Source organism: Eucalyptus grandis, chromosome 3 (genome assembly GCF_016545825.1).
Source record: "Eucalyptus grandis isolate ANBG69807.140 chromosome 3, ASM1654582v1, whole genome shotgun sequence".
NCBI classification, from domain to species: domain Eukaryota; kingdom Viridiplantae; phylum Streptophyta; class Magnoliopsida; order Myrtales; family Myrtaceae; genus Eucalyptus; species Eucalyptus grandis.
In genome coordinates, this window is record NC_052614.1 from 27,096,645 (window position 1) to 27,165,520 (window position 68,876).

The window sequence follows — 68,876 nt, forward strand, 5'->3', positions numbered from 1 at the left end:
GAAGACCTTCACAACTATTCAAGGTATGTCATCAATATTCTATTTACCAGGAGGTGTGAGACCTTCATGAGCATTCGAGTGCGTTCTTGATATTCCAATTACCAAGAGGTGGAAAACCTTCACCAATCACTAGGAGGTTAGAGACCTTCGTGAATATTTGAGATGTGCATTGATATTCCAATTGCTAGAAAGTGGGAGACCTTCACAAATATTCAAAGTACATCCTCGATATTCCAATCACTAGGAGCTAGAAGACTTTCATTATAGGATGTGGGAGACCTTTATGAATATCGGACATATGTCCTTGTTATTCAAATTACCAAGAAGCGAGAGACATTCACAAATATTCAAGCTACGTCATTGATATGCCATCTTCTTTTTACTAGAGGCAAGAGACCTTCACATATATCCAAGTCCATAATCTTTCTTGACCGATGTGTTGTGCTTTTATAGCTCGAAGTCAAGTAAACAACTTATTGTTCCAACTAATGACTGAAGAATGGTTTGGGTCCTAGAAAAGTAATTTTCTATCAAGGAGACTGAAAAAAAGTTCGGGTCCTAGACAAATAATTTGTCGCTCTAATAGGCAATCGAAGAATGATTCAAACCCTAGAAAAATAATTTCCTATCAATGGAACCAAAGAAAGATTCAGGTCCTTGATAAACAATTTGTTACTTTAACAAGAGACCAAAGAAATGTTTGAGTCCTAGAAAAGCAACTTCCCCTATGTCATCAGGTAAGATGATATCTTGATACTTGACAAACTTGGGTTTGTGCCCCCATATCACTCCTTCGCGATAAGTAGCTAAATGTATCTTCTTATTCATCTTAGTATATATTATGCTATTTTGCCCTTTCTACATTGGACACCTAGTTCTAAATAAGATATTATCTACTGCATATGCATGAACAAGCTTTAGATATCAATTCATCTTTCAATGCAATCTTTACAAGCTCACTTTTAAAGATGAGCAATTGTTGACAACATAAATTTTGATTATATATTTAAAATTATATTGCATTAGAAATTTAGAGACCAATTTGGCCCTAATAAAAAAGATTTTTTGCATCACCTAAATATTAATATCATTTGCATCTACTAAGTTTTATTTTCTATTCCCTTATTTTATTGTACTTCTGATAAATAAAAAAATATATTTTTATTTTTAAAAAAAGGAAAAAATAAGCCCACGAGGGCTGGGTGTTCCCCCTAGCCTCCTTCCCTTCTCCTTTCTTTCTTATGCTGGTCCAAGGCCCATTCCCCTTTTGACTTTCCATCACCCCGATTCCTTCTTCCTCCTTCTTGTTGCAGTTCACGTATGCTATAGAGGGAAGGGTACCAAAGCATGACGAATGTATGTGGAACAGAGAGTGGCAGCGCGAAGACTTGCAGAGAGACCCGGATGGATGGGACATGACTTTAATGTGCTAAGGAGCTTGAGGCGATAGGCCTGCGTAGATAGGGTGGCCAATCCGATGCCGGTTCGGTTGAGGTGGAGGCCAGTCGACAGAACCACTGGCCAAGTTGCCTTCATCAACCGGACCCTTCTTGCCTATAAATACCAGGGCGATGAGCTTAGAAAGAGAGACGGATATGAAGGCAATGAGCTCGAAGGACCTCCCCTGAGAGACATCTAAGGCGTCCTGAGAGTGAGCAAATCGAGAACGAAGAGAGAGGCTTGAGATTTGAGAGCTTGTGGGCAGAAAGGTTCAGTTCTAGATTTGGGGGGGAGAGAAAGAATCTCGAGGGCGAGATCTGAGGAGTGAGAGTCACGGGACCGAGCCCTACTGCAGCGTGCGACATTAGTTGCTCAACCCAACGCTGTTGCCGTTTAGCCACTAACGATGCTTCCTGTTCGCATCATCGCCCATGCTAGTAGATATTGCCACTCTGTCCCTCAACAACCCAGCTGCTCACTAACCTCAGCCATGCCTCATGCTCGCCGCCATCTCCTGCATCTGGGCCCGGGTTTGTTGAGTAACTAGCCACTTGTCGTCGCCGCCCCCTGCATCTCTGCCCGAACTGGCCGAGCTAGCTACTCACCGCTTCGCCGATTCGCTGGTCCCTCAATGCCAGCTGTTATAGATTGGTTGTACGCAGCCATGGTGACCGGCACTGCTCGCCTCAGTTGGCTCCGTCAGTGTCACGTGAGTGCAAGGAGCAGGGGAGGCTACGAATCGGGTCGGTGTGGTTCTTAGTCGAGTAAGGTTCTTGTCGATTCGGGTTAGGTCGGGCGTGGCACCGGGTTGGGCCAGCTAGGATTCAATTTTTGGGCTTGAGTGAAAGGGGGTCTTGGGCTATTTATTTGTTTTCTTTAGGAGGGGATGAACCCATTGTCCCAGTCGAATTGGGCCCACAAATGAAGCCTGGTCTGGTTAGGGTCTTGCCGTCATGGTTGATGGGCCTGGGTGGCTTGAACATAGGTCGGAGGCGAAGACTTGACCCAGGTTCCCTCTTTAATAAATAATGTTATATTATTATTTTTGTATTAAAAAATTATTTTTATAAATAAAAATATTAGAAAATCCAAAAATAATTGGCATTTTCCAAAAAAATAAGAAAAATCCAAAAGTATGTTATGTTTCCCAAAAATAAAAGAGCCCCAAAAAATAATTTTTATGAGTTTTCTCCATAAATGCATAGAAAACCCTTGAAAATTCAAGAAAGAAAAATCATGTTTAAGTGATTGGAAGCAAATGTTGACTTATTCCAATTGTGCCTTTATAATGCATTGATTTCTATTTCCTTAATATGGTTAGGAATTGAACCCTAGAATTGTGATTGGTATAAAATGCTGCATAAATGCTTTACTTGATATTTAAAAAACATTAGGTACTAGAAGGGCATTAGTAATTAACTAGTGTAATTAAGTCCCCGATTCTAGTTTCTCTGATTGCACAGAAGTGAAGTATTTCTCTTGATATTTCACTTGAGTTTTAATCAACCTACCTCAAATTGATTATTGATGACTCATATTTGAAATTAAATTACAAACTAAAAACTTGAATAATAAGTTGTGAATTATGGATTTGGGAGAGCACAAGTTAAGTCTAACACTTAGTAAGCCATAAACCTTTGCTTGTGCCCGTGCGTAAGAGGGCTCCAAAAGGGAGGTCGTAACAAATAGTTTTTAACATTGAGACAACTTTGTTGTACAAGTCAACTCTAAGTTGCAAGTTTTCAGGAAAATTTGATATAAAACCAGATGTGCTCATTTGATCTACTTTTTGCACATTTTGCATCACAAGTCCCATGCTAATGTCCATAATATGACTTTTAAACCGCTTAAGACCTTAATAGCAACTAAAATCAACTGATATTACACTCGACAATGTAAGAACAAGTCATTGAAAGATGGTCATACCTTGTAAGTCTTGTCTCCTCCATATCCACCATGTTTAGGGCTTTGGACTATAGGCCCATTGTTTTCATACTCAATAGTAATGGAGTCAATTACCGATCTGGCGACTATATTTATATCTCTCACAGATGTGTGGATACCATCGTCCCAAGGGCTGCCGCCTAAGATCTACAAAAGGTTCGATGGATTTGAGGGGACCAGAACAAGAAATTGGTTCTAAGGGGACTCCTAGTGAATCAAGATGTGCACCTGATCTTCCATAAAAGCTGATTATCTTGGTGCGTATCAATGGACAACAAAAGAATCTTCCTTTTTCTTCACGAAATGGTCAGTAGTTTCTTGTAATAGTTTGAGATGTCAGCAATCGAATGAAAACTGATCCAAAATCAAGTCTGAGATAACCTGAGATTGAGCTTAAGTATTCATGTGGGTAGTCCAAATCAACCTACAAATTTTGCAATTAATATGCTCACATATGATAGGACATCGAGTTTGACAAAGGAAACGAAAATAAGTAGATGCCAAAGCTCCTTATTTCTTTTCTCTTCAGGTTCTTCCTTCCATATTCAATCGTTGCAGCAAAGATGCCGATATACACAGACTTGAAAGTCAACGAACTTTCTTTTGTGGTAGCAAAGTAAAAGAAAAGATTGGTGGGAAAGGTATACCATATAAACTTCGCCTTTGCCACTTCTACCATGTGTGGAAGACCAAATGGACTCGCCATCTTTGTCATACTCAATGGTGATATAGTTGACAATGCTTTCCAACAGTATATTTTCTTCACGCCATTATATTTTCCATCATTCCAAGGCTGTCCACCTTGGCCTCCGAATGGCCCAATATACTCAATTGGATGGAGATGTATTGGTTCTAAGTGGGCTCCAATAGATTCAATTAGGTACCAGAACTTCCATAAAATCCAATTATCTTCCCCCCTGGCTGGAAATGAAAAATACCTTCCCTTTTCAGTACCGAATGGTCCATATGTCCTTTTGATGCTTTGAAATGTGAGTGAATTGATAACAGTATAGCCAAAATCACTTGTAACATAACCCAAAACTGAAGTTATATACTCACTTAACCAGTTCAAATTTATCTGCAACGGGCATTACAATGTATGGGAATAGTTAATGCAATGACTTGTTAAGCAAAAACATTATGCATGACAGTAACTAGCACTTGATACCACTTCTGGATAGTTAAGCAAATGTGCACGAGCTGAAAAAATAGATGATCTTGCCTACTTCGCTATTGCATCTTATATCTTATACAAAAAGCAGATCCCCATCCAACAGAGTTGCGGAGGAGATATCATTGGTACTTTTGTGTGATTTCGAGATTGACTTGTCATTTGGGTTTGAAATAAATAACTCATTTTTTGAATAAAGACATCCAAGAGAGACCGTTAATCGTTCCAATAAGTCATAATGGAAGCAACTTCATATATACAAAGCAACATTCACAAGCACAGAAATCAACAATTTTCAAAAACAAATAGTGTAAATGAAATATTTATCAAATTTATCATTTATACATCCTGCTGTTGTTTTTACCGGGTGAGTTATAAATATGGTGGTTCAACTGGCCATCTTTGAACATTAACGATTAATGATTTGTACATAAGCTGCATGAATCAGAATTAAAAAGAAGTAGCTTTTATCTAACACCAAGATCAACAGTTCATCATTCTAATAGCACCAGTACCCTGTTTATTGTGCCTCCAACACTCGTACCATGTGCAAAAGAGCAACTTGCTCATAAGCGATGGTAATCAACTCAATTGCAGAACCAGAAACGACATCAATTTGTCTAACATCTGTATGCTTGCTGTCGTCCCATAGGCCTTCACATGGACAAGAGATGGGTCCAAAATATGCTCCAATGGAATCAAGAGAACAGCCACACCTCCCAAAGAATCCGATGATCTTCCCTGCAACCGGTGGGAAACTGAAAAATGTCCCTCTCTCATTGCCAAATGGGCCACATGTTTTCTTATTGCTGTGGAAGATAAGTGATTGAATGATGACAGACAGGACTCGAATCTTCTTTGATGTAGCCTGACACTGAAGAATTCATTTGGATAATCTTTTTTTTTTTTTTTTGCAGGTAGAAACACAAATCTGGTGTTCGTCACCTTAATCAAGAAATGAACACTCCGAAAACCAAGGACTTTTAATACTTTTGAGGACTTAAAAAGTACTTGAAGAGGATATTCCTTGAGTACTTGCATTCCTTCTCTCTTTCTCACTAAGTTTCTAAGAAATCATTCAATTCCATTTTAAAACCCTGATATTTTGCATAAACAATGGAATTCACCACTCTATATTGGAGACATCATAGCACAAATGAAAGCTTTCATACATCCATCAACAAGACAAATACATAAAACCAACAAAATTCAAGCAACTTACCTTTATCGACTCTTATTTTCTAATGACCAAACAATAGCTCATATTTTGATAGCGAGTAACATAAGTAGACAAGAATATCTATAAATAGGCAAAGCCTGCAGTGCACATATCTGAAAAGGCCAAGAACATGCCATAGCGTACGATAATAATGGACTCACTGTGCATATTTTACCTTCCGAAGGTCCACCATGTCTTGGTGAGTGGACCATGTGTTGGAGAAATCTTCTTGAAGTGTTTTGAAGTTGACAAATCGTTTCTATCAGTCTAGTCTGAAGGCTTGCAGACTCTGCTATTTAAAGTCCGAAGACCTCCGGACAGCCGAGACTCAAGACTCAAAGTCTATCCTCATTGAGTCTCTAATCCGTTGAAGAAAGGTTATCCAAAATGGATGTTTCGTTAAGGATTTGACCTTATTAACTGGAGAAGATCTCATGGCTGGAGAAGACATAACGAAGTCCTTTGATTGATCGAAGATTGACTCGATAAATTGAAGATCTGGTGATTGCCTAAATATTATTGGAAGATTCTACTTATGGAAACGGAGATCCTGATTGTATAGGCGAACATGATTGATGGGCTATCAACATGTTCCTTTAATAGCTCGAACAATCTTCCTAATTGATTCCGTCCAACGGGTAGATTGGAGGAATTCCTTTGGTAAGTGCCAATGGGTATGATGGCATAAAGGAGTATATAAGGAAGACTGTCTTAGTTGTTCAAGGTGTGCGCGATAGAAGAATTTCAAAGTCTGAAGCTCCTTTTTGTTTAGACAAATCCTTTGAGCGAATACTTGTATACAAAAGAGAGTCTATATTTGTGAGAAACCTTGAGGAGGTGTGGTAGAACATCTACATTGTGGAATCAAGGCAAAGATGTCTGTAACTTCTCTTTTGATCATAGTGAAATCCAGCTGGTGGGCTGTCAGTGCGGAAGAGTGGACGTAGGCTTGGAATAAGCCGAACCACTATAAATCCCGTGTTCAATTTTCTCTTCCTCACTCTCTCTACCTCAATCGTATTTCATTTTGTTAATCAAGAGAGAATCTCCTTTCTATCATATGCTAAGAATTGCTTCCGTATTTCGATAAATTGTTTGTGCACCTATTCACCCCCCTCTAGGTGTTTATACTAGCTATTTCAATTGGTATCAAAGCCTATGTACTTACTCTATTTGAAGTGTTTTACTTCGTAGTAAAAGATCCATGGCTAGTATGCTAGCACCAGGGCTAATGGAAGGGCAAAGCAATACCAGACCACCCTACTTTGATGGAAAGGATTACAACATCTGGAAGAATAAGATGAAAGCTTTCCTTCGATCAAAGGATCCTCTGGAATGGGACGTTGTAGAAAAAGGAATTACTCCTACCACTGCATCAGTCTCTGAAAGAGGAAAAGAAACTGATGAGACCAATGAAATGTCTCAGGAAGAAATAATCAAGAGACAAGCACTCGATACAAAAGCAATTTACTCCTTATATTGTGCTTTATCACCAACTGAATATAATAGAATATCTTCTTGTGGTACAGCAAAAGAAGTTTGGGACAGATTGCATATCACCTATGAAGGAACGGTCAGTGAAGGAAACAAGAATCAACATTCTTCTCGGTCATCAATACGAAGCCTTGAGAATGAAACCGGGAGAATCAATATCGACATGTTTAGTTGTTTTACGAGATATTGTGAATAGTCTTGAAAATCAAGGTCAACCAACTTCGATCCCATGAAGGTAAACAAGCTACTGCGTGGACTCTCCAGGATTGGAATCACATAAAGACTTCGATAAGAGAGACGCGAGAGAATTATGCCACTATCGTCGACGAGCTAATTGGAACTCTTCAGTCTTATGAAGTGGAACGGATCAATGAAGATGAAGATCCAAAAGGTAAGAAATCTATTGCATTAAAATCAAATGATGATTACGATGATACTGATTTTTGAAGAAGATATGGACAATGAGGAGCTTGCTCTCATGATAAGAAGATTCAAAACTGAATAGAAAAGGAAGAAGGTTCAACTCAAAGAAACAAAGCTTTCAAAGACAAGACCAAGTCGGTTGATGATGAGGAACCAAACAAAGACATAGTACGCTTTGAATGTAAGAAAAAGGGACACATAGACCAACTTGTCCTCTTCGAAGAAGAAGAAAGGAAAAGCTGAAAAGTTTCGAAAAGCTCTCAAAGCCGAAACCTGGAGTGACACTGAGTGTGAAGAAAGTGATAATGAATATGCCAATCTATGTCTGATGGCACAATCAGACTCAGACTCTAGATCAGACTCAGACAGTGAATTTGAGGCAAGTAATTTTAAAATTCCTGTAAAAGTTTCTAAATACATTGATGAACTGTGTTTTAGTCTTAAGATTTCTCTCAAAAGAATTTTCGAACTGAAAAATGAAAACTTAGCTCTAAAGCAAAAGGAAAATGTTTTAGTAGAAAGAGTTAAAAGTCTAGACTTGATTGTTTCCACTCTTAAAGAAAATGAAGATAATTTTTAAAAGAAAATGCTCTTTTAAAAACAGACTTATCAAATATTTCAAAGAAATTTTCAATAGGGTCTGAAAAACTTGAGAAAATTCTTTCGGCTCAAAGACCTTACTTCAATAAGTCCGGTCTAGGTATGACAGCAGAAACAATTCCCTTGATTGATTTTCCTAAAGTAAAAGAAAGAATTAAGAAAAGACTCTCGAGAGAGGCTTACAAAAATCACTTCAAAAAGGTTTTTGTAAAATCTGTAGGTAGAAATGCTCTCGGATGTTCAAAATGCAACTTGATCCAGGATCACTTTGAAAAAGAGTGTCCTATGGTTTGGAAACCTGTTAAGAAAATATGGGCTAATATTGCTTATGTTACTAACACCAAAGGACCTAAGAAAGTTTGGGTACCAAAGAAAGCTTGAGACTCTTTTTTAAATGCAGGTCACCGTCAAGAAAAAGGTAAAGTGGTATCTTGACAATGGATGCTCAAGACACATGACAGGGGAAACTCAAATTGTTTTATAAAGCTTGCTCAAGTAAATGGTGGAAAAGTCTCATTTGGAGGAAATAGAAAGGAAGTATTGTGGGATTTGGGCGTGAAAATTGGAAATCTCACAATAAGTAATGTTTCATTGGTGGAAGGACTCAATTACAATCTTCTCAGCATTAGTCAACTGTGTGATCTTGGTTTCAAGATCTTCTTTCAAGAAGAAATATGTTGGAATTAGTAAAGACTCTACTCGAGTCTTTCATGGGTCGAAGACATGGAAACATCTATCTTACGGATGTGAAATCAAATGAATCGCAATGTTTTATCTCAATTCAAGATGAAGCAAGCTTATGGCACGAAAGCTTGGTCATGTCAACATGAAGCAATTAGCCAAAATCTCATCAAAACAGCTTGTTTGAGGACTACCCAAATTACCTTATCAAAAGACCGATCCATGCACTCCATGTATTATGGGAAAACAAGTAAGAAATTCATTTAAGCCAATAAATCATGTCTCTACTAATCATGTACTATAGTTGCTGCATATGGATCTCTTCGGACCAACGAGAACACGAGTATTGGAGGTAAGAAATATTGCCTAGTAATTGTGGACGATTACTCCCGTTTTACCTGGGTATATTTCCTTGCAAGTAAGTCCGAAACCTTCTCGTATTTTGAAAAGTTTGCTAAAAATGTTTTAAAATGAAAAATGATGTGTTATCTCTTGTATAAGAACATATCATGGAGGTGAATTTGAAAATCAAGATTTTGCAAAATTTTGTGATGAATCTGGCTTTAATCATATGTTCTCCTCTCCATATACTCCTCAGCAAAATGGAGTTGTGGAAAGAAAGAACAGATCTCTTCAGAAATGGCTAGAACTCTTTTAATTGAAAGCAAGATTTCTTCACGATTTTGGGCTGAAGCTATTTCAACAGCTTGTTATATCATCAATAGAGTCTTCTTAAGACCTATTCTAGAGAAAATCCCTTATGATTTGTTCAAAGATAAGAAACCTATTGTTTCATACTTTCATGTATTCGGTTGCAAATGTTTTATATTGAAAAATGCAAAAGACCGAGTTGGTAAGTTTGAAGAAAGATCAGATGAAGGTATCTTCCTTGGATATTCTACATCAAGCAAAGCCTTGAGTCTATAACAAGAAGAGCCGGTCGTGGAGAAGTCAATGAATGTCAAATTTCAAGACTCAACACAAGATGAATCAAGTCGACTCAACAAGAAGAGTCCTGAACTGCTCTAGACCTTTCAAAGCTTACAACTCAAGAAGCATCTCGGACTACGGAAAACCAGCATCGGGATGTTCGTGAAGAACCAAACAAAGAGAGATCATCAATCGGACAAATCAACAAGTAACCTGGAAGCATAAGTCCGGTTATCCCAAAGATCTTATAATCGGCGAAATTAATTAAGGAATTCGCATCGGATCCAAAAGGCGAGAAGAGTCTAGTCTTTGTGGCTATTGTTTCGAAATTGAACCAAAAAGCATAGAAGAAGCTTTATCGATGAAAGCTGGATTGAAGCTATGCAAGAAGAGCTCGACCAGTTCAGCATTAATGATGTCCGGGAATTGACATCCAAACCAAAAGGTAAAACTGTTATTGGAGCTAAATGGGTGTTCAGAAACAAGATGAATGAGAAAGGAAAAGTCGTACGAAACAAAGCAAGACTCGTGGCCAAAGGATATACGCAAGAAGAAGGAATAGACTATGATGAGACTTACGCTCCAGTAGCAAGGTTAAAAGCTATTAGATTATTACTTGCGTTTGCTTGTTATAAGAATTTCAAGTTATTCCAAATGAACGTCAAAAGCGCCTTCCTAAATGGATTTATCCATGAGGAAGTTTATGTGGAACAACCACCAGGGTTTGAAGACCCAAAGAAGCCGGACTCGGTCTTGGCGAAAAGGCTTTGTATGGTTTAAAGCAAGCACCTCGAGCTTGGTACGACAGATTAAGTAAGTTTTTAATACAAAATGGTTTTGTCAAAGGTAAAGTAGATACGACTTTATTTATCAAAAAAAGAAATCAAAAGTTTCTTACTTGTTCAAATATATGTGGATGACATTATTTTCGGATCTTCAAATGAAAATATGTGCAAGAAATTTTCTAAGTCTATGCGGGATGAATTTGAAATGAGTATGATGGGAGAGTTAACATTCTTTCTTGGTCTTCAAATAAAACAATTGAAGGAAGGAACTTTTATTTATCAAGAAAAATATGTTAATGATCTTGTCAAAAGATTTGACTGGAAAAGTGCAAAAAGACCGACATATCGATGTCAAGTTCTTTGAAGATAGACAAAGATGAAGAAGGGAAGAAAGTTGATCAAAAGTTGTACGGGAGCATCATTGGTTCACTTCTTTATCTTACCGCTTCTAGACGACGACATTTTGTTGAGTGTTTGCATCTGTGCTAGGTTTCAATCGGATCCTAGAGAATCCCATCTCGGTCTTGCGAAACGCATCATTAAATACGTGGCTTCATCATCAAGCATCGGTCTTTGGTATCCTAAGAAGGAGACTTTAATCTTCTAGGATATTCGAGACGCAGATCTGGCTGGTTGCGAGTTGATAGAAAGAGCACTTCGGGAACTTGCCGGTTGCTTGGAAACGGGGACGGTGTCTTGGTTTTCAAGGAAACAAAGCACTTGTGTCTCTTTCAACAACGAAGTAGAGTATGTAGCTGGGAAGCTGCTGTTCACAAATTCTATGGATAAAACAACAGCTAAGAGACTTTGAAATTGAAGACTCATGCACGGAGATTAATTGCGACAATACCAGCGCTATCAACCTCACCAAAAATCCAATTCTCCACTCAAGAGCAAAGCATATAGAGATTCGACATCACTTTATTAGAGACCATGTTCAAAATGGAGATGTTTCAATTCAATTTGTTGATTCAAAGAATCAAGCGGCGGATATATTCACAAAGCCTTTGGAGAAAAATCAATTTGAGTCTATACGTTCCAGACTCAACATTTTGAGGTATGAGGATATCAAAGTCTAAAGACTTTTAGACTCGAACTTACAAGACTTTATCGAAAGACGAGTTTTGGTACGTTCGTCGGACCGTAAGTCTTTCTCCTTGAATCTCATCTTGAAAAGGTACGATCGTCGGACCTGTGTGTTTAAATTGTTGCTATATTTAATTGACGTAAATATTGCATTGTTTCATTTTCAAAAGGAAGTTATTTTTAAAATAGCTATTTTTGCGGAAAAAGACGAGTTATTTGAAAAGGCATATTTTTATTTCCTTTATGACGGTTCGTTTATCCCTCTTATTAACCGATCGTGAACTGTCGATCCCTCTTTACTTTTCTCTCAAAAACCCTATAAAGCATCAATCCTCCATTCCCGTTTGTCTTCTTCGTTCAATCCTCAAAAAAAGTTGTCATCTTTCCTGGGAAAGTCAAGCAAGGAATCTTCCAAAAGCGATAAAGATGTCATCTTCAAGAAAGTCCTCAAGAATCGCAAGCGGGGACCACGGCGGATGAGTGAGGGGCCTACGCACTTCAATCTTATCGAAGAAGAAGTGACTCCGGAAAGCGACAAGCGAGCCCACAACATTCTCAACAGCGTCATTCTCCTCCATCTAGTCCTCAAGGCGTTGATCATCAACAACGGGGAAGAAATCATCGAGGATGCGGACCACATAAGAGTTCAAAAGCCCGCTTATATTTACCGATTATATCGTGCCCTAAAAGGAATTCGTACTCTTTGAAATACATTGATGATTTTCTTAAAGACAAAGTACATGGGAACGAATATATCTTTCTGAAAAAAAATGGAAAGTTTGGGAATTGCTCGAAAAGGGTGGTGAGGAAACCCTTGCAAATATCCCAAGTGATCCTCGTGATTTGGGGCCGAATCTGTAGATGGGAATGATGATGATAAATTATACAGTCAATTTCAACCAAAAATGGGTGTTGCGGTTGAAAATCAAGGAAAAATGGGAGATTTGTTCAGATCAAATGAGCAAAAGGATCTGTACTCGAAATTGCTGAAGCGTGGGGTAATAAACCCTAGGAGTGTGGATTTTGATTTTCTGGATGCAGTGAATGTGAACTTGAGGGAAAAGTTCAGTTATCTTCAACTTGAAAAGTTACGCTCGACTCTACAGAGGCATATGTTGAATTAACTGCATATTTCTATTCAAATCTAAGCTTTTGGATGCGAATAGATTCTCTTTCAGCGTAAAAGACCAAGACTATGTTGTGGATATGAATATCTTTGGCAGATGTGTTAGAAGTCGAAAGAGGAAGATATCAAACAATCAAAGTTTCCATTGCTCGGGCCATACTTGAACTAGTGAAGGACAGGAGAATAGATGAAAAGATCACCTACTTAAGGATGGGTGCATTCAACATCTTGCTTCACAAGATTGTGATTAATTGCCTCCGACCGAAATCAACTTCCAAGACTGATGTTTCAAGTTCAGAGGCCAAGGCGATGTATGCCATTCTTTTTGGAAAAGGTTTTCTCTCCCTCACCTTTGTGATGTTTCACATGTATAGAGCAATGATGAAGGACAGAGGTCAACTCCCTTACCCAAGCCTTGTTACGAAGTTATTCGAGACATCGAATATTCAGCCTCCACAAATCTTTTGTGTTCGACCATGCGATCATATGGTGGTAGGTCTGAAAATGGTGACCAAAATGTGTCCGAAGGAACTGAGCAAGGAGTTGGAGAAATTCAAGGAGAAGACTCTGCAAAATCTCATCAAATATCTTACGCGGCTAAAAGAAAAGGGAAGGAGCCCATGGTTGCTCCATCCAAGAGAAGAAGAGCTCTCCTCGTTGAGGATGAAGATGATGAGGAAGACATCACCATCTCTGCATTGGCTTTGAAGAATTTAAGTCGTCCTGTTCCTCAGAAAGAATCGGAACAAATGACAAACGAAACAGAGGAGAAGGAAGAAGAAGAAATAGAAGCTGAAAAAGAAATAGAGGAGGAAAGACCAGAAGAAGAAAGAAGAGAAGAAGGAGAACATGAGGAACACTCTTCTCCACCTGTAGGCATGAAAACGGGGGAGATCGGGAGAAAGGTGTGAAGTCTTCATGTCTGATGCAAGTGAAGGAGTCGGTCGCTCACCAAAGCAAACCCAAAGGATGTTTATGCATCTCGGTTTCCAGAAGAAGGTCATGAAGTTTCATCGCCAAACCTGCAAGATTATGCTGATCTACCATCGTCTGCATTTACTCCATCAGATCGAGCTGAAGCAAGTACTCAAACTGATAGTGGAGCAAATTTTCGCAGAATCATGGATATTCTTTTGGAGATGAGAGGTCAAATTTATGCATTAGGATGCGAAGTTCAAAGCTTGAAGAATGAAGCTCAAGCTTCTTCCTGCTCATTGAATGATAAAATGCAAGCCCTCTCTATTCAGAATCAAGCCAATGCCAAGAGTGAGGAGATTGCACAACTAAAGGAAGACTTTAAAAGGCTAGAAGGCATCGTTCAGTCTATGGAAGATTTCCAGCTTGTCCGCGTTCCCAAGCAATCTTGACTTCATCTCATCCTTTTTAATGATGACAAAAAGGGGGAGAGATGCAAGATTTGATCAAAAACACTTTTCATTCATTAAACTTTTAATTGTGTGTTGGATTGTTTTGAGGTTTGAACCTGTTTGGTTTTGTGGTTTGAACCTGTTTGACTTTGGTTTGTGTTTGGATAAGAACTGAACTAGACTTGGACTTGACTGCTTCTATTAACCAATATTGATATCTTATGAATGGCTTCATCATATATTGGACTAACCTATTTTCTGTGGTTGCAGATTCTAGTGTTATTATGTTAGCCATTTATCTCTATAAGATATGCATATGTGTTTGAGAAATGTTTTGCAGGTCAAAAATATCCAAATCTGCAGGAAAGTTTTGTCACCATCAAAAAGGGGAGATTGTTGGAGAAATCTTCTTGAAGTGTTTTGAAGTTGACAAATCGTTTCTATCAGTCTAGTACGAAGGCTTGCGGACTACGCTATTTAAAGTCCGAAGACCTCGGGACAGCCGAGACTCAAGACTCAAAGTCTATCCTCATTGACAGTTTCTAATCCGTTGAAGAAAGGTCATCCAGAACTGGATGTTTCGTTAAGGATTTGACCTTATCAACTGGAGAAGATCTCATGGCTGGAGAAGACATAACGGAGTCCTTTGATTGATTGAAGATTGACTCGATAAATTGAAGATCCGGTGATTGCCTAAATATTATTGGAAGGTTACGCTTATGGAAACCGAGATCACGATTGTATGGGCGAACATGATTGATGGGCTATCAACATGTTCCTTTAATAGCTCGAACAATCTTCCTAATTGATTTCGTCCAACGGGTAGATTGGAGGAATTCCTTTGGTAAGTGCCAACGGGTATGATGGCATAAAGGAGTATATAAGGAAAACTGTCTTAGTTGTTCAAGGTGTGCACGATAGAAGAATTCCAAAGTCTGAAGCTCCTTTTTGTTTAGACAAATCCTTTGAGCGAATACTTGTATACAAAAGAGAGTCTATATTTATGAGAAACCTTGAGGAGGTGTGGTAGAACATCTACACTGTGGAATCAAGGCAAAGTTGTGCTGTAACTTCTCTTTTGATCATAGTGAAATCCAGCCGGTGGGCTGTCAGTGCGGAAGAGTGGACGTAGGCTTGGAATAAGCCGAACCACTATAAATCTTGTGTTCAATTTTCTCTTCCTCACTCTCTCTACCTCGATCGTATTTCATTTTGTTAATCAAGAGAGAATCTCCTTTCTATCATATGCTAAGAATTGCTTCCGTATTTCGATAAATTGTTTATGCGCCTATTCACCCCCCTCTAGGTGTTTATACTAGCTATTTCACCATGCATCCATTATGATCATACTCATTGGAAAAGGACTCGATCACTGATCTCACAACAACTACAGTTATTTTTCTAACATCAGTGTTTGTTATGGCCCTACTGATTGAAAGGGAAGAACAGTGGAGAATGGTTCTAAAGGCAATCCAACAGATTCGAGATGAGGTTCTCTCATCAACTTCTCCAATATCTCATGCCACTGATTTTTTCTCTTCTTAGAAAGGAAGGAACCAAATCTTTTAAGAGCTATTGGAAGTCTACCCGTGTAGTGGACTAGCCTCTCTCACAACTCTTCATAGCCTTCTTAGGTTGGTCTTTGCGGGAAGGCATGGCGACTCAAGAGTTCGAGCGATTCTTTATGGGTCAATCATGAGAGCATGTACTTTGTCATCTACTTTGAGATCTTCCAGCGACTGCTCATCTACTGTAGTTATTAAAATTCTACTCCCATGTCGAAACAATTCTCGATCTCCAGCACCAAAATTCTCAATTTGGTCTTTCTTAGTGATGTTATCGAGAACTAGCGGGATCCTTTCCGGCAGAGCTTAGTTTTTATCTCGTTGATGTTGCTGTTAAGATCGTACATTTCTAGACCTTGTACCTTAAGAACATCATGACGAAGTCTCTTCTGGAGTAAAAGCGTATCTTGGTTTGCATCTCCGACATTTTCTAGCAAGCTAGCACCCTCAAATTCCCTAAAAATGCGATCACACACGACTTTGGCCACCGTTGTCTTACCATTTCCTTTCATTCCCCATAATCCAACCACACGGACATCATCCTTCAACCCAATTTCGAGCAACGATATCATGTCCTCTACAAAGGAATCTACCCCAATCGCATTTTTGACAAAATAGGGGGAGATTGATCTAGGACTGATCCTGAAGAAATGTCCTACAATTTGCTCAGTGAAGTTTGATTGATCCCTGTAGTTGCATGGGAAGAACAAATCCAAAATGAGTAATTATAGCATAGAGAGGCTATCAGCAGATGAGCGATAAACCCATAACCTAAACTTAATCAACAGCATATTTCAAATCGACCACTAACATGAGCTTTTTCGGGAGTGTTTTTTTTCAATTGCTTTACCCATTAGCTTCATTATTCAAGTGCCATCCTGACAAATTCCCAGATTCTTGAAGCGCATCCCTCCACTTCTGCACCAGCAAATCGTCCGAGTGGGTGGCCAAACGCCTTCCGAAACCTTTCCCGTCTCCCTCGCTCTGTTTCCGAACGTCCCCTGGCTCAACATCATAGAAAATGGGCAGAACCACGTGATGATCTCTGAACCTCCTGCTGCACTCCAGGATCTCCACCAGCTCATTCAAGCACCACCACGAGTTGGCGTAATTGGTGGTGAACACGAAGAGGGCAACCCTAGAATTGCGAATCACGTCGAGCAGCTTGGGCTCAATGAAAATCCCGGTCTCCTCTTTATCAGTGTCCTTGAAATAGTGAATCCCCGCCTGCTTCAGCGCATGGAAGAGGTGGGCCACGAAGGTTTTCCTTATGTCCTCGCCTCTGAAGCTCACGAACACATCATACTTCCGTGAGTGGATCGAAGCAGAAGACGAAATGCATCGCTCTATCTCTGCAGTTCCCATCAGCACAATACTTGATTGAGTGAGAGACTGCAAAAAAAGGTTACAACTTTTCCTCGCAGGTAGAGTGTACATGTAAAGCGGATGCCCAAGTTGCGAATGAGTAGAGGGGATGAAAAAAGCTCCGTCAGGACAGACTACTTATTCAATTGAATGTCCAGACAAGTTGCGGAGTGGAGTTGGTTTAGTTCAAAGAGCTGAAGAAGCAACTTGCTCGCTTGAGGACAATTTGGTTTGAATTCGTCAAGTCAACCTAAAAGAGCTTTGTTTCACGTGACAGAGACATGTCTGAAGACGCAGACATGGATTTGAAGCTTCATAGCACATGCGTTGGTAGAAGAAGATGCTTCGAAACAGTTGATCTGTTCGGACAGTTGTACTTGTCGAGGGAACAAAATATGAGTCCCGTTTTCAATATGGACCGTCATTGTTGGAAACAAGAAAAGGAAAGAGAGGTCTGTCCCGCTGTTTTGTAAAACCCTTTTGATATCAAACTTTTTTGGCCCTCATTGATTACTTAAGCATTCACAGTTCGATCCATCTTATAAGATGCCTCAACTTAGGCAGATTCTAATTCATTACTTAACTTATCCGGCCTTAATTCTTACCAAAATGTAGTGAGATGTGAATATATACTAAGAGATATTGAAACTATTCAGTAACATTATTAATCTGATTAATAAATCATTATGAGGAAATTACTACTTGAACTGGTTATCTTTTGTGTGAGACCTAAAATATTGATATTTGTTTGCCCGGACTTATTGGCTACTACGCACTCCTATTTATAACGTTTATCATTAAAACTTAAATTAATTTAAGCTATGAAAAAAGTTATTATGCATAATTCTAAATATCAATATCTGAATATTTGAAAGGTTTTGAGTGAAAAAAAAAGAAAAAGGTCAAAGCATGAGTTCTGCAATATTAAAAATAAATTGAAAGTTAAAAATAAGAAGTCACTGTATGAAAAAAAAATCGAACGTAGTTGATAAGTTTTCATAGTGTAGAAAGGGAGTTATTAATTTTGGAAATTAACTGCCTTTATTGCAAAACGAAGTCGCGTTTGTTGATGGATCTATTGTACTTGCACATGGTTTGCAAGGTTCTATACTTCGACGTTTGCTGAGAATTTACCGAAACTCCTTCTCTACATAAACACATTCAACTTATATGAATATATAATATATTTTAGATGCTACTGCAATGACCTTAACCATGAAATTTAAACAAGCGAAAAATATGTTATCCGAAATAAATATGTATCATTTATAATATGATTAAATGTTGTAGGTTCAATAGTCTCGTTTATAAATTCATTTTACATTTATCAAATATCTTATATGTCCCATTTTAGTAACATGAATTTATCATGCCCTATGTTTCTTGTTAATTTAACACCACTATTTTGTCATTTATAAGCAATCATCTTTCTTTACTTAAGTAAAATTAACTCTAACATTGCATTTTACTACATTTTGTATATGCTTGAACCAAAGTAACTTTGTGTTATAATATTAATTCATGCCGATAACTATATTTTCTTACATAACATAATGTGCTAGGCCCAAACCGTTCCGTAGCTGGACCATGCTCGCGTCATGCCATGCCGGTTCGTGGTCGGCCCTTATACCAACTTGATAATGGGAGAGGCTTGTCCTTGGGCCTCATTTTGAACCCCTCGTTCATTTTATACTTTTTTCACAAGCAATTGGAGACATCCATAACGGCGACAGTTGCATGGCGAGGTCCAACTCGACAATGAGAGCTATCGCATTTTGACTAGTCAACATTCTTCCCAAACATGACGGTCCTCGTACTTCGACTAGAGAGACGATTTTGCACCAAGAAAGCAACAAGAACTTTACAATTGGGTTCTAATACTGACGAGACGAGTCCCAAATGACGATATAAGTCTTTCCAGAAGAACGAGAGCAGGTGTTTGATTGTCCGAAGAAATTAAACTGGAATGACCAAAAATAAATTGCTAGAAAATGACTAGAAATAAACTGCAACAAAATTAAATATGCATCGACTGGAGTAAATATGTAATCATATCAAATACAATTAATTAAGATATGCACAATCAGGGATATGGAGAATCTCCTAAATATTCTAAATGCCTCTAAAAAAATATGTTGAATATATCTAACAATATAAACCAATTTGATGACATCGAGATGTATGTGCCATTCAGTTGTTACCTAGCATGGAAATGAACATTTAGCGAATTCATTCTAGTGGTAGCATGGATCCACTAAATACATGTCAAGGTACTAGTGCACTAAGTAGCACCGACACCGACCAAAATGCCAACTCGTTGTTCATCAAAAAATAAAAAATTCCGACACGTTATATATTAAATATATATTTATATATATACATAATAAATTATCATTTTTATGGTAATTGTAATCAAATTAATTTGAATCAAATTCACAAATAAATAAATAATTAAAAAAGCCTAAAATGAATTTACACTAAAAGTATTAATCCACTATTTATTAATATCATTCACTATTTTAATTTGACAAATTCAACTCTATTCCAATAATTCATAAAACTTGGAGAAAAAATAAGCAATCCACATTCTGGACTCACATTGTTAGATATGTCGGAAGAGGAGAAAAAAACTTAAGGGGTGAATTGTGTATCATGGGAAGTGAGAGTCAGAAGAGAAGAGAAGACTAGATTTTTATTCTTTCTCAATTTATTATTTTTTCACACATATATATTAACCTCCTATTTATTGAAAATTTTTAAAATTAACCTCAATATCTGAATCACATGTCGGAAACTCGTATGTTAAAATTCCGACTCGAGTATTGGAGAGTGTCTAGAAAGTTGACCAAGTGTTCTTGATCGCATGTCGAAAAGTGTCGGAGAGTGTTAAACACGTGTCGAAATGTCTGACATGACACGATAGCTCTTGGAGAGTGTCAATGCTTTATAGCTAATGCATGAGTTTGGGACAAGGCTCAGAAAGTGGTAGCATGGATCTACTAAATACACGGCAGGTACTAGTGCGTCTGTTAGGTTTTTTGTTTTAATGTGCTAGTGGGCGTGTTAGGTTTTTTGTTTTAATGTGCTAGTGCGCGTGTTTGGGACAGGGCTCAGAAAAAGAGCAAAATAGGACAATGAAGAACGCTTTTACTAGATATTTTGTAATTATAAGGGCACAAAGGGGAAAGGGAATGAGCTCCTTTTTTTGTGGATCTGCTCCTAACTGATGCACAATCGAACGAGGATAAGCCTTTTGATAGTCCTCTATCACCACCTTTCTTCAGCAGCCATTTTATTCTGTTTTCTCAGAATTTTTTGTTGTCTTTAAGTACACTTGTTGCCCACGTCTAAGTAACCGAGTTAGACCACTACGGTTGGAGATCTCTTAATAGTGAAGTAAGCTCACTGCTCATGTAAACTACTCTGGAAAATTTTACAAAAATAGGCCGTTCATTTAACAATACTTCTTGATCCATTTTTGTGATACCCAGAGTGTGCTTTGCATTGTCTCCATTTTGCTTGCAATAGTGCTTTAATAAATGTATCCACTATTTGATCTTCAGTTTTGCAATATTTGAGTTCTATTTCTTGACTACTTTGTCCATACTCATATGAAGTGATCTTTGATGAAAATATGTCTACCATGAAAGACTTGGTTTTTCAAGATAGCAATCACAGATTTCTTATTGCAAAATATTGGAGTAGATTTCGTCTGTGCTTCTCTGATGTGCTCTAATATTCTTCGAAACCACAATGCTTGATAGGTGACATTAGCGGTCACAACGTACTCCGCTTTTATAGCATAATGTGCTACTGAATCTTACTCCTTGGATGCCCATGAGAACATTTCAAAGCCTAGTGAGAATGCACATCCATTAGTACTCTCCTCCTATCTTCAGTTGAGCTTGCCAATCCCTTGGCATAACTAAGAAGCTTGGCAGTTTCAGTTGGCCGTTGCCAAATGCTTCATAATTCCTCGTAAATATCCTAAAATCCTCTTATCTCCAAAATGAATTTGGCTTGGGCTCTACATGAAGTGACGGAGTAGACTTGTTGCATACATGATGTCCGGCTGTGTAGTAGTGAGATAGTAGATTACCAATAGGCTTATGTAGAGGGAAACATTAGTTTTTTCTGCCCCATCTTCATATAATAGTTTCTCGTTTGTCACAAGCGATGTTGTAACTGTTTTATTATAATTTATCTTGAATTTGGTTCATAAAGTTATGGGCATATTTCTTCTGTGAGATGAGCACTTCTTCATTTTGGTTGATCTCAATGCCGAGGAAGTGGTGCATCAAGCCCAAGTCAATCATCTTGAATGTCTTCATCATTTCTTTTTAAATACTTGACCATTTTCTCATTGTTCCTCGTATCCATGAGATCTACATATAAAGAGGCAATAAGAGTGTTAAACTTAAGTCATTACGTAAAGAGTTGGCTTACTTATGTTCCTTTTGAATCCTCATTTAGCAAGGTATTTGTCAATTTTTCTATACCACATTCTAAGTGTTTGTTTTAACCCATATAGGGCTTTCTTGAGCCTTGTACCTTTACTTATTTGTTTTTGGCAATAAAATATGGTGGTTGCTCCACATATATTTCTTCTAGAAGATTCCAACTAGAAATGATAACTTCATATCTAGTTAATGGTTTTTCCATTTCTTTTGTGCTACTAAGGCTATGAGAGCCCAAATAGTGCTAAGGAGAGTGACAAGGGCAAAGGTCTCGGTATTGTTTACGCCCAGTTGTTGCAAGTATTATTTCACCACAAGCCTTTTCTTATGTTTTTGAATTAATCCATTTGCATTTAGCTTTGTCTTGTAGATCCACTTAACGTCAATGATCTTTGTCTTTAGGGCAATTCACCATCTCCCAAGTTTTTGTTTTTCTCAATCATCTCATTTTCTTCCTCCATGGCTTTTATTCAAGTTTCTTCTTTGAAAGCATCTTCATAGCTTTTTGGTTTCATGGCAATAGTATTGCATGTTCCCAAAACTTCTCGAAGAGATTTTGCTGTTAGCATAGGAGACTCTAGAGTAGATTCTTCTTATGTCAAGTTTGGATAGGATGGCTGTGACTTCCCAAAATTTGGCTCCTATTTCGAAATATATGACATGGTTATTTCATTGATGCACTTATGATTATTTTACTTTGAACTGATCACTCACAAGTTAACCAATCTATTAGGTAAGGCCATAAAATGCGAAATACCAGAGGATTCGTTAGGGATCAATCGCCAATCATGAGGATCAACAAGAGTCAATATTACACTAGTATAAGTCAATTAGCAAATGAATATAAATCGATTCGACAAAAGTACATAGTCGGTTTGTGGGTGATTTCGCACGATTATGATACTCACGTCGAATGACAATAAACCCATTTTCTATCAATATTATATATGGGGTACATAATTGAACCCTAGTGATTACATGACAACCGAAGGTCATCCATGATTCGAAGAGGTACAAATGTGGATAAAAAAATTATTGATCACATATCAACTACGTGAAAGACTTTTAAAAGCCACTTGATAATTTAGGTTGTACTAAAGTCACGTTCGATCGATTTTTAGCCATGAAATTTAATTTGATTTTGAGTATCAAACTTTCGAGGGTTTCAAGACTACTTTATTGGATGTCGTCTCATTGTCCATTGAATGATCGACAAGTTTGAAATTTTTGGAAAATGAATTATCGGATGAAAATTGGAGACCATAAAAGAAAAATCAGATCCAAGTGGCAAAATGGTGATTTGTTGGCCAAGATTTTGGTTTTAAAATAAAAATGGAATAAAAAAATATTTACGGGAAAGAATGCCTAGCAAAGTTTTTAGGAAGAGTTAGTGGAGAGAATAATGAGATTTTGGCAAAAAAATCTACATCTCTCTCTCTCTCTCTCTCTCTCTCTCTCTCTCTCTCTCTCTCTCTCTCTCTCTCTCTCTCTCTCTCTCTCTCATCTCTCTCTCTTCATGTTCTTTTCCCTCACCCTCAACCAAAGCAGCCCCATTTTCCTTCCTCCTCCATTTGCCACCAGTTCCCTCTCATCTTCCATTCTTCGTCTTCCCTCTTGGCTCCAAAGCCAACACCCCTCTTTTCCTTTGGTTGTTGTCCTTTTTGTTGTGCCACCATCACCACCACAAGCCGCTGTCCACCGTCATTGTTGTCTCGCTAAGCCATCACCTCCACCTCACGGAACCATGACCACCTTTGAGGCCCATCAAGCTTGGCCACACCTCCATCACTACTGAGCCTCCTAAGTTCAAGCCGCTTGCACCATCCTACACCATTGTCCACCGCAAACCTCCACCGCCGTCCTCACCTTAAGCCGCCGCCACCACCACCACCATCGAGCTTGCAAGCAAGGTGGCCATGAGCCTCAAAGCTCACCATGCCACCACTATCGTGCCATTCGTGCCACCGTTGGTGCCGTGAACGTCATGTCCTCAACGCCATTGTGCCACCATCGCTGGGAGTCCATCGCCGCCGAAAAACCAGTGAGTTAACTCCTAATATTTGATTAGGTAGTTAATTACATTTAGGGGGTAAGTTAGTTTAAGGTTAATGAAGGTTAGTATTAGTTAATTTTAGTTTATCCTTAATTGCGATTAATGATGGTTTAGATTAAGGGTAAGTGCGATTAGGTTAAGTAATTATGGTTAGTCTTAATTAATCATGATTTATTTGTTTAATCATAATTTGTTAAATAAATCATAATTATTTAAATTAAAAATGATTAATTTTTAACTAATTATAGTCAGATCAATTAATCGAGTTTAGTTTAATTAATTGTAATTAGCCCAATTAATTGCGATTAGTGTAATTAATGATGGATTAGTTGTTAAGTAGAATTTTATACTTGTTTTATTGAATAGATTTATGCATAATTCCGATTGTTTACACTTGTTATGCCCTGCTATTGGTTGTCCAATGTATATGCATCAATTACTATTTCCAAAGAAGGTTTTATGGGCAAGAAAAATAGCAAACTTTAAGGTGTCATATTGGACACTGTGTTTCACATGTTAAATGGGGCAATGGAGTTTTAAAATAAAAGTGTGTGAAGTTTGGAGGGTTTATTTTAAGTAAGTGACCATGTGTGATTATTTTATTGAAATTTTAAGTGTAAAGATTTTTTGATGTTTGTTATTTAAACACGAATTCTTTTGCATTCAGTTAATTGACGGTAGATAAAATTGGCTTAAGTGTTGACATGCTTGAGTGATCATCTAATTGAACCCGTCACCCAATGGTAATTTAGGGGCAATGCCCAATTTTCATTGGATGCCCGATGGGGGCCCAGATGCCAAGTCACTGTTGAGGCAAAACCAATATTCCTTTATGGAATGTTGTCTAGGCAAGGATTATAAATGATGTTGTGCCCGATGGGGCAGGACGATGCCCGATTATGCTGGAAGACCGTCGACTCGTGTATTTGCCATGGCCCGATGGGTCGTAATGATTAGAACACGTGTGTTAACAGTACGCTTGGATATTAAGGAGTGTGTTCTGATTATTGTGTGTGCTTGTCACATAACTATTGACATATGTGATATACTAATATGCAAGTGTGTGCCAAGGTGAGGTAAATTCATATGATGTGCATGTTTAGACTACCTTCGAGACTAATTCGCGTCCTAATTGAGGCTTAAGCTGTTGGCTCGCTTAGATTGTATCTCACCTCTTGTTGTTTAAATATTTTCAGGTTTGTAGTATCGAGAGTCGTCATATGTGCGCCTCGCATCATCTTTTTGGATGGCTCTCATGTTAAAGGAGTAGGCTAACCTCGACCTGTCTAACCCTTTTTGTATCATGATTGCTTAGGAGTTGCCTTTTGGATTAGGCTTGTAGATGCTAAACTCCTAGGGTTAACCAATTTGGAAATTGTTTGATGTGATTTTACTATCCATTTTTTTTTATTATATGACTGGGTGTTGTTTATATTAAATGCTTCCGCTTGTGTTTAACCGAAAGAGAAAAAGAATGGGTTAGTAACGCATCCTGGGGCATCGCAATTTTAATTGACCATTGAGAGATGTTAACACACTCGGGGTTCAGGGCATGACATCCTCTTTTAAGTGGTATGAAAGCCTGGTCAAAGCTTGGAGTGATAAGGTGCGATGGGTTTGGGCTAGTTAGCTAGGAAAGACATTTTCCTTATGCTTATGCTTGTGGTTGATATATTACTTTGTGTGGGTTGTTCATACTTCTAATTTTTGGTTGGAATTGGAAAGCAAGTTTTTGTAAAGATTATGCGAGATGAGCGATCCTAAGCATAGGGCTCCTTGGAGAAGGGCTATAACGACTTTGAACATTGCCAGGGAAAAGGTATTGACTCGAGCCGATGCTAGAGGAAGGGCACCAAGATGGGCTGGTCCTGGAGGGAAAGCATCGGCGTAGGCTGGTGCCGAGGCTAGGGCACTAATTGATCCTAGGGTTGACAAGATCCAACAAACCCTAGAAAACTTGGGGAATATGGTCGGACGGCAAGCTCAAAATCAAGCTACCACTACCATTGTTGCCACCAATGCTATTGTTATCGCTGCTACACTTAAAGAAGCCCCACCTGGAAATTGGAATGATAAGCGGCCTATGCACAAGCTGGTAAAGCAATTCCTGAAATTGAAGCCCCCAAGTTTACTGGAGCAAGTGACCCTGAGGTTACAACCTTCTGGGTCCAAGAGTTGGAGAAGGTTTTTGCACTTTTGAAGTACTCAAAGAAGGACAACGTGACCTTGACTGTATATTAGCTGCAAGATAATGCGAGTACGTGGTGGAAAGTCAAAAAAAGAATAGTGTTTCCCTAGGATATGGGCCCGGAGTGGGATGCCTTCGTTGAAGCTTTTTATGGAAAGTATTTCTCAAACTACGCTCGAGAACATAAGATGGTTAAATTTCAGCGCCTCTACCAAAACCAGATGACTGTGGATCAGTATGAGGTGAAGTTCACCAAGCTGTCAAAGTATGCACCAAGGTTGATTGAGGACTCGATGGACAAAATGAGAAGGTTTAGAGATGGCATGAAGCTGGAGATTAAGGACCCGCTAGTGCCTTTGAACTTAAAGGATTATGACGAACTGTATGAGAGGACCCAGCTAATTGATGGGAACCTAAATGAATGGGCAATCGCATCTAGGTTGCGGTTTGTGCCCAACAAAAACCATAATCAGTTCGGGAAGAGGTCGATGATTGGAGGAAAGTATCCCATCACTCCCAACCGATAGGGTGGAATTGGAAAGTCAGGTCATCAGGTGAAGAACTACTCGCACAGGCTTATGGAAGCACAGACACCACTACCACAGATAAGACAATTAGCAGGGAGTGCATCGCAAAATGCATAGTAGGGCATTCTGAACAGGCGTCTGGTCTAAGGAAGGGTATATGCTGTCACCAGAAGTGAGGCGGAGAACTCATAGAACGTAGTTACAAGTATGGTCTCGTTGAACGACCATACTGCTTATGCTTTATTTGATCCTAGAGCTACACATTCTTTTATTGCTGGGCAGTTCGTTAAGTTAGTAAGGTTAAGTCTGAAACTGTTGGAAGCGGTCGTTAATATATCTACCGCATTAAAGGATAAAGCGTGTCTACAGTAGGGTATTCTAGTTGGAAGTTAGTGATTGGTGATCAAAAGGAAAGAATAGATTTAATTATGCTGGTGATATTTGAATTTGATGTGATTATATGTATGGATTGGCTTACCAAACAACAAGCTACGATGGACTATTATCATAAAGCAAATCAATTTAACCCGTTAACGAGTAATAGTTTCGAGTTTGTTGGGAATCAAGGATGACCCTCGATTGCTTTAGTTTCGTCGCTTGAGGCAACCCGATTATTGGATGTGGTTGCCAAGGTTATTTGGTGACCATGGTGGATACATCAGGTGAGGAACTAAGGATGGAGGACATTGCCATAATGTGGGAGTTTTCTAATGTCTTTCTTGAGGAGTTGCCTGATTTGCCCCCTGAAAGGGAGATCGAATTCATGATTGAGTTAACTCTTGAAACAAAGCTAAATTCTAAGACTCCTTACCATATGGCGCTATCAGAGTTAAAGAAGCTAAAGGTGTAGATGTAGGAGTTGTTGAACAAAATATTTATTCGTCCTAATGCATCACATAGAGGAGTGCTTGTTTTGTTTGTAAAGAAAAAAGACGATTCGTTGCTTCTTTGCATCAACTATCGGCAATTCAGTCAAGTGATGTTCAAGAACAAGTATTTGTTGCTAAGGATCAATGACTTATTTAATCAGCTACAAGGAGCCTCGGTATTTTTCAAGATTGACTTGAGAATAGGTTACCATCAGTTGAGGATTAAGAAGGAGGATATACTGAAGATGGCATTTTGTACGCGTTACGGTCACTACGAGTTCACACTAATGCCATTTGGAATAACCAATACCCCAACTACTTTCATGAGTCTAATGAACCGAGTGTTCAAAGAGTACCTAGGCTAGTTCGTTATTGTGCTCATTGGCAATATCATGGTATATTCAAAGACTCTGAAGGAGCATGAACGACACTTGAGGATTGTACTTTAGACCCTACGAGAACATGAGCTGTACAGCATGTTTAGTAGATGCGAGTTTTGGCTAACTCATATAGCCTTCCTAGATCACGTGATTTCAAATGAAGGGATTTCTATGCACCTGACTAAGATTGAAGCTGTTATGAACTAGCCGAGACCAAAGACAATGACTGAGGTTTGAAGTTTTTTGGGATTGGCAGGCTACTATAGGCAATTCGTGGAAAAATTATTTGCCATAGCCATGCCTCTTACGTGATTGCTAAAGAAGGATGAAAGGTTTGAATTGACGGATAAGTGTGAGCATACTTTCCAAGAGCTTAGGCATAAGCTCACTACCGCATCCATATTGACGATTCCGTCTGTTTTTTGAGGATACGAGATTTATAGTGATGTGTCGTACAAAGGACTAGACTATGTTTTGATGCAACATGGGAGAGTAGTTGCGTACACATCCCGTCAACTAAGGTCTCACAAGTTGAATTATCCGACGCATGATTTGGAACTGACAGCGATCATCTTTACCCTTAAGATTTTGAGGCATTACTTGTGTGGAGAAAGGTTCCAAATCTTTATGAACCATTAACACTTGAAGTATTTATTCTCTTATAAGGAGTTAAACATGAGGCAACATAATTGGATGGAACTTCTAAAGGATTATGACCGTGACATCTTGTGTCATCCTGAAAGAGGCCAACAAGGTCATGGATGCGCTAAGTCAGAAGTCATCGATTGCATAGATGATGGTTCAAGAGTGAATCCTGCTCGAAGGAGCTCGAGATTCAGATTTCAAGTTTGAAGTAAGCCACCTTTTAAGTTTCATGGCTACCCTCAAAATTGAATTAAGAGTGCAAGTGAAGATTAAAATGCCGTAGTTGACAGACCTTGAAATCTAAAAAATTCTACAAGAGGATGCGGAAAAGAGGAAAGCTAATTTCCAAGTTACTAAGGACGGAATATTGAAGTTTTGTGAACGATTGTGTGTACCTAACGATGTGGAGCTTAAGGAGAAAATTTTATCAAAAGCTCATCGTAGCAGTTACAGCATTCATCCGAACAAACAAAGGTGTATTTGAATCTGCACCAATACTATTGGAGGAATAGTATGAAGGTAGATATTGCCAAACATGTTACCAAGTGTTTGACGTGTCAACAAGTGAAGGCATAGCATTATAAGCTTGGTGGACTTTTGCAACCTCTAAATATCTCCGAGTGGAAATTGGAACATATTACGATGGATTTCATGATGGGATTATCGATGGGTCAAAGAGGTAATGATTCCATCTAGATTGTGGTTGACAGATTAACAAAATCTGCACACTTCATCACCGTACAGAGAGACTTTGTCTTTTATAGATATGTTGAGTTGTACATGCGACAGATAGTTTGTCCTTATGAAATGTCGAATTGAGACCTAAAGTTTATGACAGCTTTTTGGAAATGTTTATAAACTGCCTTACGAACGAAGCTGTAGTACAATACGGCCTATCATCCATAGACAGATGGCCAGTCTGAAAGGACTATTCATACGCTCGAGGATATGCCACAAGCTTGCATGTTGGATTTCAAAGGAAGCTAGGAGGAACAATTTCATCTAGCTCAGTTCGCCTAAAACAATAGTTATTAGCAAAGTATCAAGATGGCACTTTTTGAAGTGTTGCATGGCAAGACCTACAAAACTCTTGTATGTTGGGATGAAGTTAGTGAACACAAGATTACGGGTCCTGAGTTAGTCTAACAATCGATATATGCCATCAAGGTCATTCGAAAATGACTTAAGACCGCCTAGATTGGTTAGAAGAGTCATGCAGATAAATAACTTAGGACTTTGGAGTTTCAAGTAGGTGAACACGTTTTTCTCAAAGTGTCACCAATGTGGGGCACTTCGCGTTTTGGTAAGAAGGGAAAGCTGAGTCCAAGGTACATTGGCTCCCTCGAGATTTTAGAGCAGATTGGGACCTTAGCCTACCGCATTACCGCCAAGACTTGCTCAATTGCATGACGTCTCGATGCTAAGGAAGTATGAACCTAACCCGACCCATGTGCTGAATTTCGAGAAAATAGACGTTGACGACAAGGCATCATACATGGAAAAGCCAATTTAGGTAATGGACCGAAAGGAGTAAGTGTTGTGCAACAAGAACATGAGATGTGACAACACCACATAACGAAGGGAGCCATGTGGGAAATCGAAGAGTCGATGAAGTGTCAACACCCTCACCTTTTTGTTGAAGAATTGTAATAGTTCAAATTTCGAACAAAAATTTTGTAAGAGGTGAAGAGTTGTGATATCAAAAAATTTAGCCCACATTTTGAAATATATGAAATGGTTATTTCATCTAATACACTTATGATTATTTTACTTTGCACCGATCATTCACGAGTTAATTAATCTATTGAGTGAAGCTATAAATGGTTAAAACGCAAAAGACTAGAGAATTCAATTAGGGATCAATCACTCGACCATAAGGATCGATAATGGTCAATACTAAACTATTATAAGTCAATTATGAAACAAATATAAATCGATTCGACGGAAGTACATAACCGGTTTAAGGGTGATTTCCATGATTACAATACTCGCGTCGAATGATGATAAACCGATTTTCTATCAATATTGTAAATATTGTACATAATTGAACCCTCGTGATTACATAACAACTGAAGATTGTCCACAATTCAAAAAGGCACAAACATGAATCGATAATTATCGACCACGGGTCAATCATGCGTAAGACCTCTAAAAGTCACCGGATAGTTTAGGTCATACTAAAGTCACGTTCGATCGATTTTTAACTATAAAATTTAATTTAATTTAATTTCAATGATCAAATTTTCAAGGGTTTTAGGACTAATTCATTGGACACTGCATCATCATCCATTAAATGATCAATAAGTTCGAAATTTTCGAAAAATGAATTATTGGACGAAAATTGGAGATTGAAAAAGGAAAAATCGGACCCAATGGCAAAATGTTGATTTGTTGGCCAAGAGTTTGCTTTTAAAAGAAAAATGAAACAAAAATTTATTTATGAGACAAAATGCTTGGCAAATAGGGTTTTTAGGAAGAGGTGGTGAAGAGAATAACGAGAATTTGGCAAAAATCTCTCTCTCTCTCTCTCTCTCTCTCTCAGCCGAAGCAACCCCATTCTCCTTCCTCCTTCGTTTACTGCCAATTCCCTCTCATCTTCCATTCTTCTTCTTCCCTTTTGGCAGCAAAGTCGACACGCCCCCCCCTTCCCTTTTCTTTTGGTTGCTGTCCCTTTTGTTGTGCGGTCCTCACTGCCACAAGCCACCATCCACCGTCGCCATTGTCTCACCGAGCCATCACCTCCACCTCACTAAACCACCACTACCTCCAAGGCCAACCGAGCTTGGCTACACCTCTATCACCACTGAGCCTCCCAAGTTCCAACCATTTGCACCGTCCTTCATTGTCGTCCACTACAAACCTCAACCACCGTCCTCACCTCAAGCCACCACCGCCACCACCAAGCTCGCAAGCAAGGTGGCTGTGAGCCTCAAAGCTCACCGTGCCACCTGTTGTAATTATGGTTATAATTATGGTTAATGGATCAACAGAAGCTAATAAATTAAGATACGTTTTTTCAGTTCACGTATCTCTTTTTGGATTCATGAATTTCCTATACTTTTATGTTCACGTATCTATTGAATTCATGAATTTCCTAGATTCATGTATCGTTTAGTTCATGTATTTATTGAGTTCATGAATCTCTTGAATTCACGTATATTTGGATACATGAATCTCTTGGATTCACGTATCTCTTTCTTCATGAATCTCGTGGATACACGCGTCTATTTAATTCATGTATCTCTTTAGTACATGAACTAAAAATCTCTATAAATAGATATGAGCATAGAGCTTCATAAGGGTTTTTGGTTTTTCTAACTCGATTCCAAAAGAGCTTTGATATACGTTTCAACTCTTCTGTTTTTCCTGAGTGTGCTGGTTCAATTGAACGGTTCAACTGAGTCATGTTTGCATAGTGCTAATCCAAACAGGTTCGAGGTGTTGTATCTTGGGATGCATAGTTCGTGAATCTGCGGAGCACCATTGGCGTGAACTAATCGCCTTAAGGAGATTCAGTTATCCATACCTCACCTCCAATTTTATGTTATTTTTCAATGATATCTTATTTTATTCTTTTCCAAGAGTTGTAAGTTTACATAAAAAGAAGAATATTATATAGCTGTTATCGTCTTCTTTATATTGATGTTCTGATTAAAACAAATGGTGTGTATTCTCTGAATATAATTTCCAACACCACCACCATTGTGCCATTCGTGCCATCGTTGGTGCCGTAAACGTTGCATCCTTGATGCTGTCATGCTACCATCACCACGAGTTTGTTGCCGCCAGAAAACCAATGAGTTAACTCCTAATCCTTGATTAGGTAGTTAATTACATTTAACGGGTAGGTTAGTTTAAGGTTAATGACAATTAATATTAGTTAATTTAAGTTTAGTCTTAATTGCAATTAAGGACTATTTAGATTAAAGTTAAGTGCAATTAGTTTAAGTAATTACACTTAGTCTTAATTAGTCATGATTTATTTATTTAATCATAATTTGTTTGATTAATCGTAATTATTTTAATTAATGACAATCAATTTATTTAAATATTTTCAGGTCCATAGTATGGAGAGTTGCCATATGCACGCCTGGTATCACCTTTATGATGGCCTTGTGTTAGAGTAGGCTAACTCTGACCTATTTGACCCTCTTCGTATCATGGTCACTTAGGAGTTGCCTTTTAAATTAGGCCTGTAAATGCTAACTCCTAAGGTTAACCAATTGATAAATAAAAAGTTGTGCTTTTGGAAATTGTTTGATGTGATTTTACTATCCCTGCTATTTGTTATATGACTAGGTATTGTTTATATTAAATGCTGCTGCTTACGTTTAATCGAAAGAAAAAAAGAATAGGTCGGCGACATGCCCTAAAACGTCGCAATTTTAATCAACTATTGAGAGATGTTTGTGCACTCGGGGTTCAAGGCATAACAATGGTGGTTTCTTGAGTGTTAGAATCTAATGTTCTACTTTCTCCTTGCATGGTTGACTCCTCATGTGCTGGTACTATGTCCGGGAAGATTGCAAAATTCTTCTCAATCGTTTCCTCTTTCCTCCTCTTGCTTGCAAGAGGCATTCTTGTCAAACCCGACATCCCGATTGATCATCAAGGTTTTAGTTTTTAGATTGTATACTTGATAACCTTTTGATTAGTCATTATAGCTAATGAGTATTCCCTTTTTTGTCTTCTTGTCTAGCCTACTCTTTTTTTAGCATGGCATGGACATAGCATATACAATTGAAATTCTTAAGATGCTTCGCTAAAAGCTTTGTCTGTCTAATGCTTTGACTAGAGTTTTGTTTTGGACTCCTTTTTTTAGCTAATTTTCACTAGAAATCGATGACCTCAATAACGGCAGCTTGACAATTTTTAGATTCTTGGTTTTTAGAATGTAGACCTAATAACCTTTTTGATTAGTTATTGTAGTCAAGAATATTCCCTTTTTTGTATTCGGTCTAGCTTACTCCTATTTTTAGTAGGGTATGGACATAGCATATACAATTGAACATCTTAAGATGCTTCACCAAAAGCTTCTGTCCGTCTAATGTTATGACTGGAGTTTAGTTTTGGACTACTCTAGTTGGATACCTATTTACCAAGTCTACAGCCATGTAGATTGCTTGTACACAAGATAAATTTTTGATTTTGGACTCCTTTTTGGCTGATTTTTGCTGAAAATTCATGTCATTGCAATCTAGTTAATAACAGTCATCCTATGTGATAGGTTGATAATTTGACATAGATGAAACAAAGTCGCTTTTATTTTTTCGATTGTTCTATTTTTTTTTTCTATTCTCTCTCTTTTCTTTTCTTTTCTTTCTTTGGCTCCTTCTTTCTCAAGTTGAGATGTCCTCTCATTGTTCATCATCTTCAATCTCTTGATCGCTAGGCCAAACCTCCTCTAGTGTTCATCCATCGGTATCCAATATCATCAGAGCACGGAATGGACGAGGTGGTTCTAGGCAAAGCTAGGGTTCATTTCATCATTGCCACCTCCGTCACTATTGACAGGAAAGTAGAGAGCCATTGCCCCAGCCACGAGCCATGCGGTGGCATTTGACAACCAGCCTTGACTCAAACATCCTTCACAGACACCCATACAGAGTGCTGAGCACTGCCTTGCTGTATATTTGCCACAAATCTGCGGAAAAAATCGCCATCTTCTAATGAATATCATGTTGTTGTTGAGCATTAGGATGCTACAACTTTGCCCAAAACTTGTAATTTTGTCTCCTAGGCAATCCATCAAAAAGTAGAATGCATTAACTTTTCTTTTTTTTTGGTCTGAAAGAATGCGTTAATAACTTGAACAAAAAAACACACAAAATCAACTCCACTCTGCCATATGATTTGAGGAGCAGTTTCTTAGAAGACTGCTATGGGGGAGTTCGAGATTGTGTATACCGTCTTGTCGAAATAAGCACGATTTAACCATAGATTGCTGCAAAACACCAAAAATATCTGCAGACAAGAATGATAAAATTATATATTCCTTACTTATCTCTTCTTTTCTGCTTTACGGATGTTTATTAAAGCATCATTCATTGATACAAATTTATTTGTCTAAGGAAACTTTTATTGCTGAAATATTTCGATGTGGCAGCATTTTTACTGTGTCAGAAGGGACGGGTTTACCACTAGTTATCATTAACTCTGTTGCAGTAATTGTAAATTGTTGTTAATGTCTCAGAGTCCACGTGGGCTGCACCTCAGAACAGAGTAATTATGCCTGCAAAATATGGTACAGAGGAAAATGACCAAAGGGAAGCAGACGAAAGGAGAATCTCCGGTGGTGATCAAGCAGGGACGGCCAGCCAGAGGCGGCGCGGAGGTCATTGGCGGCGACAGGCGGTGGGAATATGGAATTTGTGGGTGAGCGGGTGCGTCAATGATTACTGTTGATTTGGGGATGTAGATGTCCCTCAAGTAGAAGAAAGGAGAGATAATTTTGTCCTTTATAGCTCAGGATGCAAAGATGTACTTATGGAAAACAGAGGATCCAAAGGAGGATAATTTCCTCTTTTTTTTCATGATACCAAGGATAGAGATTCAAGTTATTGTACCTAGGGCCAGCACATCCACAAACTTTATCTTGAAGAAAAGGTTGATCCGTTCAAAAGGGCGTCATCCAAAACAAGATTAGGCTACAAATTATATCTTATCAACCCTCGTATTCAAGCTGACAAAAGCGCTCAAAAAATCAAATGAATAAATATCATCATCTATGTAAATTAATGTCATGATTGGATATAAAAATTATTTGACTCGTTTTGATCTTATCCTATTTCTCGAACGGTCATCCAAAACAAGATTATGCTACAAATTATATCTTATCAACCCTCGTATTCAAGCTGACAAAAGCGCCCAAAAAATCAAATGAATAAATATCATCATCTATTTAAATTAATGTCATGATTGGGTATAAAAATTATTTGACTCGTTTTGATCTTATCCTATTTCATCATTCCAAATCACGCTCACTTAGCTATCCAAGCATTCGACGATGCAACTTCGTATGTCAGCAGCAGTAGTCAGCTTAATTAATACTCAATTAAGGAATGCTAATCACGGGTTTTGACCGGTCAAACAACCCACGAACTAAAAATCCAAAATTGCATTCTTCTCTTCCCGAAGTCGGCTCCTCTGAAAAGTCAAAAGTCTCAATCCCCTATTTTTCCCCCACCCAAAATTATTTTACCAAAATATTTTTCTCCTTTCTCAAATTGACCCACGAAAACTTCGTCCCGGAAAAGGAAAATTCCTCCTTCGCAATAACCCTTTCCCCCAAAACCCTAAGGGAAGCAACCCCCTCGTCGCCGGAGACAACCACCGATGTCCGCCCGCTCCTCCCCGCTCCCCGCCTGCCTCCGCCCGACCACCGCCGACGACCCGCCGTCCACGGTGGCCGGAAAGCCCAACCTGACCACCAGCCTCTACCACACCCCCCTCGGCCTCTTCTCCCTCACCTGGTCCCTGACCCGGCTCGGCCGGACCCTCCAGCTCCGCCTCTCCGACCCGCCCGCCGCCTCCCCCTCCTCCCCCTCCTCCTTTTCCGACTGTGACTACGGCTCTACCTTCTACCCCGCCGCCTCTCCTCTCGCCTCTCCGTCCTCCCAGCCGCCGCCGCCGCCGCCGCCGCTGCCGTCGTCGTCCTTCGCCCCCTCTTTCAGCCTCGACGTCAAGCCCTTCGCCTTCTGGAACAAGCGCGGGTCCAAGAGCTTCGGCAGAGCCCGGGTCTTCTGGGACCTCTCGCGGGCCAAGTTCGGGTCCGGGCCCGGCCCGGTCTCCGGGTACTACGTGTCCGTGGTGGTCGACGGCGAGGCGGTCCTCCTCGTGGGCGACCGCCCGAAGGAGGCGCACGCGAGGACGAAGGCGCGGGGGCCCGAGCGGAGTGCCCAGGCGCTGGTCCTGCGGCGGGAGCACGTGATCGGCCGCAGGGCATTCGCGACGGCCGCGAGGTTCGGTGGGAGGGACAGGGAGATCTCGATCGATTGCACCACGGACGCCGACGCGAGGCTGTGCTTCGAGGTGGACGGCAAGAGGGTGCTGCAGGTGAAGCGTCTGAAGTGGAAATTCAGAGGTTGCGAGAGGGTCGAGGTGGACGGCGTCCCGATGCAGGTCTCGTGGGACGTTTACAGCTGGCTGTTCGAGGGTTTCCGCTACGGGCACGCCGTGTTCATGTTCCGATTCGACAAGGTCGGCCTCGAGGAGGAGGAGGACGGCGGCGGTGAGGGAGCAGCAGGGGAGAGCGGGCGTAACGGGAACGGCCTTTTGTGGTCGGGGAGATTCGGGATGAGCGGGCAGGAGCATGAGAAGATGAGGAAGAGCATGTCGCGGGCGGCCGGAATGAGTTACTCGTCGTCGACCACGTCGGTGTCGGCCTCCTCGTGGTCGGCCTCATCGGGTGGGGGCAATTCAGTGATGGAATGGGCAACGACGGAGGAGAACGAGATGGGGGCTCTGGGCGGGTTCTCGCTGATGGTCTATGCTTGGAAGAAGTGAAGGATGATGGGAGCCAATCCAACGTTCTCTGCGCCTGCGGTAATCTTGGAAGATTAGAAATCTCTCTATTAACTCAAATTCTTTTCCATGGACATAATATCGTGATTTCTATAGCTTTTAGAAGGAACGAAGACTCTGTAGATTGTATTGGTACTACCCAGTTTAGCATTAGATCTAACAGCAATCTCCTTGTTGGGATGGATTCAGATAGGTAGACATATAGATCAGTAAAATTCTTTTGGTAATATAATCAGGTGATGATTTAGCTTGGGAATTCTTTGTAAGTGGCCATTTCCTGTATGGTGAATTTCTACTCACACGAGCAATTCTTCTTCTGCTGCTGCTGCTTGCTCTGTTATCTGCTCTGCCTTCTTGTTTCTGAGCCCGAGTCCAATGCTGTTCAGTAATTGTTGCTGATTGTGATTCCAAGATCAGTTGTTTTCAACTCATTCTTACCATGATTAGACCAGGGCAGTTTAGCGAATCTGCTCTGAACTTTCAGAACTTACTGGACTTGACGGTGAGCTAGATTTGGTTAGATTCCTCTTTAAGAATGCTTCAACAAAGTGCCCTGCAATTAATACGTATAGCCAAGATGGGGCCACCGAGAAAGAAAAGAACTTGGCATAAATAGAGAAGTATTGAATGAGTATGAGGTCATCTCGTCCTGCAACAATCAAAGAAGCTATCTCGGTGCATTCTCACCGTAAAGACGAGAGACAGTAAGAGCGGCATGCGATCAAACATCACACCACCTATATTTATCTTGAACAAGTCCTAAATCCAAAGACGGAAGTTCGTAAGTCTCCGCTCGATGCAACTGTATGAAAAGAAGGTTGTTCTTTATATTCCCATCCCTTTGTTACTAGCCACTAGCCAGTTGAGATGTCGAATGGGTGGGGGGCTCAGTTTGGTGAGTTGAAGGTCCGATTGAAATTGATTCATTTAATCCATGATTCACAATGCTGATAATTTATATGTAATTCAATCGGTACATAACTCGAGTCAACTTAAGTAATTCATATTTTGAAGGCATTAATTAAGCCTTTTTTTATTTTTAAAAATTATCAGTTTGATTAAAGAGAATGCTAGTCACACTTGCTTTTCCCTTGCTGTTAGACACTATATTAACAAAACTTGGCACCATATGTTTAGGGTCCTGCTAGGTTGCTGGCCATAACGCATGGTAAATCTGCTAGCGCAATCATTGCCAATGTAGCCATCAGCTTTGATAGGCAAATTTGTCATTTTCACTCTTTGCCTTTGCTTCTTTGTGCTTTTTCTCCTTTTTTTTTTTTAAAAAAAAGGATGAACTTCAAAAGCTTAAGAACTAGTATTAATGGGGATTCGATAAACTGACCACTGCCATTGGTCACGTGGCTATTCTAAGTAGAAATTGTCTATTAGCGAGTGTGAGACTAAGAGCAAGGTGGGCTTCGCATTGTTCTTTGGTTAAATGGGTTGATGGTGGTTTCTTTCAGATCCATTAAAACCCATCATTAATTGGGCTTTTAACTCTATTAGGCCTATTCTGATCTATACTTTAGATCTATTAACCCATCAAAGTATACGAGTTAAAATATAGGTGCACGACTCATTTCATCTTGCCATTTTTACTGAGTAGAAATTGCTGTAATTTGTCAAATTAGTACGTGTGAAATCAGGGGCATTTGCTGATTATACAGTGCTAAGAAAATAACTATGGCCATGAGTGAAATGTGATAAAAGTGGTTGAAATTAGAAAACACTACATGAAATACGTGGATAAATTACTTTGTTTTAACAGCAACAACTTAGGTTTTCAAACGAAAGAGATAAATTAGGTTTTTAAACCAAAGAGATAAATTTCGTTACCATTGTTTTAAAATTATCCAAATCACGATCAGATCATTACTTGTGCAAGCATATCATTGTGCGCTAAAACCTTTTTATCGCATGTAAGGGCCTGTTTGTTTATGTTTCTTTTTTCTGTTTTTAAACACTTTTACATTTTTTTGTTCCTAGGAACAAAAAGGAACAACAGCGTTTGGGTGCGTTTGTTCCTTTTTGTTCTTTTTGTTCAAGGAACAAAAAAAAGAAACAAAACTTAGAAACACTTTTTTATTTTTTCTTCTTTTTCTTCTTATTTTCTTTCTTTTTTCTTTCGTAGGTCGCCGGCCTCGCCATGGCCGGCGACCAGACGGCAGTCGACGGGGGCCTCGCCCGGGCACGGCGAGGCCGAGCCTCACCGTAGCTAGGCGGTCGACCTCGCCCAACCAAGGCGAGGCCGCCGGCCAAAAGAAGAAAAAAGAAAAAAGAAAAATAGAAAAAAATAGAAAAAATAAAAGAAATAAAAAAAAATTATACAAATTTACCAAACGTGTTTCTATTTATTTTTGTTCCAGAACAAGTTTACCAAACACGTTTTTGTTCAGAAATTGTTCCCTAGGAATATAAACACTTTTTTTTATTTATTTGTTCCCTAGAACAATTTTAAACAGAAACGCAAACAAACGCACCCTAAGTTTCCCTAAAATGTGCAAGGGTTAAGTACTGAAGTACGAATTTTTGAAAGTAAAAAGAAGCAGATAAAAAGTTAGAAAGCGAATGAAAGCTGGAGAAAGGGAAGGCTAACGATCACTTGGCACTTCAAAATCACATAGGTGGCAACACCAGTTTTATTATTGTCCATTTTGTTGGTTGCTATGGGCATTTTTCAAAAAACTTTGGCTCAAAGATTGAGGGGGAAATCCTTATGAGATACTTTCTATTTAATGGAGACCATTACTTAATTTCAATTATACTTTGAAATGATATTTTCAAGAGAATACTTTAGTTCTCAAAGTTTCATTGATTGCACTACTTGTTTCTTCTGAGATATTTCATTACACATCAAAATTCTCTTTCTCAATTTGTACAATCAAGTTGGTTTCGGGAATAACAACCAGTAACACCATTAGAATTGTTGACTTAACGTGGATGGCATGTCATAAAATGGATGGATGTGGCTGATGTGGCTACCAATTGTCATAGGTGGAATTGCTCCACCTTAGAACAATATGACAAGATTTTGATTGCGGGCAAGCTAGTCACCTTCAAGAAGGGTAGCCAAAGTGACAACAACCGTCATTTGTGACGGCAACGGCAAGCCCCACACCCTCTCTCTCCAACTCCATTGCTTTCCCTCTTTTTTCCCAACGATTTCCGTTACAATGTAAGAGTCTCCCTCAATCTCGCTTATAGCTGGAAAATTTTCACATCACGTAAGTCTACCTGCTGAAATCACCTTAAGAGAATGTATAAGTATAATAAGTTACGGAGATAAGTGTATTGAAAAACCTAAAATTTCTAAAGTGTAACGAGTCATAAAATTTACAAAAAGTATAATTAAATCCTAAAAATTATCAAATTTGTGCAATCAAATCTTTTCATTAAGTCCATCAAATTTGGCTAACGAAAATACTAATGTGGCTTTTTTAATTATTTTCTTTCTCTCATGCAATGCTGACATTAAAATATGAAGGATAAGCTAAAATGACGTCATTTTGATTCAAATATAACTTTAATCTAAATATTATTTAAATTAAATTTAAAAAAGAAAGAAAGAAGGAAGAAGTAGAACAGTAAGGACCAATTCAACCCTCGTTGCCACAGCCTCATTGGCAATGGTAGGGAATGATTGGCCAGTCAACTGCAAGCAAGGTAGACGTATCAAAAACCGAACTGAATTTATATGCATTTTCAGTTCGGTTCGGTTTTCATTTGGATATTAAAAAAAAATAATCATTTTTACGAAATTGAAAATAGCCCATCTTCTTAATTATAGCAATTTACACAAACACAATCTTACGAAATCTCGCCTCATCAATAATATCTTTTGGGCACCATGTGCTTCTGTCATTTTCCAGACCAAGGACCTCTGCGTCCTCGAGCAAAATCCTCGACGCCTCCTCGTTCACAGTCAACGACTTCCCCTTGCCCTCCGACCTCGAGTCCCGTTGTCACAAGCTCAAATCCTTCCCTCTTTCCAAACCCAAACCACGCTCCCGAATTCAAGCAATCGCACGACGGAGTCGATGCAAGAATTCGTCCATGGATGACGCGATTTTCTCGCCGCCGAAGCAGAATCATGACGAGAAATCGCATCAGACGTCCACAAAGACGATCCAGTCTCTTCACCAATGGATTATCCCGATTCATGGAGGAAGTTGAAGTCGAAGTTGCTATAGCCATCGCCCCCGGTGAAGGGCGGGTGCTTCCGGTGCTGAAGAAGCTGACACCGAAGCTAGGGCAGAAGAAGGCAAATGGAGGAGAATGATCAGCGCCTAAAGAAGGGCTATGGATACCGGGGGACTGTGGGAGTCACCCGGATTTGTTTTGCCCTTTCAAGTTTTGAGAGCGTGGATAAACGAGTGGAGGCGTGGAAATAGCCAATAAAAAAGGAACATCCAAACCAACTGTACTTTCGGTTAGGGTTATACTCAATTCAAGTCGATTCAAAGCAAATACACACCTTAACAATTTGATTCGGGTTTTCTAAAAATCCAAATCGAACAAAACCATTGACACAACTTGACAAGGATGCAAAAAATGAACAATTAGGGAGCAAACGTAAAGCATCTGATTTGCCACAACTCCTTTATATAATCAACAACTGGGCAAATTCAATTGAAATGAAACTAATATGATGCTCTAAAGGCCTATTTAGTAACGTGTCAAACACTATCTGATTCTATTTTTTTATTTCTAAAAAAAAAAGAACATAAATCATTTTGATAACTTTTCTGTTTCTAGGAATAAATTTGTTCTCGAGAACAGATTTGGAATATAATTAAGAAGTAGAAAAATGTTATTCCTCTCTGCTTCAAAAACAACTCCAAAATCAAGCCAAACCATTTTTTTCTCTTTTTTCCCTTCTTTTCCTTTTTTTTTTCTTTTCCTTCTTCTTCCTCTAGTCAGTTGCGGCTATGGTGATGGTCGGCAACTAGCTAGACGAGATCCAACAATCTCACCAATCTAGGGCAAGATTCGACAAACTCATTGAAGCCTTATTAGGCCAGGGCATTCCTAGCCTTGTGCCGACTAGGTGGGGCTTGGCCTCACCCAACCCCCATGAGGCCAGCAACCTTGTTGGCTCTTGTCTGGCTAGTTGTTGGCCATCACTACAGTTGATGACTAGCTAGAGGAAGAAGAAGAGGAGAAGAAAAAAAAAAAGAGAGAAGAAAAAAAAAAATAGAAAAATTAAAAGAAACTATAAGTCAAAAAAAAAAAATTTAAAAGTTGCACCAAACGTATTTTTATTCGAAAATAGAAATTTTGGACAATCATCAATGAATAGTTACTAAATGCACCCTAATTAGCCACTAATCAAATATGCTCATAATAATGCCACTAAATGCTCCATAGTTTGCAAAAGCAAATCTACACAACTACAGGGCTATGAAACTCCGCAAACAATGAAAGTAAAAGTATCAGTTTAAAGCAAGCAACAAGAGAGAATATTGCATAAACCTGTCCCTCCATGTTGGCCACTCGCCACTCCATTTATTGATCGCCACATGTTCACAATAGAGCCCACTTCTCACGTTTAAAGCTCTCTCTCCTCCGTCCCCCTCTCTTCTCCGTTTATATCTCTCTCCACCTTCCCTCTTCTGCAGACTCTCTCTCGACCCAAAATGCAAGAAGACAAAATAGACATGCAGAAAAATCTGGAGATCCAAGAGGGACCCTGAGAGAGAGTGACGATATAGAAAATCAGGGAGAGTTTCTGGAAATGAAGATAAACATCCATAAATAGAGTCCAAATCGAGAAAGAAGATGAAGGGGAGCCGCTTCGATTCAGATAAATCTAGAAAACAGCCCCATCAGCGGGATCAAAACCAAGAAGTGATAGAGAAGAAGAGGCCTTGGCTCGATAGTTGGCATTCTGGAAAAGTATTGAAAATTTGGATTGTGCGGAAGCATGGTTTTAATATCAATGATAATTCTTTTGTGACTGATGTGCAAAGTGTATATGTGTATATTATGTATTTGGTAGAGGATGGACAAGGGATAAAGGCAGGGTTTCATGGGACAAGGATAGTTGATTAGTTGATAGAATTGGTATTACAATAGCTAGATAAGGCATTAGTGGAGTATCCTTGCCCATCCTCTACCAAATACATACCGTACACATATACACTTGCACATCACTAACAAAAAATTATCATCGATATCATAATCTTGTTTCTGCATAATTAAAATTTTCAACATGATAGTAGAGCTAGGCAAGTTTGGATGGTTTTGGGAGTTTGTCCTCACCATACTCAACACCATATTCAACTAATATCATAGCTAGAGCCAGAGTGCAAGCTCAAGCTCAAGTGAGAGCCAACAGAGCCAAAGCTAGAGCCTAAGTAAAAAAAAACACTCAACTATATTTTCAATTTCAAAGCCATGGTAAATATGCCTCACAATTTTGATGGCCCAAGACTTAGGGGACATTGTTGAAGAAAAATATGCAGAGTAAAAAGATTCAAGTGTTTTGGCAAATCAACCATGATGCAAGGGTTCTTAAAGTGAAGTTTGTGAAAAGGCATAGGATATAAACTAGAGAATTTCCAGTCAAGTTCAGAACGATATAAGGCATGCTGGAAATATCACGAAATTGGATCAAGAGGGAGAGTTGGAATTAGTGAACCAATTTTTAGAGTCTTTTAGGATGGGCATTTGCTAGTATACTATAAAAATCTTACAAAAAAGATCTAGTATTTGGGCGGCAAAGGAAGCTGTCTAGAAGAGTCCACTGGATCCTGAAGTGTTCGAAAGAAGTCACTGTGGCTGCAAGATGAATACTTCACGGGCAGCATTCTAAAGGAATCCAGATTGAGAAGTTGTCAAGAACCGAGGCTTGAAGATTTCGGCAACCTAGACCAGAAAAATCCTGTAAAAGGAGTCAACAGTTGTGGCAGAGGGTCGGTTTTTTTTGTGGCAGAGGGTCGGTTAAGTTGCTCAATAAATAGAGCTTGTGCTCATTCAAGCACTTGTGTGGGGGAGGAGTCCTCCACTGAGGGTGGGAGGAGCTAAACTAAGCCCATGTCCCTTGTGCCCGAGGTACCAACACCAGCATCTCCTTCCTCCAACAACTATGTAGAATAATTATGTTAAACCAATGAATTAATATTTTCTCTATCCTATTTCTTATGTCTTGTCCTCCACCAGATATATCCTACTCACATATGCACTTGCACATTAATAAAAAACTATAAGTGATGTCAAAATCATGATTCCGCAAAATTAAATTTCCAACAAAAAGCTTTAGCTAATGGAGAGGGAGTGATGATGGCCGGAAACGAAGAAGAAAATGTAGATGTTAGAGCTCGAAAATGGAGGAAGAGAGGGAGAGGGCGATGCTCGACCCCAATTAAAAATTCTCTAAAGCTTACTTTGGGTGCCTGAGAGAGAGGGAAAGCATGAGTTTCGATCACAGCAAAACAGAGAAGAGGGACAGAGGGACCGCAGCAAAGGAGAAGTGGAGAGAGACAGTTACCAAGAAGAGAGAGTGACCGAGGGGAGAGAGTAAAGATGAAATGTGGGCCCACTGTGTACACGTGGCGTATAAATGAATGGAGCCGTGAGTGGCTGACATGAAATAACGGACCTATATAATATTTTCTCAACTATCTAATTGTACATTTCATCAGATCATTGTATCAGGAAATCAAAATGAATGATACTAGAATAATCGACCCAGTGAATTTAAATGGAAGCAAGTCATACTAACGTGGCCATAAGCCAAGGTTTACAAGGAGAACTAGAACTCTCACCCGCAAGTAGCCCACAAATATTCACCAGATCATATTCCCAGGCAATCTTCATTTAGTCAGTGCTCCCCCATCCTGGACACCAAGGCCGTACAATGCACCAGCGTACTTTACTGTGGAGCCATTGAAGAAACAGTCCTTCAACTTCTGGAAAGCACAAGCCACGAGCAAGCTGTCGGACCCGGCTTGATGGCACACGCCAAGCCTCTCCACGTCCAACAGTTCCGCAAGCTTATTCAAGTTGCAGTGAAGACCGTCGCAGAACTTCATCATGTGCTTGACGTCGTACACCAGGGGAAAATACATCTTGATCAAATCGTAGAACCCCACCAGCGTATCAGGCAAACTCCGGCAAGTCAACAGCTTAAGCAGGAAACCGAAATTGTACTTGCCATGAAAGGTAACCCAGTTAACACCATCATTCAGAGCGATCCCAGAGGACATCAGGAGCTCCCCAAAGCGTTCCGCCTCAACCCCCTTCTCATTGTTCTTCTTGAAATCAATACCGCGCTCGTGCAGCCACTCGATCGATCCGCCATCAAACTCGTCCTTGGTTACGTCGAAACCACGGAAATTGAACTGCCAAATGCAGTACTTGTCCGTGCCGCAAGTGGGTAAGTTCCCCTCGTCGTCCAAGAACGTGAGACCCAATTGGATCAACTTCAACTTATCGACGTTACTTTTCATAGTCTGGTAGTTATAATCGCTCATGTTCTTGATATTTTCCAGCGACGGGAGACGAAAAACAACTCCAGGGAACTCGGCATCCACTGCGACGTAATTGAATTTGTCCACAACTTCGCCGATTAATGCGAATTCCTCTTCGAGATTATGGTTCCACACCTCCCGAATGACAAGCGATTCATCTGTCAGTGGCATCGGCATTTTCGACGTCCCCATTCCAAAACAACTGCTTGCCCTAGTTTTATCAAGTCCAGATCTGGAAGTAGATCATCAATCAACACTTGAAACCTCAAAGTTGAAAGCCAGATTATGAAACAGCGTATTACAGACAGAAAACACTTCTGAAGGGAACGATTTGCTGAAACCAAACGCTACTCAACTAGGAACAGAGCGCGTATATCAGATCTTACCTTGGATTTGCGATTGTCACCCGAAATCAACAGAACTTAAACTTGGAAATGGAACAAAGCTTCGTTGGGAAGGGATTTTAGGTCAACGAAGCACGCAGAGAGAGAGAGAGAGGACTTTACTGAGCGTGTTCTATGTTAAAATAGTTAAATATCAAATAACACATTCTTTTAAAACCTTAAACTTTAAGGATAGTTGGTAATGATTTTACAAAATTTATTATGATATAAGAGTAGAAAATCCTAAGTTAAAATATTTTCTAAATCTCATTTATCTTATTAATTAAATATGTCATATGCCTAATATTAGATAAAAAGACCAAATGCCTTTTTTTGTCTAAAAATTAAATTTTTAATATAGTTGATAATGATCCTATAAAATCTAAGCTTCTAAATGTCATGGCAGCAAGAAATGAGGAAAGTGCTCGTCCGAGTCCTCTCTAACAACATCGTACTGTATCCTGCGACTCTGACCCATCATTTGAATTTTTTTTTTTTTTTGGGTCAGAGTTTTGTTGAAACCATGTGATTTCCTATGGCAAATCTCAGGGACCACGTGATCTTTGAGTCCATGGTAGTCGGCCTAGTTGTCCCGCATGGAAGGCTATCCATTTTTCATTCAATAAGAACTAATCAAAAGTATTGATTATTCAGTCAACGACTTACAATTGGTTAAAACTATGAACAGTTTAAAAGAGTTGAGTTGGGAGACTCAACATCTTGTCAGTAAGTGAAAAGAAAAAATGCAAGCCTTCCTAAATATTCAGATAATTCATTGCTTTAAAGAAGTCAACCTTATTGCAGATTGAGTAGCTAAAGCCCATAAAAAAATTATTTATCTTTGAATTGGGTCTTATATCCTCCTCAAACTTTATTGGACCTTTTATGTAATGATGCCAATTTACAAGGCCTTTCATCTTTGATTAGTAAATGAAATATTCTTTGTTTCTAACCAAAAAAAAAAAAAATGGCAAAAATTTTATAGAGGAAAATAAATGTAACCCGATGGTCACATAATTAATCGGACGCAATATAATACAGCCCTTCACCGAAACAAAATCTTAATCATTCAAGATAAACATAATCTTTGCAAGGACATGATGAGAGGGGTGGCAAAATTGTGACTTAAAGTAAATAGCAGCCAGCTTGCCCAATTTGACCTACAAACTTAAACACAAACCTCGAGCAAGGAAAACCGACATCCCCTTGATTTACTTACAAATCCTGTCATTCTGGATGTGTGGGGAAGAATTTTGGAGAAAGTATTTCTCTGGTGTTCTTTGACTCGAGTTGTATCTTCTCAAAACAAATAATATTTGGATACTTGATGTTGGTACACTTTTTATAAAGTAACGAAGTTAAAAACATAAAAGAAAAAAAAGGAGGGTAGAGCTACTGAATATCCACATAGCCTCGCGCGAGCATTGACCAAACGACCGGAGGCGACTTTGGTGAGTATTGCACGATCCTTAGCTACTCTCGCATGACCCTTAACGACCCCCGCTGAGCTTTGGTGCACCTCTCGTGACCCTTGGTGGCCCTTAACCATCATCATGAGACAGTCTTGCGAACCCTCTAGATCTCACCTGGGATGGACCCACAACTGTTAATCCTCAGCAACTTAGATCCGAAAGCAGTAGTGTTAGAGAGTGACAATGAACATTCGACCAAGGGCAAGACATGAATAGGACCATATTAGTGAAGGCAAAGTTGGAAAAAAGAAAAAATTTCAACTCCCCCCAAAGCAGCGCTCCAAAAATGAACCGAGTCAATGCTAGGTATTGGGGTGAGGACGCATTAGTTTCAGGAGTAGGTTTCGATTCTCACATCCTGCAAGAAAGCAGGGGAAAAGTCTGAAAGTGAACATTAGAATAAGAGTAGAGTAAGAACGACCAAAAAAAAAAAATGCTAGGTATTTACGTTGGGCGAAAAGACTTTGGAAATGCTTAACTGTATCTCAAGAATCTTTGGGATTGTGTAACAAAACATCTCAACTTTGGGCACAAGGGCTTTTGGATATCCAAAAGACATTGAAAATGCTCTCCCAAATGGGCCTGGAGCTTCCAAAGTGGACACTTCGTATGGCCTTAACTCATCATCTGTTGCTATATTGTTTGCCCACTTCACCGTTAAAAAGAAAAAACCTCGGGCCTTTAGACCCGCCAAAAACTTTGATGGGCCGATCCATCATCTAAACAGGCCCGGGTCGGCCCGCCCAGCTCCACATCCTCCCCCACCCCGAAAAATCAGCAGCCTTCTCCCTCCTCGCGACCGGCAAAGCAGCGTCGAACTCGAGAGAGTCCAGAGCGAAAATGGCTTCTCCCTGCTCGCGCCTCGCGCGTTCGGTTCGGAGACCTCTCCTCCGCCCCGAAACCCTCGCAAGCCTTCTCTCCCGACAGCGGCGGCCTCCATTCCCGCCGCAAGACGCGGCCCTCGCGCTCCTACCTCGAGGGAGACGATACTCTGCCGAGAGCGTCGTCATGTCGCCGTTCGACGCTCACATCCTCAGGATCCTCGACAGCAGGATCGAGCTGGAGTCGGAGTACCCCGTCCCCGAGGTGAACTGGGCTGTGCTCTTTTTCTTCTCGTGTGCCCGAGTTTCTGTTTGTTTCCTGCGCGAATGGGTGGGAAAGGAGGAGGGAAAAGGGACGTTTTTTTCTTGAGCGGAGACTAGTAATGAGCGCGGGAGTTAGTGGGATTAACTCGTTTTTGTCTGTTTGAGGGTGGCCGGCGATTTGTTCTTCCTGCGAAGTTAGCTTGGCGATTCGGCAGTGTTGGGGCAGCAGGAATTCATCGTGTTATTAGGAAGTTGAAATTCGTAATGCGTACTAATAATGCAGTTACTGTCTTAGCTAAGAGGGCGTTGGTGTAAATTTCTGATTCTTTCCTCGCTTTTTGACCGTGACATGAAGAACTCTGTCCATGTCCTAGTGGAAATGCTTATGCCGGTCGAGATTATGTGCATGATATTTCATTTGAGTGTCGAAAGTGAATAAATAATTCTGGACAAAGTACTAGCTCTCTGGAAAGCGAAAGGTACCATTAAGAGATTGGAGTGGATTGGAGTGATCGAGTTGACTTGGAGGTTTATCTAAACTTAGTGACTATAAAGATCAACCGACATGTTGTCTAGCCATGACTCTGCCATTGGGGGAACAGGAAATCTCTAGTGACGGTATTTGAATTATTTCGTTTATAAGGTAGTGGTAGATGATAACTTCGGGATTCTAGTGGTGCCAAACAAGGACGTAGGATATACTCCGATATTGTCTTGCTGTGATATTCTAAAAATTGTGACTTCTGTTGTAACTTCTGATCTTTCTATTCTTTGATGAATTTTATAGCCTCCTACAAAGTTTGATTCCTTTACTGTTCAAGATCAACCGGGTCAACGGTGGGTCACACTGAGAGGGAATTTTGGCAATGGAGAAGATATTAAAATTGAAGCAACCTCATTTGATGCGGCTGTACTCGTACAAAAACCTGGTGAAGACAACTCTCGTCAAGATATGCGTCTGCATATAAGCTTACTGGTTGATGTATCTAAAGGGGATGGTCTTGGGATGCTGGAGTTTCTATGCTCAGCATGGCCAGACTCTTTGGAGATTCGGAATGTTTACCTATTTAGAAAGGAAATGCAGGAGAAGATGCATTCTTGGCCTTACATGGGACCTGATTCTAGGTATGTTATGTACCAAACTTCAGATGTGGTGAAATTTACTGATATAGATATCTTTCTTCTATTTTTGGAGGTTTATTGTTTTAGGAGATCTTTTGCTTTATAAACATCTTCTAGTTATGAATTTCATTCCAAGTTCAAGAGTGCTGTTCTTAGTTCTTTGCTTTCCACCTTGCAAATGTAGCTGAGATTTGTCTTAAAGGAGATGACCGATTGCATCCTCTGGGATTAATTTTCCATACAGGAAGTTGAATGCAAAAATAGGAAATACTTTTCGGGAGTTCTTGGAGACAAGGGGAGTAAACAACAAGATGTCTGCTTTCTTGCATGAATACATGAAGAACAAAGAACGGGTGGAGCACCTTAGGTGGTTGAAAAATGTGAAGTCTTTGATTCAAAAGTAAAAGAGTGTTTGGCAATAAGGAGTGAGCCATTAAGGAAAGCCTCAGCTTGCATCTCTTCTCTTGGAGGTAATATGCCCACTAAGATCTGAATAATGGTTAGCTCTGATTTCTACCTATATAGGTGTATCATTACGTGGTTGTAATTTCAACATCACTGATTAATTAAATTGAGTGGAGCTGCTTGACCATTGTGCCCCCCATCTTCAAGTGTTCCAAGGGTGTTGTATGATTATGATGGGGATATCAATCTAAGACCTACCTTCCAACGACTTCAGTGAGTGGGATGACTTGTGTTCATATTTAAATTGTTCAAGTTTTAATTTGTGTTTTGAAAGCTGAAGCTGGTCTAATAGAGCATTAAATCTGGTTGGCTAGAAACTTGATCCTTGTTCCAGCGGTGTAAATCACATACGTTTGGTTAAGTTTACAGAGCAGTAGCTTGGATTATGTCAATAAATTCATAGCAAACTTCTTGCTTGTTTTCAGGTTAATCGATAATTTAATGTTTTTTTTTTTAATTGTATTCTCAATTTTCTTCTGGGGCATTCAGGTATGTGCAAGTTTATGCTGCGCATGCCAAGCATTATAGACATGCACATTGGGAAATGGTGGATGAGTGCATGCATATGTCTTCAAACTGGGGTCTTTATGTCCAGCATGAAAAGGCTTTATAGTGGTTTTGACTTATGGTGCTTTCTTAAGGTGTCATGTTGGATGACATTCTCAAAGCTTTTTAGATATACTCGTTTCATATTTATATGGTCATCGAGTGGGTATTGGCATGTTCCATGTGCATCCATGTGCATTTATGTGCTCATTTAGGAGAAGCCTAAAATGTGTTTCTGTGTGATAGTCATATATGCTTCTCTGCAATTGTGCATAATTATGCACTTTTTAGGAGATTTTCATGTAAACTGAATTTTATTGATTTGGAAAAAGTTCAAGCCACACTGATGGAGTCAATTTCAATGTCAGGTTCAAATTTTTGTTTCTAGTTTGGTTTGGTTTTGACTTCAGCTCAGAATTTTGGGTTTCTTATAAATTCTTTTGAAGGAAATTTCTTTAAAATGTTCCACCCTTAAAAGTATTATATCTGGCCTGCCTTCCTTACCCCCTCTCCCCCTTCCCCAACCCCTCCCCCCAGTGGGTGCGCTTTTCATGGATGGTTGCTATATTTGGAGGATGACACAGTTTGGCCGTCCATTGAGGGACGATGCTGGTATATAGAAAAGATAAAAAATAGAATGGTTGACATTCCTGTTAGTTGACAGTTATCTCTGACAAATTTCACTGGGTCCACCTACTTCCATATCTGTGTTGCAAAAATTGTATTAAGCTGATCTGATGGTTTCAAAGCTGAGATATAATTTGATATTGACATGGATGATATTCCTTTGTCATACATTTGTTGTGCAGGACTTATTTTTTCTAAGGAGTTATACGGAACTTGATATAATGTTTTTCTGAGGCTCTATTCTCTATTGGCATCAGATGACAATCTTAATCTCGAGACAGTATGGTGAAATGGCATTGATGTTGCGGTCACTACTATGGGGATGGCTTCTGCTGTGGCATGGAAATCCTCATCGTCTCTGTTGTACCTCTGTGAATCATATTAGACAGAAGAATGAAGGTATTTATGAGTTGAACTCGTGAAGAAATCATTCATGGCTTCATGTCATCGTCCTATTTCAACAGAAGCTAGTGTTTTTGGACTGCAGGCATGGTTAGTTGAAGAAATGCTCTGCCTTTGGCTTGTTATCGTAATGTTCTCCTTTTATCTGTTTTAGTCGCCAGGGATTTTACATCAATAGTTTGTGAGTGCATTTCAGCGTCTGTCCAAAAGGAAATCGGTACCTTCAGGCCTGGCTGGTAAATTTGAAAAAAAATCTTGTCTTGTTCTTGGTGAGATTGTTTTAGTATTTCTTATGCATCGCACGGCAAACACTCTTCAGATAGAATAGCGACTCATCTATTTTCTTAAGAGTTAACTGCTCGACATGTAAGATATGGACAGCATAACTACCACGCGACATGGTACTCAGGAAAAACACGAGGTGAGCTCGACTGAAGTGAATGATACTCCCGTCAAGCGACCAGCATGTTATCTGGTTTGAGCATAAAGAAGCCGACACTGCTTCAAAACGAACTGTTTCCACATCTCTTAACTGTAGAAAACAGGCGACCCAACATGCGTTCTTCAATGGGGCGAGTTCCCATCACCTGCCCATGGACCTTCCCTTGACTAAAAATCATTCTGAATTAGGCATGTGGAGAAGCTGCGAGAGGAATTCAATGGACGATGACGAGCGAAAACACCCGACTTCCTCATTGGGTGCCAACGCAAGACCTACTTTCGGTGGGGACCCGGTTGGAAAATGACTCAGCCTCGCCCCTTAGAATACGATTTAGCCGTGGCATAATGCAAAATGTGATGCAATGCGGCCTGACCATCACATTAGATTTAAGTTAAGATCATATCTTTCCTAGATTCAGTGATCACTCTGCGAAAGCGACGCATCACACGGATCGCGCAAGAAGACAAGGCCTAAATAGGCTAAGATAGTAGAGCAGGTCGCGGTCCAAAAGTGACAAACCACTGGTCTCTCCTCCGTGGAAGCCAATCTTTTTTGAGATCGTCGAACTTTTATTTATTCCGATGGTAACTGGCGAATGCCGAGTCGGCCCCTTTGTTTATCTTATAAAGATTGGACACTTGGGTTGTTTGCTTTCCTATTTTATTCGCAATCATTGAGCTTGCACAGTTAGTTTCTGTTAAAGCTGATATCAGGATGAACAGAGCTTTTCCTGTAAGTGCTTCTAATCCTTTGTGGGATTCTATGGTTTTATTTGGTGGTAAGGTATAATGGGTCATGGCTAAGAATTGGACAGAAATCGATGAGGATGGTCGAATGTGCTCGTACATCAAATGTGCAAAAAATCGTGGATGTGCATCATAACCTCTTGCTAATTTCATCGCTCGGACTCCCAATTCCTAATGCAAATTCTTCAACCTTGCATGAGGGAATGATTTTAGGATCATGTCTGTGAATGGTGATGCATCACTGCATCTTTGGCATGGTTTGATGTGATGATGTGGAACGATTCCTCACATGATTTTACTTGCTTTCGAAATGACTTGTTAGGCGAGGTGGAGCCGAAACTCAGTGTTTGTGTAAGCTAATTGACATAACTCGATGACAGTGGTTTTTCAATTGTATTCAACATCAAAGATTTATCAGAAATATGCTTAGAAAGTCTTTTGATCTGTGATAACTTATGTTTAATAAATTAAAAGTTCAGGAATTTGATCCCAAAAAAAATGGCAAATTCAACAAAGATTATATGTGTTTCTCAGATGAGAGCCCCTTTTCATTCCTTCCCCACTCACGACATAATTCTTGCGGTTTCTTCTTTCCATCTTTTTGCGTAGCACGAAGAAAGCTGGAAAGGGTGAACCTGAACTAATTATCAACGACAGCCATTGTTAAATCCATGTGATTCACGTAAAACAATTAGGTTCAACCTAATTCGCAGACTACCCAAGAGACCTCTTTCTGATTCAGAGACAATCGTGCTGTCAAAGCCATGATCCTTCGTAGTGTGGAGACCGCAATCAAGGTGGTACTTCGCCTTGGAAGGACGGTGGTTGCGCTCTTCTAGCAGTGACATGTCGGCTTGTGAAAGATCATTCCTACATGGACTAGAAAGTGAGATCTCATCTTCTCAGCATAAGTCAAAACACTCAGATGTTATCGTATGGATTAGATGCAAAATCTCTGAGCTGGTTTGCACCACCGAAACTGGCGACTGCTCTCATCGAAGTTAACTTGGGACCTGTCCAAATTTGACGGTTCAGATGAATATGGCAAGAAACCAATCATCATGACCGTATCACCGTAGCACTCAAGGATGATGTTAAAAGTACAGCGTCGGGTTCAAGAATAGACTTTCTTCCAGGGCAATCTGAATCAGAAGCCAGGAAAGTCTACACTAGTTGCTGGCAAGAAACAACAAAGTTTGCAGCTAGCTAGCTTTCATCAGAACAATCTTCAACTCATTCTGAAAATCTCATCTTTAACAAATGCAGCCCTCAAAATCCATCATGGTCAGATAAGCTCCGATTAGAATTGGAAAGACATTAATGCCTCCAAAGTCTCCTATCTTTAGAGATATACATAAATCTCACGAGCAGAATATATAAGCTAAAATTACCCCAGAAAGCGAAAAAGATAAAAGCAAGAAAAATTTCTACAAGAAGAGAATTTCAACAAACATGATGCTAGAAATGATATCTAATTCCAGAGCTTGAGTGATAAGTCGAGCTTCTGCAGCTCCTCCTGGTTAGCTTTCAACCGGGCACCGGTTGTCGTCCCCCAGCAACCACTGCTACTGGTTTCGTTTCCCAAAATACCCATTGAAGGTGTGATATTATCGAATCTACCAACACTAACTCTTGAAGAAGAATAAGATGATGATCCTCCTGTTGCATTTGCTTGATGATGACTGCTCTCCATGGGCAGCAACCTTCCCACTGCTGGCTGTTGACCCAATATTGGAGGCCTATTCCAAACATGGTTCCCATACCCACCATTCCCAATAGGACTGGCACCAAAGGAAGGTGCATGAGAAGGCTTGTGGATCATGGAATGCGCCTGAATTCCAAGAGATCGGTTGCTATAGGCGCCGCCTCCGAGAAGAGGGAGAGAAGACATGCTCGAGTAATGGTGGTGGTGATGGGGCTGGTCCATGTAAAAAGGGTTTCCCAGTACATGTAAGCCCGTCGCACCTAGCCTTTGTCCTCTTTTCGCAAGAGTCCGCTCTCTCTTGTGCGCGTTTTGGTGTCCTCCGAGTGCTTGTGAGCTGTAGAACTTTCTCTGGCAGTAGTTGCACGAGAAGACCTTAGGCTCCGCTTCTGAAGGAGCTTCAGCAGCTTCCTCCGGCGATGTCTCAGGACGGCCCATGTCCAAGAAGTGGATGAGGTTGGGTTCCGGGCAGGACCCGCGATTGGAGTCGCCGCACGAAAGGTTTAGGTCTAGTGGCCTAGTAGGTTGAGCTGATGGTTGACCTCGATCTTGATATGTCCTCTCTTCTTCTTCTTCCTCTTCTTCTTCCACATAGATAAGTTCTTGCTTGTTTTCTTTGGAGTTTTGGAGGGGAGTGTGTGGGCACGGAGGAGGCTCGGGCGCCGATATGATGGTGGAGGACTCGGATGGACATGGCGGATCTTTAGCATGCGGTGCTTCCATGGGAGGATACAAAGAAGGAAATTGAAGGGCTTGATCTCTGCGGATGGATTATGAAATTATTGAAGATGGGTGGGAAATAAGATTAAAGGGCGTACTGTTGTTCGGTAGTAATTGGCTCTTCTATATAAGGAAGGGTAAATTGTCGTACGGAGTTCATATATAGTAAAGTTAAGAAAAGAAGAATCAATGAATAAACTAATAGGGAGAGAGAGAGAGAGAGAGAGAGAGAGAGAGATTGAATGACTTTTGTTCTGTACACGCTGATAAAACTACAAAAAAAAATTGGATGTCACATTTTTCAAGAAGGGCAGATACCTTAAAAAATATCTTAAATTATATTCATCCAAACACAAATACCATAGACTCCAAATATCTCAAATCTTTTTTGTGTCAAAAAAAAAAAACTCAAATTTATATATGTGTGATATATATACCGTCTATATTAGTTTCTTCCAAGATATATTTATAAGTTTGGGATTTTTTATAGTTTTGTTTCACAATAACAAATTTAGGAATTTTAGTGATATAAGAAAAATATTTTTTTTTATGGTAGAGTTAATATCAGAAGTTTCAAATAATGATTTCTCACAAGAGTAATACTAGTTATATTATCATCGATTGGCAGCAAATTACCATACTAAATGATGTGATGAACTCTTTTTAGCGTTGAACCTGACCCACTAATTTACATGCTCTCCTCTCGTCGCTCTGCGGAGACATAAAATCAAAAGAACATGAAATTAAAGGACCGAGGGAGCACATCACGCGCAACAAACAAAAGTGGTTCATCAATCATGTGGGAGACAGGGCTGACCTTTGGGGAGAAATGGCAAACTGAAAACAGCTTTTCACGTTTGTACTTGAAGGTCCATCCATGAGCCCCATGGCCATGGGGGCAAAGGGCGATTGCAGCGCCCCATCCTTGATTTTTATTGTTTCCTATCTGCTCCTTCGGTGGGGGCATCACATGCGCCTCTTCTTTTGATCCATCCTGGGGGCCAATCCCTAAAGCAAGAAAATTGTAATTATTGTTTCCAATGGGATGGGTTTCTCTCAAACTCCATGTCTGGTAACTCCATCATGAAAAGAGAAACGAGGTTTCAGGAATTTCATTGATTTTTTGGCCAATTACTAATGATGGGATTCATGTTCTGCTTGTGGATTCTTCATTAATCTTTGGTAATATAGATTATGGTGTCGATTCTTCTAGCATGTGTCTAGCAATTCTGTTTTGGTGATTTTTCGCCGCCTGTATAACTTCGAATTCTTGAAATTGGAGGTTTTTATGAAAATTTAGTTAACAACCTCAGACAATTCAAGAAGTCGAGGAGACAGAGGAAAATGAGGAACAGATGTGGGAAATGAAGTAGATTTTGAAATTTTTGTGAAGAAGAGGGTTGGAAAATTGAAATAATTCTTTTTTTCCTTCCCTTCTATGGTTTCTAAACATAAATGGTCCATAAATTTTGGCGTAATGTGCAATGTAATTCATAAATTTTTACTTTGTTCAATGTGATCCTTGAACTTTTATCCAATATGCAATGTGGTTCCTAAACTTACAATTTCTTCAATGTGGTTCCTAGACTTTGGTATATATTCAACTTAATCATTAAACTATATGAAAATGTTTAATATTATCATTTTATTAATTGAAATTTATGTATAAAATAATCTCATTTTCACATTGCCTACCTCACTTTTCCAAGTGTATCAAACCATATTGCATTGAGCAGTTAAATTATGTAAACTCTTCTTTCAACAATGAATTTTAAACCAATCAAATTAGCAAATATTCCATGGCAAACTCTAAAAGTGAGCATTCAATTGATGCTTGCTCTTAGGTCGGCGATGTCAACTAACTTTAGGAACACCCATTCAATCCACCCACCAAATTGAGATACGTAGCTTGATAAGTAGTCGATGTGACTTAGGTTCGCAAATTTGTAAATTCTCCTCATAACAATGTCGGCACAATCTAACTGAATCAATATCTTGAACAAGCCCAAGCAAATTATATTCACCAAATCTAGCACATTATCTAAACAATTCAAATTGCGTAGCATTTGTCATATCATGTCATATTCACTTGGATTTATTCTTTTATTTAGCTAAGTAAAAGGGCTCAAGCGCCGCCAAACTATAGATTACTCATAGAAAAATATATTTGTCAATTTAAGACCATAAATCTGTCATTGCGCCACTGCTTACTAGGCAAACCTGTCACCTCTATCGCATCACGATATAAATGAAGAGCCCAAAACCAGTAATATATGTAAGTTCAAGCTCGTTTTTTGCAGAGTAATCAAGATTTTATGAAATCGAGGATAGATCCAAGAATCAAATGCGTTACTTTCCACCAATCACTCTAGTTTTTACATGGGTTTATTCTCAGGTAAAACGACTGAGATGCCAATGTCAAAGCCAAGATCCATAGCCTAGCCCCTACGCAATCCTCGTGGTAACAACGGACGTGGAAGGGCCCAATAAAGCGAATTTACAAATGTGTACGATCACCTCTTTTGTTTATTGTAAAGATGGTCGCGTCTCTGAAGAATTAATGTAGAATACCACATGTTTCATCCCAAACAGGACAGCCTCGATACTTCCCAAACGTGTTCAACTTTGTAGTATTAAAAGCTACACCTAATCTACAAGCCTATATGCATCTATGTATAAACAAGATATTAATATGGGGTGACATTCAAAAATTTCTTTAAAATGCAGGGTACGTGACTGACACAACCATTTAAAGGATTTAGGAATTTTCTTCTTTTAGTTTGATAAAAGAATATTACAAAAGCCACCATTCTTTTTACTATCATATCACACTATAAATTTATTTACTCTTTACATATATTTCGACTGGATTGAACAGTGGCATTAAAACCAGATTTGTCACTAGACTTATTTTGCCAATTTTGCGTGTCATTTCTAAATTCGATTTGCTTATGAGAGAGTGTGTTGTAATATATTTAATAGTTGTGATCTCCTTTTACGATAGAACATTTGAGATGTGTATGGACACCACACGCAAGGGAAGGTGTGCCAAAATTTGAGAGATGAACGCATCCCAACATATATGGGTAGGTATAGGGGCATGGCTCTCGGACAAAGAACAATTGAACATGCTAAGACAGATTCCAAACACTTCTTTAGGGTTTTCTAGCGTAGGCAGGTTTGTCTTGTCATGTTGACTGCTTTTCTTTTTTTCTCTTTTTTTTTTTTTTTTTCTTTTTTTTTTTTTAAATTTCTCAGCCATTGGATTAACTCCTTACCGACTTTTCTTCTTTTTTTAGGTCATACATTAAAACATTATATCATTATCCTTCAAGTCCCACGAATGTGAAAACATTTCGTGGTTTCTTTTTTCTCTTTTTGAGGGTGGAGAAAAAGAGAATTATCGAATTAAGAAGATCCGTCTTTGTTGAATGATTAGGCCCAAGAAAATTATAAAAATAGAGATTCTACGTTGAAAGGATATGATGATCATATCATCTCTAGCTGGCAAGCTGAAAAAAGAAAAGAAAAGAATGATAATATATTATGGGAAATTAAGTAACGTGTAGTGTGACACGAGTCTATATAAAATGCTGTCTCATCTTGAGCTTCCTTCGTTTTCATAATGACTTTCTCCCTAAAATTAGAAAACAGTCTTTTCGGTGTTATGTGTCACTAACGAAAGGCATTGACGAAAATATAGGATATAGATGAAAGCTTAGGCATTCATGCAATTCAAACCCCTAGCTAAAGGTAGGTGAACGGAGATTGAGATTGTGGTTCTTATATGAATCATATTAACCGGAGCTAACTTTAAATTTTTGTGGGAACATTATCAGTTTTCCTAAAAATTTAGGTTATTAGATAAAAACGTGGTTTAAAATTATGTAGGCAGGCAAAACTTTGCTATAAGATTAATTGCAAAAATATATAATAAGGAAGATAAATAAGGGGTTAGTAATTTTTAATTTAACATCTCCTGCATTGATATCATGTAAAATATTTTGAGACTACTACTAATTGTAGTTTAAACTATTAAATGAAAGCCTGGTTTAACATTTAAATATTCTAACACCGTTGATAACTAAATATTTTAATTATGCCCCTCACACGTAGACAAAGACTTGGCCTGAGGTTAAGTGTGGATGTATATAGTAAGGGAGACAAATGAGAGGCTCGGAAAGCTTTGAACTTAGCAAATCCTACTTTGATACCATTTAAATTGTTGTGGAATAATTATTCTAATAATTTAAGTTACCAAATGAAGATGTGGGTTAATATCTACGTATTTTAACAATAGGAATTGACCAACATATAGAATATTCATCATGACGTAGAATTGTTATGATGTATGAATTTCCTATCTAGTGCGAGCAACAAATGTTCTAGTGACACATGTTAATTATATTGAATAATCACAAAATGAAGTGTTTTTATAATATACCAGATAGTTTTTAGCAACAGAAGGCACATATCGTTACAATCGCAAGTGTTTCTAAAGGCAACTTCAAGGTGTTTTAACTGATAATCGATCAACTTCAAATGAATGCGATTGTGGAAGGTCATTCAAACCTCACTAAACCAATGATGAATAGTCGGAAGTCTGTTTACTATATAGTCCTGACTGTTGTCATAGTCAACAAGGTTGAAACTTCCAGGAACATAGCTACTCTCTTGCAAAATGTGCTGATGATGATATATTATAGATAATCTCGTTATTGTCTGATAGAATAAGGATATGTATCATTCAGAAGGTGCTTATAGCTATATCTCTGCTGGCTTGAGTTGGATAACTTTTTCTCTTTCTCTCTCTCTTTGTGTATGGTCTTCAGTTGTATAATTGGTCAACTCATGTCTAGTGTCCAATAATACATGAGACGGAAATTCCTTTGCGATCAAGAAATTGCCCTCTTTTGCATAATCCCAAGATTCATTGAGGCTTCTAGGAATCCTGGGTTGCCATATTAAGGGCAAATAAGGTTAATCCAAAACCCCGATTATGTTATCTCCATTTTTTTTTTTGTCGTATTTGACATGAATTGGTGGGGGCGACGATGACAAATGGCCGACAAAGAAATTGGGAAGCTGATGTGGAGTCCCCTCATTCAATGATAATGCTTCCCCTCACTGTTTTATTAGTTTAACATGATCAAATCTCCAAAGTTGCCCCCTTAGATCAGAGTATAATCTAGCTTTGTCCTTTTATAATGTTATTTTAATATGGGGTTTGTGCTCTTGTATTTGTCCACAGCCAATTCCTTAGGAATTAGATGAAATGATAATGCAACCGATAAAAAGAAATTTTCATACGGCTGTATCGAATTAATAAACGGTATATTTTTGCACTAATTAAAATTTGAAAGTTCTATTCTTTTTCTTTTTTTTTTTGCAAATAAATTTACGATATGCCATACGTGCCGCCTAATTCTTTGCATCAGCAGTGAATCCGAAAACAAAAGTCAATTTTAGACCCCTTTTTCTTCCAAACCCTAATACCACATGAGAAAAAGAAAAAAAAATGATGAGACGGAGCGAGGTTTGAGTGGGGGTTTTGACATGATTCTTTTCAATTTCTGCAATAAAAAAATAGACATGATATTCTTTTTAAATTGGCAGATGCTGAAAAAGAACAAATTCATATGATTCGATGAGCAATTTACTTGTCTAATCAAAATGAACAACCAAATCTCCTTTTGAGATCTCTTTGTCCGGGCAAATAAATCCTGCTTTGGATCATCCAACCAAGAGGAAGCCCCACAGAGTTCCAATCCTCCCCCTCTTCCCCACCAAAGAAAATATCTTATACTATAATATATCAACTCCTTAATGTGAAATGACTTTATTCTTCTCCTTTTCCAACCCTCGACCAGCTCATGACGCATGAAAGTGTAAGTTTCTCAGCAAATCCATACATAGGATTCATGATTGCATTTCAAATGTTCCTATAAAGATTTTCTGCTTCTTTTTTGGTATAATGATTTCAGACTCTCTAATTGTCAAAAGATTATTTTCAACAAGTCTCATTGGATCACTAGTGAAAAGAATGATAAGTTATATATTGTGAGAAAAGTTGAATTTATGATTTTCAAATTTGATTTTTTTTTTATAATACTTCGATCCTTAATTTTCACTTATTTTGCAGTCTTGCCTACATTTACGCTGAAAATTGGTCAATGTTCTTGTGCTTACGATGGAACACACAATTTAAATGAAAGTTACCATTAGAATACTACAATCAAAAAATATTATTATCACAATTTTTATGCTCACGGTTGCGTAAGTATGTAGTCAACTCCGGTAACCCGAAAATGAACTTCAACAGGAACGAATTCCCAGGACTATATTTACACGAAAATAAAATTTTAGAGACTAACGACTTCAATTCCAACTAAGGACTTCGCTGAATTAAATGCTTGGGTTGAGTGGTATATAAAAAATAAAAATAAAAAAAACCTTGCATCCTTTTTGGGCTTGTTGAGTTCCATATATCAAGCCCAATTTCTCCTTTAAAAAATTTGACATGGTCAAAATTCATTTATAATGAAAGTCAAATTAAAAATATGATTTAGAAAAAAGAAGAAGCATGTATTGGGGGAAACTTTTTATAATTGAGTTGGGGCAATTGTCCCCGATCAATGTAAGGAGGCATAGCCCCCTACTAGGTTGATGACGAGCGTGCTAAGTAACCACTTTATATCTATTAATCATTAATTTTCATCATTTTACTCCAACCCGCACAAATATTTTTATTTCACAACCAGCTTTTCTCTGACTAAGTTACACACAGACACAAATATATTTCTGTGGAAAATTGTACACCTACAAATCCAGACTAGTTTATTAATATTAAATTAAATCTAATGAGAGAAGGGAACTGGAACCAGGTGTGCCCAAGTTGGCGGAAGGCCTAGGGTTTATGGGTCAAAACGCATATCCCACTATAAATTAAAGAAAGTTTAGAAAATGATCAAGTTGGGGGGCACTTGGCCTGTCTTTCTTTCTAATTTCTTCTTGCTTTCTTGATCTCTCCTTTGGTTCTCGGGTCAATTGATTGGATTTGTAGAATCCAATCAGCATGCGGCAACATTTCTAGTTAATAATAAATAGATTTCGTCAGACCACCACTTTGTCCTGAGCCTATCCTTTCGTTAATGACACCTCAAAAACGTAAGTCATGAAACTTCCTCGATTACAATTAGTGGGAAAGTCTTCCAGTGCCTCATTCTTTATTTCTGATTTGGTATATAAGTGGGATCTGGATCAAGTTTCATGTATCTGGATTAGTCCACTTCTCCAGACAATCTTAAGGGTTGATCTCGTGCATTCAGGACTTCACTTCTAAAGTGCTCCCAACAAGTCTCGAGCCAAAATACCATGAGAAGATGAGCAAACTCTCTTACCATTTATGTCAACACTTTATTAATTTCAAGCGCATCGGTAAAAGGTTGTAAGTTCTTCAAAAAAAAATCCTAATAAATCATCATATGGTGTGAGAAATGGTTACAGGTGCAAATGGCATTCGCCAAACTTGGGCCCATAGTACCAGATAGTCGATACATGGCGAGTTCCAACAACCCACCATTCACAGTGGGAGACGAAATGTAGCCCGCTTCATTATTCAGTCCAACTATACACGATTTGTCTTTGCCTAATTTCCAGCCCACATGGGTTTAATTAGCAACAACTATGGTTTCTGACTTAAAAGAAACGCACGATCAGGCTCGACAGGGTGACAATGCAGTGTCGAGAGACCAGCCTTGATAGTCAAAGATATATGGGTTTCAACGCCCTCGCACCGGCATTTAGTGCGATCTCAATCGATGTCTCATGAGAGGCGGCTTGTACAACTAAAGATCTTATTGACCCTCGATGTGTTCGAATTTGAATTCCCTTCTACTAAGAGAGAAACCAAAAAGGAAAATAAAGAGAATTACAAAGGATTTCATTGTAGATGAGTCTTGCTAGGCATGTGTCTTTGTTGCAAGTGTTTCTGTTGTGCTTGATTCAAGTAGTGCATTATCAGATGAGTTGACTTGTTCCGCCATAATTACTTCCATATTCCGTTGAGTGGGATTTGACAATGAGTTTTGAGTCAATGGTTGGAAAACTTCGTTTTCTCGATATTAATTCACATAGAAATTCAAGAGCGGGGGTCTTAATTGAATTGGAGAGACTCGAATTCACACTAATGCCATAGATTTACTTAATTTAGATATCACATAATTAAGCACTAAATGAACAGGCTCGACAAAATCCTTGTATAACTTCTTCAATTTCACGAAAAAAAAAAAAAGAATATACTGATAGGTGTTGGTATGTATATATGCAAATAATTTGCTTGAAGTGATTTGGTGTCCTATGGAGTCATAGAGGTCATAATCAACTTAGGTGGAGGTTACCAATGCAGGCTGTGTTTGGAAACTGCTTTGTAAATGGGATTTGAACACCTAAAGTCCTTTGGACTAAATATGAGGTGTTTGGGAAAAATTTTACAAGTCCCATTAGCCAAAAGCTAGCATTCTCAAGGCTGAAAGCCCAAGGCTGGTCTTGGGGTACCTTGGGCTTTCAGCCTTCTACACATGTAAAAATTACTGTTCATCATCTTATGCATTCATTGTTCATCTTCTTCGTTGAGGGCGGTCGGTGGGGTTGTGGAGGGCTGCAAGGGGCCGGCAACCAACTAGAGAAAGGTTGGCAACTGTCACGGCGACCCAAGCGACGGTCACAGCAACCTAGGTGACCGTCACTAGGGTGTCGTGGCGACCTCCACGTTATCTAGGTAGCGGTGGCTCCGCAGGGGGCCGCGCGATTTGCGTCTCGATGACCTCACCGGGGCTGCGCGACCTCAAGCAAGGGTCGCGTGGCCCCGGCAACAATTGCTCGGGGTCGCACGACCACCAGCGAGGTCACGCGACCTAGGCGCAGCCCTCGCCGAGGTCATGTGACCTCAGGCGAGGGTTGCGTAGCCTTAGCGACGACCGATCGAGGTTGTGTGACCGTCAAAGAGGTCGCGCGACCCAGGCACAGCCCTCACTGAGGCCCCTCGACCTCATGCGAGGGTCTCATTAGGGGTCACACAACCCCCATCGGCAGTCGCCCGACCTCAAGTGGCCCCCATCAGTGGTTTCCAGGGGCCGCCTTAGCGGACCTCAGACGACAGCTGCAGCCAGCGATCCCATATTGCTGGCAGCCGCTACCCCTACCGGCCAAATTTTTTTTTTCTTTTGTTAATAATAAATGTGCTTTGTAAATATAAGTCTTCCAAACACCATTTTGCTCAAAGATACTTCGTTATGGACTTCCAAATTATAATTTTTCAAACGCAATTTGTATTTTGAAAAACCCTTTTCACTTAAAGTTTTTTGCATTTTCCTAAAGACTTTCCCCAAAAGTTTAACCAAACGCACCCATACTCGTTTTGAGGTGAAAATCATATCATTTTGCTAACGGACATGTATCTTGTTCGACTAGTTTTTGATTTGTTGGTTACATGCTTGAAGGTGATCACATAACGAAGAGAAAAAAAAAATCAATCTCTCTCTGCTTCCATCACCACACCATGTTAAGTGTATCATCACGACGGATCTCTCTTCCTCCAATCAGGAATGGAAGAAAATATGTTTCTTTTTCGTAAAGTGAAATGATAGCTACAAAACATTAAAAAATATTTTCAACATGATATCACCACTACACGTTTCTCAACGGATGATATGGTGCATTTTCCATCTATGATCGATGATAGAGTCAATAAAATTGTACCGTAAGAACGAATGGCAAAATCACGAGATTTTACAATATATGTTACTTAATTCATTTCATGAAAAGCGTCGACAAAGCTATATATATATATCATCGGGTATTTTCCATGACACAGCATTAGAACCCATGTTGTGAAGAAACTAAGCCACAGATCAAGAAATTAAATACTCACTGAGATAGCTAGTACGAGTACCTAGAGGGGGGTGAATAGGTATACAAAAAAAATTTCTCGATGTTTGCACGATATTTAAACAATTAGAGACTTTGCAACAGTTGAAAATTCAATCGCAAGACTGAGTAAGGGAAAGAGAGAATTGAACACTCGTTTATAGTGGTTCGGCTTGATTCAAGCCTACGTCCACTCTTCGCAGACCGACAGCCGATTGGCTGGATTCCACTATGATCAAAGAGATGTTACGGTGTTGATCTTCCTTGATTTCTAGGTGTAGATGATCTACCACACTTGCTCAAGGCGTCACCAAGTATAAACACTCTCGTATACAATTTCGCTCAGTCTCAACTAACAATCAAAGGATCTTCAGACTCTGGAATTTTTCTATCGATCACACACTTAAAACAACTAGAACGTCTTCCTTTTATACTCCTTCATGCCATCATAGCCGTTGGCACTTACCAAAGGAATTCCTCCAATCTACCCGTTGGACGGAATCAATCAAGAAGATCATCCGAGCTATATAAGGAATCTGATGATAGCCCATCAATCCCCGTTCGCCCATACAATCGGGATCTCGGTTTCCAAGAATAGAATAATCCAAGATTATTTCGTCGACCATCGGATCTTCAATCGTTCTTAGATAAGATATAAAGAATCCGAAATGATTATCCAACCAAAGAATCTATCCCGAGAGGATAGGATCAAATCCTCAATCATAAACCTCGACTTTGGATTTCCTTCAACACCGGATTAGAAAGACTGTCGGTGAGAATAACTTTGAGTCTTGAGTCTTGAGTCTTGAGTCTTGAGTCTTGAGATAACGAGTCTTGAGACTATAAAATCTTGAGACTTTAACTATCGATATCCGACTTAGATCGATAGAAATGTTTTGTCGCTTCAAAATATTCTGGAAAGATTTCTCCAACAATCTCCCCCTTTTTGATGGTGACAAAACTTTCTTGAAGATTTGAACAACTTTGACCTGCAAAAACATTTCTCAAGCAATATGGCTAACTCATAAAGATTAATAAACAACCAGACTCTGCATCCACAGCAAATTGGTTAGTCTTTCATGAGTAATACCATGTAACAATACTTGATATAAATGCAACCAGTCAAGCATCAAAATCCACAACCAATTCAGTCTAACACTCAAGTTCAAGTTCTCAAGTCATACTCAAAAATAAACATAACCACAAAAGTCAAATAAATAATGTTTGTTCAAATTGGTTCTCCCCCTTTTTGTCATCATTAAAAAGAGGGTGAGAAAGGAGTCATGTACGCTTGGGAATGCGCACGATCTGGAAATCCCCAATGGACTGGACTACTCCTTCGAGCTTCTTCGAGATCTTCTCGCAGATGAGCTACCTCTTCTCTCTTGGCATTGGCTTGAAGTTGTAGAGCGAGGTCTTTGTATTTTTCTTCCAGAGACTCGAAGATGCTTGTCCAAAGATGCTTCAAGACTTGGATTTCACAATCCGAATATATATCACAGTTACGCATTTCAGAAGAATATTCATGATACTACGAAGATCTACGTAATCATCCGTCTGTGTACCGGCATTGGCTTTCTCGGATGGTGTGTGTGCGGGACGATGGCGCTTCCGAACGGTCTTGCAGATTTGGAATCGTCGTATCATCTTCTTCGGGCAATTGAGAGACCGAGCTTCTTCTCGGGTCTTCGGAGATTTTCTTTGATCTTCAGCAGCATGAGGTGGAGACCTCTCTTGCTCGCTAACTCCCCTGTCTCTAGGACATCGAAAGGGGAAGAGTGATGATCAATCTCTTGATTTCCCTTCTCTCCGCATTTATCACAGTCGATCTTTTACTTCTTCTTTTTCTTCCTCAACTTCTTTCTCCGTCTCTCTCTGTTCTTCTTCTTCTCTGCTCTGCTGAAGTTCTGTCGAATAAGACACAGAACGTCTTGTTCTTGTCAGTGCTGGAATAGTGGGATCTTCATCATCTTCATCTTCATCCTCATCCTCCAGGATAAGAGTTCTTTTCCTCTTTTTCGAAGAAGCACTAAATGCCTTCTTTCCTTTTCCTTTTGAAGCAGACTGGACTGGAGATTTCACTTTGAATTTCTCCATTGCCTTAGAAAGTTCTTGACGCATCTTCATTAACATTTTCAACCCTACCACCATCTTATCACACGGTCTAACACAAAAAGTATGTGGCAGTTCAATATTCAGATGTCTGAAGATCTTGGTCACTGCACAGGATAAGGCAATTGTCCTTTGTCTTTTGACACGTTCGTACATATGGAAAAGAATAGTGTGCGGGAGAGAGAACTTCCGTCCCGAGTTGATCGCATACATCAACTTTGCTTCGAAAGAGACACGAAGTCTTTGAAGTAGACTTAGGTCTTAGACAATTGATCACAATCTTGTGAAGCACAATGTTGATAGCGTTCATTCTTGAATAGATAATTTTCTTATCTACATCCCTATCTTTGACAAGATCCGAGGAGTAGTTCGAGCAGGTGAGACTTTAATTGGGAGATAGCGTCCCCGTTCAACTCCAACTATGTGCCAACATATTCACATCTACCACATAGACTTTGTCTCGAACATCGAATGAAATTCTATTCGCATCCAAAAAGCTAAGATTTGAATAGAAATAAGCAATCGGATGATCATACCCGTCTCAGCCAGAGTCGGAGAGTAAAGTCTCAAGTTGAAGCAAATTCAACTTCTCTCTTAGGTTCAAGTTGATGGAATCCAGGAAGTCAAAATCGACACTTCTAGGGTTGATTACCCCTCTTTCAACAGATCGTAATACACTTTTTCTTGATCCTTGGATTTAAACAAATCCATCCGATTTCCTTTCGCCTTTGCCGCCACACCCATTCTAGGTTCAAATTCAAGGAACATTTTGTCATCATCATTCGCGTCAATCAGATTTTGTCCCGGCATACGAGGATCTCTTGGAATGTTCGCAAGAGCTTCCTCTGCTTTTTTCCTTTTGGGGCAATTCCCATTCCTCCATTTTCTTCAGAAAAAGATACTCATTCCCATAATTTTTGTCCTTAAGGAAGTCATCTATGTAGTTCAATGGAGTACCTGTGCTTTTCAATGCACAATAAAGTTTATACAAAAAGGAAGGCTTTTGAACTCTTCTTTGGGTCGGCATCCTCGATTATCTCTTCTTCCATTATGACTTTCACTTTGTGGGGCAGGAGATGCTGAATGACGTGGAGGAGAGCGAATCGGACTTTGTCGCCGACCGGATAAGTCTTCTTCCTCGGTGAGATCGAAATGAGTCGGTCCCTTCTTCATTCTTTGTGGTCCCCCTGTTCGCGATTCTTGATGATTTCCTTGAAGACGACATCTTTCTTTGTCTATTGGAGGATTCCTTCACTTGCTTTCCCAAGAAAAATGACCACTTTCTCGACGATGAACAAAGAGTAGAAACAAGATCGAGAGAAGAGTGCTTTTTAGGGTTTTGAAGATTTGGGGAAAGAAAAACTGTATATATATATATAACTTAGTTTTTGAAAAGGGAAGTTCAATCGGTGCAATGGAAAGTGAACGATTACTTCTTTTCAAAATCTATAACTGCCAAAATTATTAAACAAAAGATCGTACCTTTTCGACTAAATGACAATTAGTACCTTTTAGAAGAAATACAACTTACGGTCTTTATCCACGAATGTCCGAGTCTCGGGACTTAGAGTCTAAGAGATCGAGTCTTTAGAGTTGGTGAGTCTCTAGACTTTAACTTCTTCAAGCTTCAAAATGTTGAGTCTTGAGCGGATAAAGTCAAAGCGATTCTTCTCCAAAGGCTTTGTGAATATGTCGCTAGTTGACTTTTTGAATCAACAAATTGAATCGAGATTTCTCCATTTTGAATATGATCTCTAATAAAGTGATGTCGAATCTCAATATGCTTTGCTCTTGAATGAAGGATTGGATTTTTGGT

General features: G+C 39.3%; 5 protein-coding genes across 7 annotated transcripts; 2 read left to right on the forward strand and 3 right to left on the reverse strand.

Moving 5' to 3' along the window:
* Nucleotides 1-16,112: 16,112 nt before the first annotated feature.
* LOC104439474 (TMV resistance protein N-like) lies at nucleotides 16,113-17,196 on the reverse strand. Its single transcript, XM_039309499.1, has 2 exons — nucleotides 16,682-17,196; nucleotides 16,113-16,518 (listed from the first exon to the last, which is right to left on the reverse strand). Exons 1-2 carry the CDS (start codon nucleotides 17,194-17,196, stop codon nucleotides 16,113-16,115), a joined length of 921 nt encoding a protein of 306 aa, XP_039165433.1.
* Nucleotides 17,197-35,397: 18,201 nt separating this feature from the next.
* LOC104439337 lies at nucleotides 35,398-37,163 on the forward strand. The gene has a single exon (XM_039308411.1). It carries the CDS (start codon nucleotides 35,651-35,653, stop codon nucleotides 36,818-36,820), a length of 1,170 nt encoding a protein of 389 aa, XP_039164345.1. The 5' UTR covers nucleotides 35,398-35,650; the 3' UTR covers nucleotides 36,821-37,163.
* Nucleotides 37,164-40,596: 3,433 nt separating this feature from the next.
* Nucleotides 40,597-45,830, reverse strand: LOC104436985 (probable CCR4-associated factor 1 homolog 7). Of its 2 annotated transcripts, XM_039308055.1 has the most exons (3): nucleotides 45,696-45,830; nucleotides 44,605-45,541; nucleotides 40,597-41,084 (listed from the first exon to the last, which is right to left on the reverse strand). In XM_039308055.1, exon 2 carries the CDS (start codon nucleotides 45,499-45,501, stop codon nucleotides 44,653-44,655), a length of 849 nt encoding a protein of 282 aa, XP_039163989.1. In that variant the 5' UTR covers nucleotides 45,502-45,541; nucleotides 45,696-45,830; the 3' UTR covers nucleotides 40,597-41,084; nucleotides 44,605-44,652. The 2 variants fall into 2 exon arrangements, with proteins under 2 accessions (XP_039163989.1, XP_010048148.2); XM_010049846.3 differs by lacking the exon at nucleotides 40,597-41,084 and having other exon boundaries at nucleotides 44,421-45,541.
* Nucleotides 45,831-47,962: 2,132 nt separating this feature from the next.
* LOC104436982 (uncharacterized protein At2g39795, mitochondrial) lies at nucleotides 47,963-51,697 on the forward strand. Of its 2 annotated transcripts, none has more exons than XM_010049844.3 (4): nucleotides 47,963-48,250; nucleotides 49,037-49,374; nucleotides 49,616-49,841; nucleotides 51,192-51,697. In XM_010049844.3, the coding sequence occupies exons 1-3, from the start codon at nucleotides 48,005-48,007 to the stop codon at nucleotides 49,773-49,775; spliced, it is 744 nt and encodes a 247-aa protein (XP_010048146.2). In that variant the 5' UTR covers nucleotides 47,963-48,004; the 3' UTR covers nucleotides 49,776-49,841; nucleotides 51,192-51,697. The 2 variants fall into 2 exon arrangements, with proteins under 2 accessions (XP_010048146.2, XP_010048145.2); XM_010049843.3 differs by having other exon boundaries at nucleotides 51,267-51,697.
* Nucleotides 51,698-53,832: 2,135 nt separating this feature from the next.
* On the reverse strand, nucleotides 53,833-55,146 carry LOC104436981 (zinc finger protein 3). Its single transcript, XM_010049842.3, has one exon. The coding sequence runs from the start codon at nucleotides 55,022-55,024 to the stop codon at nucleotides 54,071-54,073; it is 954 nt and encodes a 317-aa protein (XP_010048144.1). The 5' UTR covers nucleotides 55,025-55,146; the 3' UTR covers nucleotides 53,833-54,070.
* Between the last annotated feature and the right edge of the window lie 13,730 nt (nucleotides 55,147-68,876).

What these genes read in the sequence shown, in the direction of transcription:
- LOC104439474 (XM_039309499.1), bottom strand. Translation starts at nt 17,196, where the DNA reads ATGGGAACTGCAGAGATAGAGCGATGCATTTCGTCTTCTGCTTCGATC. An exon ending in TTGAATAATGAAGCTAATGG is followed by an intron (nt 16,519 to 16,681) that starts GTAAAGCAATTG and finishes ATGCAACTACAG; the next exon opens with GGATCAATCAAACTTCACTG.
- LOC104439337 (XM_039308411.1), top strand. Translation starts at nt 35,651, where the DNA reads ATGTCCGCCCGCTCCTCCCCGCTCCCCGCCTGCCTCCGCCCGACCACC.
- LOC104436985 (XM_039308055.1), bottom strand. Translation starts at nt 45,501, where the DNA reads ATGGGGACGTCGAAAATGCCGATGCCACTGACAGATGAATCGCTTGTC.
- LOC104436982 (XM_010049844.3), top strand. Translation starts at nt 48,005, where the DNA reads ATGGCTTCTCCCTGCTCGCGCCTCGCGCGTTCGGTTCGGAGACCTCTC. An exon ending in CGGAGTACCCCGTCCCCGAG is followed by an intron (nt 48,251 to 49,036) that starts GTGAACTGGGCT and finishes TGAATTTTATAG; the next exon opens with CCTCCTACAAAGTTTGATTC. An exon ending in TACATGGGACCTGATTCTAG is followed by an intron (nt 49,375 to 49,615) that starts GTATGTTATGTA and finishes TTTTCCATACAG; the next exon opens with GAAGTTGAATGCAAAAATAG.
- LOC104436981 (XM_010049842.3), bottom strand. Translation starts at nt 55,024, where the DNA reads ATGGAAGCACCGCATGCTAAAGATCCGCCATGTCCATCCGAGTCCTCC.